The following is a 59167-nucleotide window of genomic DNA, read 5'->3' on the forward strand; positions in this document are numbered from 1 at the left end:
CCCTCACGCCCAATCCTCCCATTAGGCCTCACTCCCAACTCTGTTGCACTAGGGTTAACTGTCAAGTGAGTTTGGAAGGGGACACATCCAAGCCGTAGCAGAGACATCTCCCCTTTTGTGCCCCAGCAGGCGGTTCCTGGGGTTGAAGTTGGGAGCTGCCATACAAGGTCTAAGGGATGGTGAGGACATATAGTGGCAGTCTCCACCTCTCCTCCTCTAGCAACAGCACTCCTTGGGAGGCTCAGAGTTGAATCCCTGCCCCCACGCACAGAGCAGGCACATGACCAAAGCCAGCCCTTCCCAGAGAACGTGAAGTAGAGCCGGCAGTGGCAGCTCTAGTAGAAAGATGTGTCTGAGACTAGGCCGACCTCCACCAAGGCATCTAGGAGGGCAAGGCCAGCCCACAGAGGCCAAGACTGAGGAGAGAGGCCTACAGGCAATAATGCCTGGCCAGCTCCCCAGAACTGACCTTCTCAGGCTCTGGGGACACATTCAGTCTTCGGAATCTTCTGTGTTACAGCTAAGGCAGGTTGAAGATAAACAGGTGGTTATTTGCACATCTGGCATCAGCACTGCCTCTGGGTCAGCGTGCTAGTGAGCACAAGGCAATCACCCTGCCTGACCTCACAACTAGCTCTGCTGCCTTGGGCAGACCATTCAACCTGTTCCTCAGTCACCTTGTTTCTAAAATGGAAATAAGAAAACTATTTCATGGGGTTGTTGTGAGAAATGAAGAAGCTAAGAACTAGTGGACCCTAACCAAGTCTTAGGTTAGGGCATGGTGTACCTCAGAAGATGACTGGAAATGGCGTCATTCATCTGAGGTGGTCAGATTTAGGCTCTTGTGGGCCAGTGAACAGTGCAGCTGGTTCTCCTGTGGTGCCCCAAGTGGGAAAGGGGTGCCCAAGCCACTCCAGTTGCACCTTCACCCACAGCCTTGCTTTTAGCCCTTATCTTCTCTTGCCAGGACTCCACACTCGTTCTTGCAATATCTACCCAGTACATGTGCTCAGGGTGTGCTCTAGGCAATGACAACACTTGTTGAGCACCAAGAAGCCAGAGTGCAGGGCTCCGGCAAAGACACCCAGGACACAGGTACCCTCCCAAGACCCGGGACCTGGATCTGGAGGCCTCTCTGGGAAAGTGGTGCCTAAGCTTAGGAAAACTTGGGAGTTGGCTGGGCAAAGGGAGAAATGTTCCCAAACAGAAGAAAGAATGTGAGTTATTATTGAGAATTCTCTTGGCTCCTCTCCCACCAGTTCACAGATCCAAAAGCCTCTTTTAGAAAGAAAATTTAGGGTCTGGGGATGTAGCTCAGTGGTATAGCACGTGATTTGTGTGGGGGAGGCCCCGAGTTAGAACAAAACAAAACAAGCCTGTCTCACCTTTTAAAATCATTCAATGGAGCTCTTGGAAACAAGTCTCACTCTTTGGCTCTTTCTTCCTGTCTTCGTGGTTAACCTCATCTTTTGATGTCCCACTACTCCAGAAGCTTGCCTGACCCCACCCAGAGCTGCCCACCGTCAATCACACAAGTACACTAAAGGACAAGAGAATTTGCACCCCATAATCTAGAAGTGGGACAACTTGAAAGAGATCTTTAAAGCATGTGCATTAAACGGATCAGAGAAAAACGCTAAAAAAGGCAGGAATGGGCCACCCAGCCTTCCGCCGGCCCACGGGGTGGTCATTTGCACGTCTGACCGCCCATGTCATAGACCCGGCACTGCAGGCTGCTGGGGCTAGCCCGGTCCTTTGCATTGTTCACTGTGCTGGACACACCGGGCGCTCCACTCATGGTAGCGGTCAGTTCCGGCTTGGAGCTTAGTCAGTTCCAAACCCCCAAGCCCCGCACACCGCCTAATGAATGGAAATAGGGAACCCGGCTCCACACACGCGCCGAAGCTCTCAGGCGCCAGAACTACCTCGGAGGCCCCGCCCTTGATTTCAATGACCAATCAGAGACGTCCTAGGATCTATGCCCGCCTCCCGCCGTGCCCCTCGACCAATCAGAGAGGTCAGAGCGTCCGCCTCGCCTAGTCCCGCCCCGGGAGGCACACGCCGCTGTTCGCGAGTCAGGCTGCAAATAAAGTTCTTCGCGGCTTTGAATTTTTTTTTTAAAGCGCCCGCTGCAGCCGAGGGCGAGAGCGGCCGAGTCCCCGCCCCGCTACTTCCGGTCCCGCCGCCGGGAGCCGGTGCGGCTGTGAGGGCCGCATCTCGCCGCCGCCGCCCGGCCGGGCATGGTGTTGGGCGCCGGCCCGCCTCGCCTGTCTCGGGGTGCCCAGGTGAGGGGCGGCCGAGGCTCGGCGGCCCGGGTTTGGGGCCCTCGGGCTCCTCACGCCGGGCCGGACCAGGCTGGGCCGGGCGGCCTGCGAGCGGGGTCCGGCCGGACGCCCGCGCCCAGCACCCGGGGGCCGCGCCGGGCAGCAAGGTCACCGCCGGCGGAGCGGGCCGGGGGCTGCTGGGCCCCGGGCCGAGCCGAAGTGGCCGCCTCGCTCGCCGCGGCGGCAGAGCGCGGCCAGGCCGGCTTCCCGCCGCAGCGGAGCCACCGTGCCGCGCCGGTCGCCGGCCCGCTCCGGCCGGGGCGTGGCCTGGGGCGTGGCCTCCCGCGGGCTCAGTTTCCCCTTCTGTCGCTGAGCGGCTGGGCGCGCCAGGCTCGGGTCCGCCCCTGCCGGAGTGAGCGGTGGTGCGGCCGCCGCGGGGGACCCTTCTTGGGGAAGACTCGGACTCGGTGGGAATCGCGCTCCTTCGGGAAGGGAAGGCTGGGTGGGAAGGGAAGGAGCGGGTTCCGGGCCCGGCCTTCAGGTGGAACAGAAGCTTCCAGAAACGAGCAGGGTGTTGGTGCGGGACGGTGGGGAGGGAGATGAAGGCGGCAGAGTGCTGCGGGGCTGGGGGTCTCTCCAGCGACATACCTGCCATTCAGGTAGTGGGAGAGGGGCGGGTGTACCTGCTGGAAATGAGACCGCCGGGGCTCCAGGGGTGGTTGGCCAGCCAGACTGTGCCAGCCGGGAGCTTCCTGGCATCTGACATTCTGTGGAATGGTGGGGCCTGGACTTATTTGTGTCCTGATCCGGGCTCCTTTGGCTGGGGAAGTTGAACGTCCCCTAGTGACCAGCTTGCATTTCTTATGCTTGGATTGGGGCTTCTCTATGGTGGAACAATTGTAAATGAAGTTACCCTCACATTGAACTGACTGGTCCTTGGTGGCCCTGCACAGGTGACATGGCCCAATTTCATCACAGCACACTGGAATGCTGAGTAAGCAGCATTTGATGATTAGACCAGTAAATAACACAATCTTCTTCTATGGACACACTAAAAACAGGTCCCACCCAGAAGAGGAACTTAACTGGGCCAATTACGACTTGTGGAACCCAGAGACTGAGCATGCCATTCAGAATAGCTGATCTGTTCCCAAAATGCTGTTAGTCAGAGTGTCCTTTTCCAGAAAGGGGAAGTTTAATTTTAAATCAGATTGTGGAGAGTTTAGGCATTGAGGAGGTTCTGAAGCAACTGCAGATTTTCAGCTAACTTCTTGACAGTAATTGTTTTTGTTTGAATCTCTATATAGATTTAATTTTATAGCAGTGGAAATATTTCCTAATTAGGCCTTTGGTTTATCCTTGAAGCGGCATGTGATAACGACACAGATGGTAGAGAAATAGATGGTCACTATAGTCATATTTGGATGTTAGGAAAGTAAATTTTGTATTACTTTATGTAAGGCAAAACACCAGTGTTGTTTTCTTTAAAACTTGCACTCAGGTTCCCAATGTGTTTGTTAGTGTTGTTGTAGATAGACATGATACCCTTATTTATTAATTTTTGATGATGCTGAGAATTGAATCCAGTGCTTCACACAGGCTAAGTAAATACCACTGAGCCACAACCTCAGCCCTCCCAATGTATTTTTTTTTAAGAGTTTCTTTTTTAGGGCTGGGGTTGTGGCTCAGAGGTAGAGCACTTGCCTAGCATGTGTAAGGCACTGGGTTCAATTCTCAGCACCACATAAAAATAAAACAAAGGTACTGTGTCCACTCACAACTAAAAAATAAATGTTTTAAAAAACAGAACGGAAACAATACCTTTATTTTGTCTACTTATTTTTTTAATGTGGTGCTGAGGATCAAACCCATTGCCTCACACAGGCTAAGTGCTCTACCACTGAGCAACAACCCCAGTCCCCTCCCAATGCATTTTATTAGTAAATTTGAAGATAGTAAGCCAGGGTTCTGTCAGTGGAGTTGCATGGGGGCCCTCCAGCCTCTGCCACAGAGAAGGCTTCAGTGTGGGTGAGCAAATGGAAAAGCATTAAGCACAGCCTTAGGCAGCAGCGGTGCAGAAGAGGGTCTTGGTGGACACCCTTCTCCACAAGAATGATGACTCTTACCAGGCCTTTCTAAGCTCTGCTTGGTACAGGTCTTCAGGGAGCTGGGATGGAAGGCTTGCTGTTCTATGGGACTCTTCAGTATAACACCAGAGGACTGACCACTGACCTCTTCACACACTGCTTTTATTTTATTTTTAACTTCTTACCCTATTTTCACTACTGAAGTGAGCCAGAGGTTGAAAAGCTGGTGGTCCCTATGTCGGGCATCTGATGCCTCTGACTGACTACTGTGTGATGGACATGTGTCTTGGCCCATCATCAGGGGACCCTGATGCTATGGCAAGACTGATATGCTCAAGTGTGGGCAGTGAAGAGAATCTGATTTAGGGCATTAATTATAATTTAGTGTTGGTGTTGATGTTGCCACAAGTGTAAATAAAGTACAGCACAAATCAATGCAAAGATCCTTTGAAGGCTGCATTCATACCTTTGTTAAAGGAAGAAGGAAAGGAACACCTTGCTGCTCCCTCTGTTCCTGAAGGGTGAGCCCCTGAGCCACACCTGGGACCCTATTACAGGGAAGAACAGACTTCCCAGTGAATAGTGGACCTGTTTGGATTCCAATGTCAGGCACATGCTGGTAGAGAAGCTGTAGAGGCCCCCCCTAGACTGTATGCTTGATATAACCCCAGGGCCTGACATCTGGGGGGTAAGCACTGAGTATTAAATGTCTTACTCTTCCTTTTAAAATATTTTAATTCACACTTTAAAAGTTAGGATGGTATGGAACTTTCCTAGGTTCATTATGAAGGAATCTAGTCTTGTCTTGTGTCTTGTGCCTTCAGGATCTGATTGCTGTCTAGAGGCATGGTCTTGACTCTGCTCTCCCCTGGTCTTTCAGGGTAAAGGTGGCAGTAATGCTAACGCTGGCAAGCAAGCTGAAGCGGGATGACGGTCTCAAAGGGTCCCGGACGTCAGCCACCACGTCTGACTCCACTCGGAGGGTCTCTGTGAGAGACAAGTTGCTTGTCAAAGGTAAGCAGTATCCTGGAAGCTGATTCTACATGCTGTCGCCAAATGAAGCTTGCTGGAGACATTTCTGAAATAACAAAGCAGGCTGCTGTTGAATGGAAACACTTGTTCAAAAAAGATTTTAGGGAAATACTTATACCTTGCAGATGATAATGGGATTGCTCGTGGCAAGGAGAGGATCTCAGAGACTATGATGCCTTATGCACTGGCAGTGTTTTTGGGGGGCTTGCCAGTGTGCTAGCAGAAGGAATAAGGTGCTAGGAGTCAGCAGGCCTAAGACCCATTGTGTGTGCTGCCATTGTCTTCCCCTCTTCTTTAGGGCATAGACTAAAGCAAATCCTTTGCAAAGTGATTTCTTTTCACAGTTAACACATAGTGTCCTGGAACCGTAGACACTTCTGCTATCCATGTCAGTGAAGGGAGACTTTATTTCTGGATATGTAGTGTTTGAGAGTTTATGTGTGTAAGGGTATGCCCTCATATTTGTGTTTGTAAGTTTTTTACAATATTTAGGTACAAAGGCTCTTATCACAGTTATGGGGCCTACAAAAGATGAAGAAGCAGCAGTTGTTGCCTTTTAGGAACTTATCATTTGCAGCACTTTTTATTTTATAGCAAATTACGTTTGCTGAATAGCAAAGAAGGGTTGAGTAGTGTTGGCTCACTGTTTGAGCTGTTTGCATGTCATAGTGAATGGACAGCAGGGATAACCAACGCTGGTATGTCCTGAAGGCATCTGGCAGCAGGAGAACCAATGTGTGTCAAGTCACTATGCCCACTTCTAAGCTGGGGAAGGAATAGGACAGGAATACAGCAGATTTGTGGAGACTTTAACAAGGACCTCTTCCTTGAAGCTTCCCCTGCGCTTGAATTATGTGTGCATGCAAGCGTATACGTGTACGTGTGTGTACAGGGGTTGAATCCAGGGCCTTGGGCATGCTAAACAGTGCTCTACCACTGAGCTATATCCTGGACTACTGCTGCTGAATTTTGACTTATGCAGGCCGATGGGTGATGGGTTAAAAGTGGAGTAACAGTTACTTTTTACATCTTGTTCTTACCTCCTAAGCCCAGGAGAACCTCAGATTGTATTCAGAGCCTGTTAGCCTCTGGAGGGCAAGGGTCAGGGGCTGGGGCATGGGCTGGAGCACTACATTGGGTGAGCTGGACAAGATTTGGAGTCCTTTTCTCAGATTCTGGCCTCAAGGGTTCTACCTGCTGAGGAAGCCAAGAGCCAAGCAAACCAGAGGTTAGGGGGTGCTGTTGTGATACTTGGGCTGGAGAGTGTTTTAGAGCAGTAAGGAAGGCCTGGGCATCAGCTGAGGAGGAGCAGTAGGAGCTGACAAATAGACCATCCCATCTTTGACTGTCATCACCATGGTTAATAGCAGCTTTGGTATGGAGGGCCAGATCCCGTGTTGGACACCATCTTAGTGCATTTGTGCTGCACTAATAAAATAATACAGACTGAGTAATTTATAAACAATAGAAATGTATTCTTGTTCTTCTGGAGGCTGGGAAGTCCAAGATCAAGGTACTGTCAGGATTAGTGTCTGGTGTCTGGTGAGGACTGCTGTCTGCTTCCAAGTTGGTGCCTGATTGCTGTAGCCGAGGGAAAAGTGTTGTATTTTTACATGGCAAAGGAAAGGAAGGGACAAAAGAGCTGAAGCTAATTTATAAGGCATGATCCATCTCTGTGGGCAGAGCTCATGATGTATTGCTTCCCCAGGGCTTCTCTTTATACCGCCACAGTGGGATTAAGCTTCAGCATGAATTTTGGACACCTTCAGACTCTATTAGGCACTTTAGTTTAAACCACAGCGAACATGTTAGGAGTGATTCTGGTTTGCCTTTTACAAAGCCTTCCCAGGCTGGTCTTCGTTTTGCAGCTGAAGAGCTGAGAAAATGAAGAAACCTGCCCCCATTGCAGCTTTGTTGCAGCCGGATGGACAGACCCACTTCCTGGGGTGTGGCAGGCTCTGGGGGAGCAAACTCAGCAAGCAGAGGCCCAGTGAGCAGAAGTGCAAGTCCACAGGAAAGAGAGTTCTAGGAGGCTCAGAGTTCCTACTTCTATTCTGCAGGACTGACCTGGGAGCTTTCAAATGGTTTGGGGGCCTTCCCAAGCTTAGTGGGAGCCCAATGAGTTTCACAAAGCAGGACAAGGTCTCAGCTCCAGGGCAAATGCCTTTGGATGGTTGACGGGGCCTATCAGATTTTTCAACCTTGTGAGACTCATTCAAGGAGAGGTCTAGGTGGGGTGGGGGAGTCCATGCTGTGGGGCTGGTGAGATAGTTGGAGAGGTGATCATGATGAGAATCCCTTGACTTTTTAAAAAATAGGCTGTTTGAGTTCAGCAAGATTGCTACAGTCAGAACTGTTGTCCTGGGCTTCTGTGAGGATGTAATTCGCAGGAATTGACAGGTTATAGAATTTTGTCATTGTGTATTAAAATCATAGACTGGGTTCCCAGAAGGGGAGGGAGGGAGTGTGTCATGCAGGGTACTTATTAAGCAGTATCCTTGGAACAGTACCCATGAAGGGAAGGAGATGAGAGAAACAGAAGGGGCAGAAGGAGGATTGCTTTGCGAAAAGTCCCCAGAACAGCCTCTTCTCTAGAGTGAGCTTGGCCCCTAGAGCTGTCCCAGGCTGGTGAGATTATCAGGCCTCCTTCCACAGTCATCACATGGAGGCTGGCCTGGGAGGGACTTGGCTTGGGGTGGGGGAGTCAGCTGAAGGCCATCTGCTCAAAGGCCCCTCTGAGGGGGCATCTGGACAATGTATCACAGTGGCTCTTCTGTGATGTGACTGGCTACAGGGCTGAGTGGACACCCATGGTGGGGAGGGATCCAAGTGGTTGCACAACCAAAATCCCATTTATTGGAATAGTGACAGAGGCTGGAGTCAGCCCCCCCTGCTCTGTTCCAGGTTGCCGGAAACCTTTGGCCTTGTCTACACTGGCAAGGGCTCCCTTCTGCCACACTGACTTTCGTTAGTGTCCCTGCTGGTTCTGAGGATGCCCTGCAGGCTGAACCAGTGACACTCTCCTAATAGTGGTTCCTGGAGTTGTTAAATGACTCATGTTTTTGGGTCTGTCTGGCCTGGCTCCTGGTAGCTGGGTCACAGAGAAGGGGCTGTGTTCCCTGTTGGTCTGCCTTTGTCAGGGCCTGACTGGGGTGCCCTTACAGGTGGTGTCAGCATTCCTGAGCCAGGGTTAGGCCCTGATTCATCAGGTTTGGAGATCTGAAGATGCTCCCAACCCCATAAGACACCCCTCAGAGCAGAACCAGCTGCTTCCTTGTCTGAAGTTGGCACTGGTGTTAGATAGCTAACAGCTGAATGCCTTTCTTTCTCCCTGTTCTTTCACTTGCTCACCCACCAAACACATGTTAGTGCCACACACTGTTAGTGACCCTCAAAAGACCCAAGGGTTCTTCAGGCAGGTTGGCAGGAGCCCTTGCCTGTTAATCATGGAGCTTAAACACGGAGACTTGGAATTGAGGTCTTCAGGGTGGATCTAGACTCAGGGGACTAGACAAACAGTCTTTGTCCCTAGCAGCTCCATGGGCTTCCTACGATTCTCTTGTGTTCTCTGGTCAGGGTTGTGGAGTGTGGTGCTCTGAGCCCACCATCTGTGCTCCACTGACAAGAGTAAGGAAGGACTTCTGTGTCACTGTGGACCATCAGTGTATAGGTGGGGCCCTGGCCTACACCAGGTCTGCATGTGCCTGCATTCCAGTGTGGTTCCTGGAAAAGGAAGAAAGAGCATTTATTGTTTCCCAGAGGTACTCTCTTTAGTCAGTCCCTGCCCAGACCTCTGGCAGGTGGGTAGGGTTTGATCTGCCACATTGTCAGGGCCGTCATAGCGTTGGGCAGAGTGTGAAGCTGAGGGTAACATGCCACATTACACATTGTTGAAATAAGAGCAGTGGCCCAGCAAAGCGGTATCCTACCAATATGGAGGTAGGGTGGTTGGTCATGAGGTTAATCTTTGTGTACTCCATTGGGGCATTAAATACTGTTGAGCTACTTGGGGAGATTTGGAAGCCCGTTCAGGTACTCCCAGTAGTCTGGAAGGACAGGAAGGTCCTGTGGGAATTTTGGACAGGGGCCCAGGTAATATGCTCATGAACAAACTAGGTGGCATCTGGTCTTGGGCCCCATTCTCAGTGACACTAGGCTCTTCTCAGGGGGCTGTGTCTGCTTTTCAGGGTTATAGCCTTGCTTCCCTAGAGTGTGGTGCTAGGAGGCCCTTAATGGTAGCAGCTAGGGGTCACTCAGGGGTAGCAATATTCTCTGGAGAGGCTAATGCCCCAGGTATGGGTCATGTGCCTTCCAGATAAGTGTACTGCAGGTGGGTGCAGGGAATACAAAAGAGGCAGGATTTGAGAATTTCATTGCATAAAGACAGGAAGCCAAGGGATCAAGTTCTAGTTCAAGAACTGAAGGAGGCAGTGCTGCCAGTGGAAGTGGTTGGGTGTCCTGGAAAGGAGATGTTGTGGCTACCTCCAGGGAAGGGCTCAGCTGTTCTGCCTGGAGTTGTTTGATGGAGCTTGGTGCTCCCTCTGGTTGTCTGCACTTGCTATTGCCTTTTGTCTTAGAGCAGCTGCTGTAAAAAACTGCCACAGGCATTTATATCTTATAGTTCTGGAGGTTGGACATTCAAGATAAGTTCCTAGCGAGAGCTGGTCGATTGAGTTCCTGGTGGGGATGCTCTCCTGGCTCATGAACAGCCACCTCCTCTTGGAATCCTCACATGGCAGAGAGAACAGGAACTTGGGTCTTCCTTCCTCTTGTGAAAGCACTAATCCCATCCTAGGGCTCCCCCTTCTTGACCTCATCTGAACCTACTCGCCCCAAAATCCCACTTCCAAATACCATCACGTTGAGGATTAGGGATTTAGCATAGAAAAGGGGGGTCACAAATTCAGTCCACAATACCTTTGGAATGCCTGTGAGGAGAAAGGCTCCTGGCATCTCAGGACACTCATGGCAGGGGCCGTGCCTCCCTATAGGCAGGTGTGTTTCCTTGTCCCACATTTCCTTAGCCCTCATGTGCTCAGCCCAGTGCCACATACTGGTTTCCTGGGCTGGGTCAGGCTGTGCAGCCTCTGCTTGTGAAGAGTGGGTAGATCCAGGTGACAGTGGTAAGGAAGCAGCTAAAGCCCTGTGTTGTGAATGGCCCAGGCCACGACAAGCTGAGAGTGTGCAATGTGGGGGCCATTGTGGTAACTGGGTGGATTTTGCAATCATATTTGAGCTCAGTCATGCTTCAGGTGGGCTCTGTGGCTTGATCCTTAGAAAGAAAAAGAGTAATTTTTCAGAAGGAAGTTGTGAGTCATGGAATTGTGCAAGGTGCCTCCCAGAAATGCTGGACCACTGAGTGGTATTAGCATCTTGGAACCAGTGAGTCATTAGCAATTTAAAAATATTTTTGTGTTGTTACCTTACAGGTGGGATAATGTCCTTTGTATCCTGAGGTTTTGCAGGGAAGGGCCTCTGCTCTTCCAAGAGGCCTCCAGGCTGGCAAAGTGATGGGCTTGCTTCTTTGACCAGCCTTCTGTATGTTGACTCTGAGGTGATAACTATAGATGACAGTAAATTATCCGTTGTCATTTGAAGTGTAGACAAATTTGTCATTTATGACAACTCCCTGAGAGGAGCATTGTGCAAGTGTGACTAGCTTATTTTATGTTCTCCACTGGGCCAGACCAAAATGCTCAATGTCTTAATTGAAACCTATGTCCCCAGGATTCTATTCCTTGCCTGTGCTGGCTCTTGAACCAAAAGTCTGCAGGGGCTCTGACTATAGTGGGGTTCATTCATAGGCTGAGTCGGAGGCTCAACCCTTGTTCACTTTCCTTGAGTGAGTTACACTGAACATGCAATTCATTGTGGAATTTAAATTCTTGACTATCACATGAAGTTATCTTAGAGCAAAACTTTTTTATTAAGTTCATTTAATAATTTATTTATTTTAATATTTATTTTTTTAGTTGTAGTTGGACAAACACCTTTATTTCACTTGTTTATTTTTGTATGTGGTGCTGAGGATTGAACCCAGGGTCTCGCACGTGCGAGGCGAGCACTCTACTGGTGAGCCACAACCCCAGCCCTTAAGTTCATTTATGTGTGTAATGCTACCTGTACACATTTTTACATGGCAAAATGGTCAGTAGCATTTCCTGTACCTGGTGCTATAGTCTGAATGTTTGTGACCTCCCCAAGTTCTTATTGAAATCTAATCACCAGTATAATTAGAAGGTGGGGCCCTTGGGAGGCAATTAGTTCATGAAGGTGGGGTTCTCACAGATGGGGTAAGTGACCTGTAAGAGACCCCAGAGAGCTGCCTTGTATCTTCTACCTTATGAGGATACTACATGAAGACATAGTCTGTGGCCAGAAAATGGCCTCTCGTCAGATACCACGTTTGCTGGTACCTTGAGCATAGACTTCACAGAACTGAGAAGATAAATGTCTACTATTCCTAGACCATCCATGTAAAACATTTTGTTATAATAGGCCAAATGGTCTAAGAACCTGGAGAAAATGAAAAGAATTCAGAGGCCAAGGCCTCAGCTGGAACTTTTTATACAACTAGTCTGCATTAGGGCTGGGGTATCAGGATTTTTAGAAGCTCCGTATCTATTGGATTGTGATGATAAATACATAAATCCAAAATTTACTAAAAATTAACTGAATCATTTAAAGTGGCTCTTTTTTTTTTTTTTTAACTATAAAGGAACTTTTGTTTTTGTTTGTTTAAAGTGGCTGTATTTTATAGTGTGTTAATTATTCCTCAGTAAAGCTGTTGAGAAAAATCAAATTGGCAAAACATTCCCCAAGCAAAGGCTGGGAATCCCTGTTTGAGGTATGGTGTCCTTTGTTGGGAGTGACCGCGCTATCATCCCTGGAGGGAAGGGTTCTGGCCACAGTGCTACTCATCTGTTGAGATGTCTGCTCCGCTCCTTCCTGCTTCTCCTGCTGCACGGTGTCACAGTCTATATTTAGCATTGGTCAGTGTCCTCCTTTCCTGTGCACCTCTTCCCCATCCCTGGCACTAGACTATACACTCTTGTACTTTTGTTACATTGTCCCTCACTAAAAATTCATACCTTCTGAGTATGTTTTTAAATTTCAAAAGGCAAAACTAAATGATAGGAGTTATTATAACTGTAGACAGACTGTCCCTCTGCCTAGGTGGCTTGGGCCACAGCCACAGAGTGAAGTGAGAGAAAGCCAGATAGATTCCTGTGGTCAACATCAGTCTCTCAAAGGAAGGTTCCTTGAGAACAGTTTCTTATTAATTCTTTTTTTTTTTTAATTTTTGTTTTAATATTTATTTTTTAGTTCTTGGCGGACACAACATCTTTGTTTGTATGTGGTGCTGAGGATCGAACCCGGGCCGCACGCATGCCAGGCGAGCGCACTATCGCTTGAGCCACATCCCCAGCCCCTCTTATTAATTCTTAACAAAAATAAAAATAATAATGTAGTATTTGCTTTGAAACAAAGTTTAATTGTATGGATAAACAATTAAAAATGATTAGTGTGGATGATCCATTTGCTGTCTTCCTCAGCCCTCTGCCTGCCTTACTTCTCCCCAGGAAGGGCAAGAATAGCTGGTCAGAAAGACAACTGAAGGTCAAGGTCAATTGGGTCACTATAAACATCTCAGCAGTGAGTCTTTCTTAGCTTATCATCATGCTGTTTTAAGTGAATACTTTGAATGTTCCATAACTGCCAAGAGGGCGGGCTTAGACAGAATTGGTTGCCTTCCCAGCCCCAGCCAGGGGGTGGTCAGTTGGTAGGTTTCTTTGCCCCACAACCTGCCTTGCTAAGAGCTTTGCTCTTTTTCTCAGACAAGAAGGTCTCCCTGGCAAAGCATTGGCTGTGACAACCGTGGGGGAGTGTGGGACTCTCCCTCACCCTAGCTCCTCCTCTGCCCCCTCTATTTTTCTGGGTGCCTCACCCAGGTTCCTGGGCCCTGGAGCAGGTGCATGAATGGTCACTTGCCTCCATCCACAGGCTCTGTTATTTGTGCACAGCTGCTGCCACAGGCCCAGGGCCTCCCACACCCAGAGCCTCAGTGTGCCTCTTGCTTTCCACTCGCCTCAGCGACCCTTCCCCACTTGCCTTCTTGGAGGAATAGTCCTGCTGCTGCACTGCACTTTTTTTTTTTATATATTTTTTTTAGTTGTTGATGGACTTTTATTTATTTATAAGTGGTGCTGAAAAACGAACCCAGCGCCTCACATGTGCCAGGCAAGTATGCTACTGCTGAGCCCCAGCCCCAGCCCTTTGCCCTGCATTTTGACCATATACTTATTTCTTCCTGCCTTGCCCTCTGTTTTCCATCTCCCTTGTATTCCAGCTCTTTGCGATGTCTCCAGTGGCCTTTCCTGGGGCCACATGTCCTCTTTCCCTGAAGCATTGCATTCTTGAGTCTTCTGCCTTTTGGCCTATTTCTCACCTATGACTTTTCCTGCTCTCTGTCTGCTTTCTGCTGAAGTTCTCCCCCTACCCCTCTTTGTTGACCTTACGCATTCTCTTTATGACACAGCTTCTTGCCCTGGCTCTGATTATGCTGGAGACTTTTCAAGTTTCTCATCCTGGGCTTCCCTTTTGTGTCAAGTCCTGGTACCATCTCTGACCCGTCACCCCACCTTCTGTTGCCATACCTGTAGTTCAGTGTGCTCTCTGGCCCCTGGCCTCCCATCTTGGCTGGGTATCTGCTGCCCAGCACACAAGACATCTGGCCTCAGCTTTGCTCTTGTATAGTTATCCTCTGGAGGCAAAGCTTAGAAACTCTGGTTGAGAAATCTTCTTGGGCTGCCTTCACGATCTTGGCTCTCTTCTACCTCGTTTCCCGTCACTCTGCTGCTGTATGTGGACTTTTGCTCTGGCTGCAGGTCTATCGGCTTTTGTACGTTGCTGATTTGTATGCTGGGAATATCCATTTTTCCCTACCTCTGTAGGATTAAAGTCTACTTATTCTTCGAATCCCAGCTCAAAAACCTCCATCAGTACCCCCTACACACACACACTAGAAGGAATCTCCCTGGCCAAGGACCATTTTACTTTTTGCTTGAGGCAAAAAGATTGAGATTACTTTTTGACCCATTCATTGCAGGGTATGCAATGAGCTACCAGACTAGTTTTTTGATTTGTAATTAATTCATTTATTAAGTTACAAAGCATGATTCCTTCGTGTGCGTGTGTGTATGTGTGTGATACACACACACATACACACATGCACATGCACACACACACCCATACACACCCATAATTGAAATGATGACTAGTCAAGCAAATTAACATATCCATCTCCTCACATGGTCACATTAGATCTCACATTATTCATTCTAACTGCAACTTTGTACCTATTGATGAATATCTCCCCATTTCCCACTGCCCTTTCCTTGCTCCCAGTCCTGGTCACCACTGTTCTGCTTTGTTTCTCTGTACTCTTCAGCTATTTTAGATTCCACATATTAGTGTTATCTGTAGTATATTTCTATGTCAGATTTATTTCACTTGGCATAATGTCCTTTAAGTTTATCCATATTGTCTTCAATGACAGGTTCTTCTTTATTAAGGCTGAATAATGTTCCTCTGTGTGTGTGTGTGTGTGTGTGTGTGTGTGTGTGTGTGTGTATAAATGTGTGATATATGTGTATGGTATGTATGTATATATCGTAATTTATTCATCAGTTCAGGCAGCTTCTGTATCTTGGCTGTTGTGAACAGTGCTGCAGTGAATGTGGGGGTGCACAGATCTCCATGAGGTATGACCTCATTTCTTTTGGATATACATTAGAGGATTGCTGGGTCATGTGGTAATTCCATTTTTAATTTTGGGGGACTCTCCATGCTATTTTTCACAGTGACTGTACTAATTTAGAGTCCCACTAATGGCCTGCAAGGATTTCCTTTTTGTGGGGACAGGTGCATGGAGTATTGCAACACATGGCCTCCTCCATATACTTGGCCCCACACATTTTCTTCACACCCTCACCAAAACTTGTTATGTCTTGTCTTCTTGGTAGTAGCCATTCTACATAGGGTTGAAATGATTTCTCACTGTGGTTTTGATTTCCATTTCTCCGGTGTTTAGTGATATCGAGCATCTTTTTTATGTATGTGTTTGCTGTTTTTCTGTCTTCTTTGCTAAAATGTCTGTTCAAGTCCTTTGCCCCCATCTATTTTTTTAAGTACAGAGGATTGAACCTTCTTCCACTGAGCTATATCCTCAGCCCTTTCTGTGGTTTTTGTTTTGAGACACAGACTTGCTAAATTGCTGAGGCTAGCCTAAAATTTGTAATCCTCTTGCTTCAGCCTTCTGAGTAGCTGGGATCATAGGGATGCACCACCACAACTGACTCCTTTGCCCATCTTTGATTCAGGTTGTTTTTTTCACTGTTATGTTGTATGGGTTCCTTAGATATTTTCAATACTTATTTCTTAATTTCTTATCAGATACATGATCTGCAGATGTTTTCCCCTAGTCGTAGGTTGCCTTTTTTGCCATTCAGAAGCTTTCTGCTTTAATGTAATCCTGCCTGTTTTTTTTTTTCTTTTTTTCCTTTTCTTTCTTTTTTTTTTTTTTTTTTTTTCTTCTTTTGCTTTTGGTGCTTGAGCTTTTGATGTGATTTACAAAAACTCATTGCTAAGGCCAAGTCAAGGAACTTATGCCCTTATATATTTTCCCTTGGAGTTTCATGTTTTCAGGTCTTCTGTTGAAGGCTTTATTCCATTTTGAGTTGGGTTTTGTGCAATTGTAGGTTATGAAGGTCCCCTTTCATTCTAATGCCTGTGGATATCCGGTCTTCCTAGTACCATTTGTTGGCCTTCATCTCCCTATAGTCTTGATCTCCTTGCAAATTAATTGTGTGCTTGGGTTTATTTTTCACACTCTTTATTTTTTCTATTGGTCTATATGTCTGTTTTTATGCCATATCATACTATTTGATTATTATACTTTTTTAAATTTGAAATTAGAATATAATGCCTTCAACTTATGTTCTGCTTTCTTAGGATAGCTTTGGCTGTTTGGATCTTTTTATGGTTCCAGACAAATTTTGGAATTGTTTTCCATTTCTGTGAGGAATGCCATTGAATTTTTTTTTTTAATACCTTTATTTTATTTATTTATTTTTATGTGGTGCTGAGGATTGAACCCAGTGCCTTACCCATGCTAGGCAAGGTTTCTGTCACTGAGCCACAACCCCAGCCCTGCCAGTGAAATTTTGATAGGGATTGCATCAAATCTATAGATTGCTTTGATTAGTATGGACATTTTAAGTATATTAATTTTTCCAATATATAAGCACAGGATATCATTCCATTTCTTTGTAGCTGCTTCAGTTTCTCTCATTCATATTGTGTAGTTTTCATTATACAGATGTTTCAACTTCTTGGTTAAATTCACTATAAATATGCCATTGAATTTTTTTTAATTCCTTTATTTTACTATTTTTTATCTTAAATGGGATTGTTTTCTTGATTTCTTTTTCAGATGGTTCATTTTAGTGCATGGAAACAACTGGTTTTTGTGTATTGGTTTTGTATCTTGCAATACCAAATCCATTTATTATTTCTAACAGATTTTTTTGTGAAGTCTTTAGGACCTTAAGTGCTATAAAGAATCATGTGTGCCAGGCGTGGTGGCACATGCCTGTAATCCCACTGGCTTGGGAGGCTGAGGAAGGAGGATCTCAAGTTCAAAGCCAACCTCAGCAAAAGCATGGCGCTAAGCAACTCAGTGAGACCCTGTCTCTAAATAAAATATACAAAATAGGGCTGGGGATTTGGCTCTGTGGTTGAGTGCCCCTAAGTTCAATCCCCGATACCTAAAAAAAAAGAAAAAAAAGAATCATGTCATGTGTGAACTTGGATAATTTTACTTCTTTTTCTGAGTTGGATGTTTCTTCTTTCTTTTTCTTGTGTAATTGCCCTTGCTAGTGATTCCACAGTACTGTGTTGAGCATGGGCACATTGCCTTGTACAGGTTTGTCCTCTAAGCTCTTTCATAGCAGGCTGGTAGGAGGTACGCAGTTTTGTTCTGCAGAAGGGTACTGAGCTTACACACCTGGTGATGTACTGATAGAAGAGGAACTATGGTGTTGAAGGCCTCAGGAGAGGATTGAGACCAAGAAGCTACAAGGAGGCAGGTCTGAAAAGAAGATGTAAACACACTGTATGTGTCAGTCAGATTTTAAGAGGAGTGCTTCTGTGACTCGGTGGAACAGTTTTCAAAAACACTGCAGTCACCATGTAATTTCTCTTTATTTAAGATGATTTGCATTCATGTTAAAGTGAATTTTCAAGGCTCGTTGTCCAAATTTGTTGGCATTCTGAAAGTCACCTTGTATATCTGAAAACTAAATAGCTTGAGATAAAACTTTAGACCCAGTTTCAGTGTTTTCAGTATTTTTTTTCTTTTGTATTCTGGAAGAAATTGCTTATTTAGAACTGGTGCGTTTTGAAGACAAACATTAACCATAATCTCTTTGTTTCTACAGAGGTTGCAGACCTTGAAGCTAATTTACCTTGTAAGTATAGCATCACCAGTCAAAATTAAGTATTCTAAAATAATTGCATGAAGAAAGCTTGTTTTATGTTTAATGACCCTGCATAACAAAAAAAGCTGTTTTTCATGTATGTCAGAAATGAATTTTAATTTTGTCCAAGAATTTCTAGAGGACCTACTAAGAGTACAGAGGTGTGCAGTCTTTGTTAACATCTCACATGCAGACTGCTTTCTTGGTGTACTAGAGCTGTACCAGAGTTAGGTTTTGGATCTCTTCCACATGTATTTTGTCCCATGTCCAGTCTACTTTGTGAAAATTTAATCAATAACTGACAGTCCTATCTTTGTTAGTGACAGTACCACTACTTGGGTCCAGAAGGTACTTGTCTGTGACCTGCCTTGGTGTTTGAGGTAGGGCTTCTGTACTGCCTCTAGTCCACGAGTGTCTTCACCTTGATCAGTCTTTCCTGCCCCAGACACACAGGCCTGCCTTGGAGTGCCCACTCACCATGCCCTGCATGTGTGTAATGTGTGTTAGGTTTTCCTTTTTTCTTCTGTCAATTCCTTCCCAAGCCTTTATTTATTTATAAATAAATATTTATTTATTTATTTATTTATTTATTTATTTATTTATTTATTGTACCAGATATTGAACCCAGTGCTTAACGATTGAGCTACATCCCCAAGCCTTTTTATCTTTTATTTTGAGATAGGGTTTCTTGAAGTCCTTAGGGCCTCACTAAGTTGCTGAGGTTCTACAGGAACTTGCAATCCTCCTGCCTTAGCCTTTTGAGCTGCTGGGATTATAGGCATGCCCCACCGCACCTGGCCTCCCAAACCTTTTATATTTCCATAATAATATCAAAGTTTGAAAACTTGGACCATTTTACTATTTTTTGAATTACAGCTTTTTGTCACACTTGTTTTAAAAACAGTTTAAGTAAGTAAGGATGTCTATTGAAATATTTTGTAAGTTGGTCTCCTGTTTTGGCTGAGTGCTGCAGAGATCTTGGGGTATTGATGTGAAAGCCCACTGACATGGCTAGGAAAGGGCTCATTTTCCCTGCCACCTGAAGTTGGAGGGCTGCAGTCCTTGAGTGGTTAGCTTATGAGGGTAAGTACATAAACTAAGTGTTTAAAAGTAATTTTTAACGTATAGATAGATAAGAAGAGTGGTTATGACATAGAATGATTTTTACTTTGGGTCTCAGTCACTGGATTGCTTGCCCTCCAAGTGTTTGACTCAGAACTGAAGGCTTTGTCTTGGGATACTACTAAAAGGTTAACTTTCTACCTACTGAAGTATTTATAGATGAAATGATGTGTTTTAAAATGCTCCAGGAGAACAAGTAAATAACTGTGTGGGTGTAGGACAGATGAAGCACAACTGGAAAAAAAATTTTGAAGCTTAGTGATGGATCCATTTTACTCTCCTTTGCCTTCACGTGTGTAGGTCACTTTCCTAATAAACAGAGAGGCTACAGTCCTTCCACTTCCACTCCCAACATTCTTGCCGCTGGCCCTGACTTGAACATATACACATCATCTTTTCATTCAAGACTGCAAAAAAGTTCCCCTTACAAATGATTTATTTTATTCTTTTTTTTTTTTTTTTTTTTTTTTAACTGGGGATTGAACCTTGCTAAAATTGCTTAGGACCTTGCTGAGTTGCTGAGGCTGGCCTTTGACTTGACATCCTCTTGCCTAACCCTCCCAAGCTGCTGAGAGTATAGGCATGTGCCACTGTGCCGAGCATTTGTTTTATTCTTGAACATGAATCTTACATAGATTACTGGTTTGTACCAGAGTGTTGTTTCAAAACAACAAAACTTCACATCCTCTTTTTAAATTAGGATTTTAACTAAATAACTGAAAAAAGCATTCTGATGTCTGAGATAGCTGGTAAAAGACAGCCTGCTACATGCCTCTTCTTTTTGCTCTTCCTCCCTACCCTCATCCTGTCAGAGGCAGGATGTTTAAATTAGTTTATAAGGTAAGCCGTGTTGTCCAAAGGCTGCAGCTTGTTACTCTTTCTCTCTGACTTTTTGCATGGTACTGGAGATTGGACATGCTAGATAAGCAGTCTCTCACGGAGCCACATCTCCAGCCCTTTTTATTTTTTATTTTGAGACAGGATCTTGGTGTGTTGCTGAGGCTGCTCTCAAACTTGGGGACCTCCTGCTTTAGTCTCTCAGGTAGCCGGATTACAGGCCTGTTCCATCACAGCCTGCTGCAGCTCATTTGTTTTGAAGGGAACCAAGAAGACTCTAAGTACTAAGTCTTCGTTATGTTTGATAATCTTTCCAAAATGTTTACAAAAGCAAACAGAATAATTTGCCCTGTGACAGTGTTGTTTCATAATTATTCAGAACTAGTTTGGACCTCTGCACATGCAAGTTCATAGAGATTTCTCTGTTTGCAAAAAGTAGACAGTGTCTCTTTCATATAGAATGAAATATTGGAATTTTGAGTAGCCCATGTTTGCATATAGAGGAAAAGTTTAATGAAGTTTCTGCATTGAGTTCAAAGAAAACCAGACTTTTAACTTTTTGATTTTTAGAATTTATCCTTTCTTGAGCTTTAAAATTTCTGTCCCCCATCATTTCATTATCTTTTAATCCACTTCAAATTTCTTTATTCCTGGTGGCCTTTCTTCTTCAGAGGACTCATTTCTACATCTGTACCTCTGTTAGTGTGAAAGGAGGGAAATTCCAGCTAATTCTAAAGGATGCCAGGCTTGGCTCATCATGGAACTGTTTCCTACACCTTCCTCATTTGTTTTTCTTGCATATATCTCACAAAGAAAGATGGTATTTATACTCTCAAGATTAAGGGAAATAAAGCCCTTTTTCAATATTCTGTACACAGATCTGAATGTGTTATTTGGGGGAGAGTTGTAAACTTTTTGACCTCGAGTTTCTTTCTTTCTAAGGTAAGGAATATGGCACTGTTTCCACTAGGACTGCTCTAAGCTCGTCAAAGCTGAGCTGTCTTTCACTCTAGAAGAAAGCTCATCAGCAATCCTGAATAGTTTCTGTGTGTCATCTCTCAGTGTCCTGACTTTCACTAAATACCAAAAGGAAGTGAGGCCTATAATAGGGAAAGAGAGTCATGAAGTACTTATTAATTTGGGAGCTAATCTTGCTTCTGTTAATAACCTGTGATGTTGGGCTAGTCATGGAAACTCTCTGTCCTAATTAAGGATGTTGGACTAGAATGGTCTCTAAGGCCATTTCTGACTTTATATTTGAATTATCCTATTTTTGTTGAAAATTGATATCATTGCAAAACTAAGTATTATCAGTGACTTGCAAGAAATAGTAGGTGAACTAAAGAATTTAACATTCTCAGATTTTATAGATAAGTGTAGAAAATTTCTTTTTTCCTGGTTCCTTGGGTGTTTATCCATGAGTGGTCACCACTTCAGTAGTGTTGGTGTGAGTGACAGAGGCAGGTGTGGACTATAGCCAACTCCCCTTACCTGCACCGGCAGGCAGTGGCTCTGTTCCCAGGGGAAGTTCTTTGTCCTGATCCAGGACACTTCTGGCTTGGGACCACTGAGCACAGAAAGTTCCCTCCAGGTTGGCAGAGCATCATTTCACCAACAAAACAAGCTGAGCCACCAGTTAGTTTGTGAAGATGTTCTTTTTAAAATGTCATGGTAAACTCCAGTTGGAGCCAGTTCTCAGGAAGCACACTTATTTTCAACTTCTTCACCACAGTGGCCTGTATGTCTGTGTGCTAGGGGAGCAGATTAGAAATTTGACCTGATAGTTTTCCTAGATTTTTCGTGTTTACCAGCCTTTACTCACTACATACATCACTCTCCCCAGGGGTGTTTTCTTCTTCCTCTTACTCCCCTCCTCCTTTTCCTTTTTTCCCCCTCCTTGTGTTGGGGTTTAACCCAGGGCCTTGAGCATGCCAGCAAGACTCTACCCCCAAGCTACACCCCAGCCCTTGTTTCTTCAAAGTAAAATAGTGTAATTCTTGAAAGTAACAGTCAGATTGCTATGTTTAGTGATCATTTAAAAGTTGAAGGAAAATATCAATTTGTAATTAACTCATAAAAAACTATAAGGAGAAAAAGAATGGTAAAAGCCCCTGGTTTGCAGCTGGAGCCTGTTGGCATAAGTATGGAACACACAGCAGGGTGGGTCTTGCATCTTGGGTTATCAGCAGCACTGTGGAGTTGCTGCGTGCTCAGGTTGCCTTTGGCGTGCAGACTGCTGCTTACGCCAGACTTTCCTGATGTGCTGTTTCTTTTGCAGGTACTTGTAAAGTGCATTTTCCTGATCCAAACAAGCTTCATTGCTTTCAGCTAACTGTAATCCCAGGTAATAAATATTCTTACATACTTCAGTAATAAAATGATTTTCAAACATCGAGTTTTTAAAAGTTTAAAGGTTATAATCTTTAACTTTCTCCTTTAGCTTTTTTAAAGTTAAGACATTAGCTGCTATTCCATTTGAAGGCAAGACATGTGCTTTGTAGTCAAAGCATAGTAAGTGAACTTGAGGCATTTTACACTCCATTAACCATGTATAAACTTTAACAACTAAAATGAACGTTGACTGAGTCTTTTGTATGGTGGAGTGTGGGCTGTGAAATGATGTGTGGGTTTCAGTTATGAGCTTCTGTTTGGAGCAGCATAGCCTTTGTTATGTTGTAGCCTCATCTGCAGAGCAGGCATCAAATGGGCTGCATCCCATAGGACAGCAGTAGGGTTGAGGAGACCATGTGTACAGCACGTGGCCCAGGTCCTGGTGCACAGAGACACTGCTTGCCAGCTGTCCTCATTAGAACCGTGGTAAGTGTGTGCTCTTCAGGTTGCCCCTGCATGGCACCACCTCTCTCCGTGTCAAACCAGGCAGGAGAGGAGGATGGGGGGGGGGCGGCTCTTCCAGCTGCGGTGTAGCCCCAGGAGACTCAGAGCCCGCTGTGCTGGGGTTGGAGCAGGCGGCAGTCAGCTCGTGCTGCTGTGGGGTGGCAGGAGGAAGGAGAAGGGGAATTCACCACAGAGAGTCCTAGAATTCTGAAGTCTAAGTTCTTAGGATTTCTCTAAGAAAAGTAACATGTAGATGTTTGTAAAAATCCTACCAAAGTAGGAATTTCACCAGCTGGGTCCCCTTTCACTTTTGCTGCCTAAGGATTAAGCTGAAGCTGAAGTATTAAGAAGTATCCAAAGGAAGCCAGGTGTTCCTCAAGTGAATATTGTCAGTAAATATTCACTGCAAAGTCAGAAGCGTTGGACAGAATTACCCCAAGGATTGTGGTAAAGAGGGGAAGGGATATTTGTCCTCTTGAAGTGTTGCTGATAGAACATGGCAGTTAGTGGGGGCTGAAGTGGTCTGACCTTTTGGAGTGGGGGTGGTTGAGGTTAGATGCCCAGGGCTATTTTGGGGGCAGGCAGTCCACAGATTTTTCTGGCATCATTTGGCAAATATAAAGTTCAGATTGTTATTTAGAGCTGAGGTGGGTAGAGAATGCAAAAAAAAAAAAACAAACAAAAAGGGAGTTTTGTCTTGGAAACATAGGGTGTTATTTTATTTGGGGGATGGAAAGGGAGTGAGGAACTAGGAATAATGAGTCACAGCTACAAATGCGGAAGAGAATACAGAATTTAACTGGATGATAATGAGCCTGACCCTGACTCTGTGTAGGTGTGTTATTTGCTGTGGAAGATGTTTTATAATAACAAGAGAAATCCCAATTTCAGAATGTGCTTAATAGTGTTTAAATTGCATTTTCTCTATGTAGAGGCTGTGCAGAGGGTTCTGGGACGTGCATGTGAACTTGGTCTGGTACCCCATCATGCATGTAGGAGGAGAGTCCCAGGCCCATTCTTAGAAGCGGCCTCTTAGTGAGGCAAGCCTCTGGGTGAGGAGCTGGTGAAGACTGCCCATCCCTTGCTGCCTTCCTCCGACATCACGGGCTCTGCCACGTTCTACTCGGTGCTGAGCACACAGGTGGTTTCTCGGTGACTCAGGGTCACCCTTAAGAGCCCCTGGCACTGTGTCTTAAGTAGTGCGTGGTGTTTCTCAGAAGTTCTTAGAGTGGTCAAGATTGTTTCCTTTCACCAAGAACCTAGACCTGGGTGTTCATGGTGAAAGCTCCTCCCTGGCCTTTCCAGGGCATCCCGAGCAGCTGTCGGGGGTTCTTTTGCTTTGTGGTCCTTTATGGTTGATTTTTCCAGGCTTCTGTCACATAGTAGGGTTTCTGTGAAGTTTAACCTTCAGATAAATGTTCCTCTCCAGCTTTTTAACTTAAAGTTTTTACTGAATCACATGAATGTTGTGACTATTGAAATTGTGTATATGGTAGCATCTTTGTTGTTCATATAATTACTCTTGAAAATGGAAAATAATTGTTATATTTTGGTATTCAGTATCTTATCAGATTAAAAAAATAACTTATTTTGGTGCCTATAAATACTACTTCAGCATTTATATTTGTAGTAAGTACACACTGGGGACGTTGTCATTACATTGAACTGTCCGAAACTGTGTGGGAACTGATTTTATAGGACCATTGAATCAGAGAGCTGTGGGGGCTCTTGCCTTTGGTTATTAGAGGTATGTCAACTTTTAAAACTTCTCTAGTATCATGTTTTTCTTAAAAAAAAAAAAAACTTTGGAACTATGAACTTCCTAAAACAAACAAACAACAACAACAAAAATACTTACGGATATGTCTAAGCAGTGAAGCTTTAACTTCATGCCTAAGTAAAATTTCATGCCAGTTGTAAAACTGGCTCATTTGCAGCCATGAACCTACAGCTGGATCTGAAAATTCAAGAATGCATGTGAGATGGGCGTTCAGTGGTCTCTGCAGATTTGCATCTGCGTTTCCAGCTCAAAACTCTTTGTCTGGCTCCTGGCCACTTGGTACCATTTTCATGAATTTGTTTTGGGAATGATTCTTCAAGCTTAGGAATAAATACACTCTTCAGAGAAAAAAATGGAAACAGAATTTGGTGATGGAGAAAAGAAAGGGACTGTTGGGGGAGTCTCCATCAGCTTACCAAACAAAAGAAAGTACTGGTCAAACAGGACCATGGGGATGGGCCCAGGCCTCCCATGGAGCCTTCTGGGATGTTAGTGGGACAACTTGAAAAACTGGGTCAGCTCAGTGTCCCAGCTGGAGGAGACACAGACTTAAAAATAACAGTGATTCTTAAAAAATTTTTTTACTTTTGAAATCAGTTTTACTATAGTATAAAATTACAAACAGTAAAATGTGCTAATTTGAACTGTCCAGCTTAAGGAAGTTTGAAAGTGTATATACCAGTGCCACCATGACCCCAGTAAAGGTGAAAAACATTCCCAAGACTCCCAGTTTCCTTGTGCCTCTCTGTAACCAGTTGCTGCCCCTCGTACCACCCTACATTTCTTTCTGGTTTTTCTTACCATAGTTTTGTTTGTTTGAATGCGTGGGCATTCTCATGCAAGCCTTTTTGGTTGTATTTTTCCTTTTTCTTCAGTTCCGCCTAAGAGTGAAATTTCTGAGTCATAGAAAGATGTATATTCAACTTTTGAAGAAACTTTCCACTGTGGTTGTACTGTACACTGACCAGCCACGTGTGAGAAGTTTCATTTGTTCTGCACACCTCTCAGCATGTGTGTGTGACATGGATTACCTTAGTTTCACACGTGTTTCCTAGTGCCAGATCATGTTGAGTGTCCTTTCATCTATTGACTGGGCCGTTTGTCTGTCTTATGAAGTACCCAAGTCTTTTGCCATTTTTGATCTTATTTTGTGGCAGTTCTCTCTGTGACACGAGCATGTGTCCTCTGTCAGATGTGAGCTGGGAAAGTTCTCTCCTATTCTGTAACTTATGCCCATTTTTCAGTGCTCTTTTGTTGAGAAAATTTTAACTTTAATGATGGGCAGTTTTTCAGAAAAATTTAATGGTTTGTGTTCTTCGTGTGCTGTCCAAGAAATATTTGCTTGTCCCAAGGTTGGAAATACATTCTCCTATGTTTTTCTCTGGGAAGCTTTGTGGAAAAGAAGCTGATTTCTCTTCAGAATCATCCCCTGCAAAATGGTTATCTTTATACTCTTACTAAGTGAGTTAGTGATTCTACTGCTAGATATTTACCTAGGAGAAATAAAACACACAGAGATGTGTGCACAAAAGTCTGTAGCAGCTTTATGCATAATGATCCCAAAGTGGAAGCAACACAACAGTTTTTTCCTTGTGAATAGGTGAGTAAATTAATATATATTCCTACAGTAGAATACAACTCATCATTAAAAAGATGCAAAAATGCTAGCTGGGCATGGCACACACCCATGATCCCAGCAACTTGGGAAGCAGGACTTTGATCCTCCTAAGGCAGGAGGATCAAAAGGTCGAGGCCAGTCTCTGAAGCTCAGTGAGACCCTCAGCTACTTGGCAAGACCCTGCTCTCAAAATGAAAAGAACAGGGATGTAGCTCAGTGGTAAAGTGCCCCTGGGTTCAAATCCCCAGTACCCAAAACATAAAAATAAAAAATAAAATAAGAAACCATGTAGAATGCTGATGACTACAGCAACATAGGTAAAGCTCAAAAGCTTATGTTCTGTAAAAGAAGATCACGTCTCCGACAACACTGCTTTCTAAACACCTCAAGTGATGGTCTAGGAGAAAAACAGTAATGAAATCCAAAGTGGAAGGAAGGAAATAGTAAACAGTAGAAATGAATGAAATGGGCAAACAAGAACAGCAAGTACTAGTTCTCTGCAGAAATCAACTGGATGAACCATAGTTCACATCATCATGAGAAAAACTTCAAATTACAGAATCAGGAATGAAAACGGGACACTGCTATTTTATAGTTTTCTGTGTCTTGCAAATTTTTGTTGAATCTAAGTATTTTGTGTTTTTGAGGCTATTATAAATAGGGTTTTTTTAATTTAAAATTTTAATCTTTACTACTCTATATAATTGATTTTTAAATATATTGATCATGTATCATTTGATCTTCCTGTTTGTTAGTTTTAGTAGCTTTTTGATATATTCTTTGAATTTCCATGATTATTGTATCTGTAAATAAAAAGGTTTTTACTTCTTTATCAGTATGTATGCCTTTTGATTCTTTTTCTTGGTATCCTTGTCATTATTTCCAGTACAGTGTTGAATAGAAGTAGTGAGGACATGCATCTGTCATCCTTGTGATCCTAGGGGCACAGGTTTGTGAGTCATTAAATATGGTGTTGGCTTAGGTTTTTTATATATGTTGGTCTCTCAGGCATATTGTTTTTTTGAGAGGTTTTTAAAATCATAAATATGTGTTTAATTTTTTCAACATCAATTGAGATGATCCTGTGGTTTTCTCCTCTGTTTTACACTTATTTGGTGAGTTATACATAGTGATTTTTGAATGGTAAGCTGGTCTCAGTTCCTGCAGGGTCTTGATAAGTTACTGAGGGCCTTGCTGAGTTGCTGAGGTTGGCCTTGAACTCATGAGTTTCTGGCCTCAGTCTCCCGAGTTGCTGAGATCATAGGCTTGCATCACCATGTCAGGCATTCATCCTTGGCTCTTTTTAGAAAAATTCTTAAAATTTTAGTTTGGAGATAACCATTGTGAAGGGGATAAATTTGCAGAATAACAGACAGCCTTGCCTTGGAGTTTTTTCCCCTTCAAATAATTCTTTTTTTTTTTTTGAGAATTTTTAATATTTATTTTTTTTAGTTCTCAGCGGACACAACATCTTTGTTGGTATGTGGTGCTGAGGATCGAACCCGGGCCGCACGCATGCCAGGCGAGCGCGCTACCGCTTGAGCCACATCCCCAGCCCCAAATAATTCTTAAAAAAAAAAAAAAAAAAAAAAAAAAAAAAAACCTCAAAAGATGGCATTCTCCTTTTCTTATGAATTCTAGGAATACAATTTGAGCTTTAGAATAGCAGCTGTCAGTCACAGTGTCATCTGACTTTTCTTAGGCAGGTACTCACTCCTGTCTTCCTTGCTCCTTGTCAGAACTCCATAATCCAGGGGTGGGATGCTGCTTTTCTTATGGTGGTGCTGAGGGGAGACTCCTGTTTCCCCATGCAGACACATCACACCTGTTCTCAGCTGAGTTCTGCCCTGCCTGGTCCCCAGCTCCCAGGCAGCTTACAGCAGCACTCAGCCTTCCTAAAGTGAATATAAAGCATGTTTTAAAAGGCATTCATTGGGCTGGGGCTGGGGCTCAGCCATAGTGCACTTGCCTGGCATGTATAAGGCACTGAGTTCGATTCTCTGCACCACATGTAAATAAATAAAATAACTAAAAAAAAAAAAAAAATTAGATTTTTTTTTAAAGAAGCACTCATTGCCACGGTTAAGATACATTCTGGTATTTACCAATAAATGTATTCGTTATCTATAAAAAACCCAAAATGACATGGCCATTTAAGTGCTAAGTTTTTTTTAGCATTTAAATTTCTCAAATGTCCTGTTTAGCAGTTATAATTTATAGATAGTAAGTTCTCTGTTCTTAGGTATGATCTGCATTTTGACCAACAGGTATAGAACTACTCCTCAATCAAGATAATGTGTCTATCACTTTTTGCAATAAGCTCCACCCCTAGCCCTGGCATTTGCTGATCTAATACTTTCCTACAGTCTTGCCTTTTCCAGGAAGTTTTCACACAGTGATTCTGAGGTTGCCGTGCTGCGGTGTGGAAGGTTTGATGGTGTGGTGAGCTGCAGTTGTATCCATCATATGATAGGCACTTGAGCATTCCCTGCTTTTGGCAGTTAGGAATAAAGCTGCTGTAAACATTTGTTCTTGGGTCTTCCTATGGACCTGTTTTCATTTTTCTTAGCAAAATGTATAGGAATGGGAGCAATGACTCAGGAAAATGTCTGTTTAACTTAGAAGAAACTATTTTATTTTTTTGTGGAGTAGCTATACCTGTTTGCACCAATAATGCTTAAGAATTCCAATAGCTCCATATTTTCAGCAACATTTGGTTTAAAAATTTTAGTCATTATGATGGATACATGGTTGTGTTTGATTATGTTAATTTGCCTTTTTTAAGAAGTCACTGTTACGACTCTTTTTCCCTCTTGGGTTTTTTTTTTTTTTTTTTTTTTTTTTGCGGGAGGGGAGCGGGTACTGGGAATTGAACCCAGGGACTCTACCACTGAGCTACATCCCCAACACTTCCTGTTTTTTAAATTTTTAAAAAATATTTTTAGTTATACGCAATACCTTTATTTTATTTATTTATTTTTAAGAGGGGCTGAGAATAGAACCCAGTGCCTCACATGTGCTAGGCAAGCGCTCTACTACTAAGCCACAAACCCAGCCCTTATTTTTTTGAGGCAGGGTCTCACTAAGTTGCCCAGGCTGGCTTCAAAGTTGTGATTCTTCTGCCTCAGCCTCCTGAGTTGCTGGGATGGTGGGCATGTGCCACCATGGCCAACTAGCACATTTTTTTTTTAGTTTAATTTTTTCTTTTTACACAATTTCAAGAATTCTTTAATCTAAATATATCTTCTCAGATGTGTGTTTTACAAATATTTTCCTAGTCAGTGACTTGTCTTCTTTTTGATGCTTTTTTTTTTTGGTACCAGGGACTGAACTCAGGGGCACTCAATCACCTGAGCCACTTCTCCAGCCCTGTTTTGTATTTCATTTAGAAATAGGGTCTTACAGAGTTGCTTAGCACCTCACTGTTGCTGAGGATAGCTTTGAACTTGCGATCCTCTTGTTTCAGCCTCCTGATCCTATTTAAATCAAAATAGAAGTTTTGTAGCTATGAATTTTAGTTAGATCTGTAGTCCATTTGGAGCGTTTTTGCACATTGTACCAAATAAGGGTCTGGCTTCTGTCCCTCTTGGCAAAAGATCGCCCAGCTCCTCTAGCACCATCTGTGGAAGAGGCTCTCTTTTTCCCATTGGCACCTTTTTTGGCATCATTTGACCTTGATTTCTGGACTCTCTTCTGTCCCATTGTTCCATGTCTGTGGTTACACAAATACGCTGTCTTGACAGCTGTGGCTTTATAGTAAGTCTTGAAATCCCATCGTCTGACTTCTGACTTCTGCCCCTTTGTTCTCTTTTTAAACATCATTTTTGCTTATTTTTGGTCCCTCTCTGTATATATATTAAAGTTGGCTTATCAAATTCTGCCACACACACACACACACAAAAAACAATGCTGCTTAGATTTTGACTGCGACTGTGTTGCATTTGTTTTAGATCAATTTGGGAAGAATTGCCATTTGAATTATTGCATCTTCTGATCTATGAACACGGATATGTCTCCATTTTCAGTCTTTATCTGAAGTAAATCAACTTATAAAGAAAGACAATTTACTTTTGTGTAGTAACCCTATATCCCCAACCTTGGTCAGCCTGCTTTTAGTTCTAGTAGGTATTCTGGAGATTCCACAGTCCAGTGTAAACTCTCATGCACGTGTGAGCAAAGACTCAGTCCTCCCTGTCAGGCTTTTGTTTTGGCAGTGTTGCACCCCAGCCCTGCCTCCGTGTGCTAGGCAAGTGCTCTGCCAGGAGTTTAGCCCCACCCCCGCTTTCAGCATCCATCCTTTTATTTCCTTTCTTGCCTTACTTTATTTTCTGAGGTTTGTAGCACACCGTGGATAGAATTGGAGAGAAGAAGGATGTCCTTGCCTTATTGTTGTTGTTTTTTTTTTTTTTAAATATTGTTTAGTTGTCAGTGGATCTTTATTTATATGTGGTGCTGAGAATCGAACCTAGTGCCTCACACTTGCTCAACAACACACTGCACCACAACCCTAGCCCTCCTTGCCTTGTTTCTAATTTTGGGGGTCCTGCCAGTTTTTCATCATGGAGTAGATGGTTAGACATAGGGTTTTTTAGAAACTTTAATAGAAGTTGAAGAATTCTTTTCCTAGTTTGTTGAGACTCTTTATGATGAATGGCTGTTGATTTGCCAAATGCTTTTTCTTCATTGATTGAAATGGCTGTATGTTTTTTTTTTAATGAATCTGTTATAGCAAATTACATAGCCAGAATTTTTTTTAAAATGTTGAACCACTCCTGCATTTGTGAAATGATGAACCATATATTATGAGTTATGTGTTGGTGGTATTAATCCATTATGATGGATCGCTCAATTTGATATGCTTAATATTTTACTTAGAAATTTCTCGTCTGGGGGTAGGGGATGTGGCTCAATTGGTAGCGCACTCGCCTAGAGTGTGTGAGGCACTGGGTTCGGTTCTCAGCACCACATAAATGTGAAATAAAGATACTGTGTCCACCTAAAAACTAAAGAAATAAATATTTAAAATTAAAAAAAAAAAGAAATTTCTCGTCTGTTTGTGAGGGATATTTGTAGTGTTCTTGTGTTGGTTTGTCTGGTTTTGGTGTCATGGTAATGCTGGCCTTAAGATATAAATAGGCACATTTTCCCTTCCCCTCTGTTTCTGCATAAACCTGTGTAGTTTTAGTGTAAATTCTTTAAGTGGTAGAATTCACCAGTGAAGGCACACCGAGGTCTGGAGTTCTGTTTTGTTTGTAGTAAGATTTTAAGTATAAAAACAGTTTCTTCTTCTTTCTTTCTTTCTTTTTTTTTGGGGGGGGGGCAATGGGGATTGAACTCAGGACTACCTAACCACTGAACCTCATCCCTAGCCCCCCCTCCCTTTTTAAATTTTGAGACAGGGTCTCGCTAAGTTGCTGAGGCTGGCTTTGAACTCGGGATCCTCCTATCTCAGCCTCACGAGCCACTGGGATTACAGGCGTGCACCACCACTCCTGGCTTCATACGGTTTCATTAGTATATATGAGGTGGTGTAGATTCTTTATTTGTGTGAGCTTCAGTGATTTGTGCCTTAAGATATTGTTCATGTCATCCACAGTTTCCAGTGTAGTGGTATGAGGGTGTTAATTCTTCTTATCCTTTGAAGTTCTGTAGTCTGCACTAATATCCTTTAATTCCTGGTATTAGAATTTGTGTCATTTTTTTTCTTGATCAGATTAGTGAAAGAATGATCCATTTTGTTGATCTCTTAAAAAAACAGCTTTTGATTTCATATATTTTCCTGTATTAATCTGTTTTCAGCTCATATCGTTGTTATTTCCTCTAATTCCTTTTTTGGATGGGGATGTACCAAGGATTGAACTCAGGGCACTCAATCACCTGAGCCACATCCTCAAACTATTTTGTATTTTATTTAGAGACAGGGTCTCACTGAGTTGCTTAGTGCCTCACTGTTGCTGAGGCTGGCTTTGAATGTGCAGTCCTCCTGCCTCAGCCTCCTAAGCCACTGGGGTTGCAGGCGTGTCCCACCACACCCAGCATCTTTTTCTAATTCTTAAGGCATAAGTTAGTGCTATATTTCCTTTCCCAGTCCCAACCTTTTTTTATACCTAGCATGTGTTATCTTTGCTTAAGCAGCCTATTTTCTTTACATTCGCACATAATTTTGTATACATGTTTCTACAGATGTATGTTACACATACATTCTTCAGTGCTTAGACCCTCATTCCTTTTTATAGGTCTGGGTTTTCATCGGTTGTTTTCCTTCAGCCTGAAGAGCATCCTTGAGGGTTCTTGTAGTGCAGGTGTATTAATTGTGTTCGGCAGCTTTCCAGTCACTGTAAACAAATATCTGAAGTAAATCAACTTATAAAGAGAAATGTTTATTTGGGCTCACAGTTTTAGAGGTTTTAGTGCATGAGGGGTTAGTCCCATTGCTTTTGGCCTCTGGCAAGGTGGCATATCATGGCAGGAGCATGTGGCAAGGCAAAACTGCTCACCTCATGCCAGAAAGCAAAGAGGTTGGGAGCAGAGACTAGGGTCCCACTGTCCCCTCCAGGGCACCTTCCCAAAGACCTCTCTGTAGGCCCACGTCGTAAGGTTTCCACCACCTCCCAGTAGCGTCAAGCAAAGGACCAAGCCCAGCACGTGCATCTTACTTGGGTGTTCCTGATCCAGACAGCATCCCTCATGGCGAGTCCTGACCGTGGTGTGGACTGCTGAGCCTCCCACTGACAGTTTTAGCATTTGAAGAGTCGTTTTTCTGCCTTCTGGATTTTTTTTTTTTTTAATGATAAGTCAATAGTAATTCTTTGTTCTAGTTTATGCTGTGAGTGTTTTATTCTCTGGCTGATTTTAAGATTTTTTCTCCTAATCACTTGTTTTCAGCAATTTGATTATACTGTGATTTTTTTTAACATATATAATGTTTCACAAATTTGCATGTTGTCCTTGCGCAGGGCCGTGCTCCTCCTCTCTGTGTTGGTCTAACTTTAGTTATGTGTGCTCCCAAAGCTAGCACTTTGAAGTGATTTTCTTTTCATCCCACTTTAAGTTTATTGTGCTTTTTATATCTGAGCTTTAATGTTCATAAAATTTCAGATAATCTGGTCAACATGTCTTTATATATTCTGTCTCTTCCATATTTATTACCTCCAAGTGTAAGTGAGACCTCCCTCAGGTTGTCGCTTCCACACTTTTCTCTCTGGGCTTGGTTGGGTTTGGGGTGGCCTCTGTTCCTGCAGTGTCTGCTCGCTGTGAAGCTCGTCCAGTGAATTTTAAATCTCAGATTATCATGTTTCCAGCTACTGATGTTCCATTTGTCTTGTTTTTTTCCAATTGTCCATTTCTTTCCTCATTATGTTCATGTATTCCTCTAAATCCTCGTACCTCTTCATAATAGATAGCTGACTGTGTCTTTGGCCCAGTATCAACTTTCCTGTTCCTGCTTGCCTCCCAGCCCTGGCTCAGGGTTTCTTGTTGCCCTGGCCACTCCTCATGCCCTCAGTGTTGCATAAGATAGAATTTCTAGTGTGCAGAAATTTTGCCATTTAAAAATCAAAGTATGGCATCACTCTTGGAAGTGTTTCCAGAGTCGGATCCAGCACTATGCATGCAGCTACCCCAGGTGTGCAGAGTGAGTGGCCGCACTGCCAGGTGGAATCCGGAAAATCCACTTTTCCTCCTGGCACCCTTACATTCGTTTCATTTGTTCTACAGAATTTCAGTCTAAGGTGAAAATGTCTGTGCTTACAAGTATTTGTCATTCTAGAATAGATAGACTGAGCTGTGAACAGAATGACAAATACTTGTAAGCACAGACATTTTCACCTTAGACACACAGGCTTCTGGCTCTCCTCCTGTTGTTGGCTGCCCCTCCTCCGTCTGGTCTCCCAAGCTCATCTTCCTTTCCTACCTCATCTTTTGAAGTTAAGTGCTCTTACACTGAAAGGCTCTCAAACTCCTCTCTGCGGCCCAACCACGCCACCACCCCCCACCCCCTGCACACAGGACCTGTCAGCTGCCCACTCCATTGGATGTCACTTAATATCCATTGTTTAACTAGGGTCAGAGACGTTAGCATCTTCTTTGACTACTTTCTCTCTCCTGCCCCACTCCTAATCTATCCGCAGATCCTGGTACTGCTCCCATCTCAGTGTCCCTTCACTGCCCGCTCTGGCTAACCCTCTAATCGCTCACCTGGATGACTGCAACCTACCCTGCCCTCCTGGGCTCAGATCCCTCTCATGGTTCCTGTCTCCCCCTAAATCAGCCAGCCTCCTGGCAGGTAGTCTGCTTGTCACCATGGACTGCTGACCTCTTTGCCTCTGCTGCCGCCTCCCTCTCTGGCCCGCTGGCCTCTGTGCTGTTCTGAGAATGCCAGGCCTCTTGCTGCTTCATCTGCCACCCCTGCCCAGAGTGCTGTTGGCCCTACCCCTGCCAGTGTCCCATGTGAGATGCAGCCTCTCCAGCCTCCTCCTCCCTTGCCTTTTCTCCTTCTGTTGGCTGTACTCGTTGACTTTCTCTTCTGCCACTAGAATGTAAGTTTCCCATGGGCAGGCATTGTCCCCTGTTGACGTGCCCCCAGTGCTTAGAACAATGTCTGTCACATAGTTGTCACTCATCAAGGACGCGTGGAATGGAATGATGAATTTAAGCAGTAGGTTGTAAATTTTGAAGTTTTTAAACATGAATTAGCATTTCATGTTCTGTGAACGCAGGACATTCCAGGATATGTTCTGTGAACACACAACAGAAATAAGTGTTCAAATATCAGTTTCTTCATTTATTTGTCTTTATAGATATAAATACTGAGAATTGCCAGTTCACATAAATAAGGAGACAGTCATGAAGGGGATTTGTTGTAGCTCTAACTTGGCAACTTTGCAGTTAAGTTCAAAGTTAAAACCAATAATCCGAGCAGGTATTTTCAGAATTGTTCAGCTGACTCCTAAACTAGGTGCCCTGTTCAGCGGTGTTGAAAACAGAATTAGAAACGCCTAACTTGGAGGAGGCTTTGCCACCCAGGATTCCAGGCCCAGCAGCTGACCATGAGTCCCACCTGCCACTTTTCTTTCAGTGCATCTCACTTTACCTGAACAACTCAGAGTTGAGAAAATTACAATAGTTTTAACTTCAACATATCTTTACCAATAGAATATTGGAAAAAAAAATAGTACCACACTCTTTGTATTTTTATCTAAAAGTTGGAGCTGTAGATTTGGCTCAATTTATGAGAAATATCTGCCAAATTCATTAATTGTCAAACTAGTCACTTGCTCTCAAGTCCTGGTTGACTTTCCATCAGTAGGCATACCTCGACAGCCATCTGATTCCCTTCAGGGAGGGGAGGCATGAGCCGGGTGCTGGTAGCAGAACGCACCGGGGTGGCCTCATTGGCATTTGCTGCTTGCCTCTCGTGGGTGGGGTGCCTTCTTTACAGTGATCTAGATTGGAGTTTTAATGGCCCCTGCCACCAGACTCCCTGTATCTGAACGCAGGGCATTCCAGAGTGAACTGTTTTATTTATGGTGCCGCACTTTACCCTTATAGAAATGGATGTGAGAAGGGAGAAACAGTTCTCCACAGCTCCTCCACCAGCTGGCCCACCCCATCACTGGTCCTCTGGCCCTGGTGGAGTGTGTTTACGCCTTGAAGCAGAGCTTCTGCTGAGAGGGTGGAGGAGCATAGGTCTTCTTTTAAAGGTGGGAGAAAGACTGAAATAGGTCCCCTTGTCACAGGGTCCAGGTTTCTCCAGGTGGAGCCTGAAGATGCTGTGCCCCTTGGGAAGCTTTGTTCTCCAGGGTTATCCCATAATCTCCTTTGAAATGCCCGTGTGTGGTCCCTTGAAGGCAGGAGGGAGTAGGCTCCAGAGCCCCGGGAGCGAGAATTTGTTAGTGGGCAGCCTGGAGCTTTCTCCTGCTGTGTCTCCTTACTGCACTTTAAAGCCCCCTTTGCTGAGAAGCAGAACGTTTTCAGTGTCTGCAGCCATGGGGAGTAACATAGAGTCGGCCTGTCTGTACTTGGAAACAGTGCCCAGGGCCATGTTCACACTGTGGTTTTTCAGGCGCTGATTGAGCCCTCTGATTGCCAGCTTGGGGTGCTGGGTGAGGGGGTGCAGGCTGTAGAGGCTGGTGCAGAGGGAGTGGAGAGCTCTGCATCTGGGGTCACCACAGAGAACGCCTAGGGTGCAAGCTGCTTTCGGGTCTCCTCACTGCCTGTGAGCTGGGCGTTGGGACTTCTGGGCGGATCTGGTCATTACTAAGCAACCTTGGTTGGGGCCAGCAGCTGTGCAGCTTCAGGGAGAAAGGAAGCACTGATTCAGAAGCAGGTGATTTTCCTCAGATTTGTTTTTTGAAAAAGAAAGAAATTATAACATTCTGTTCTTGGTTTGCAGTGAGTTAAGATACAGTTTGGACAATTATTAACTGAGAAGTGGTTGGGACAGAAGGAACATGATGAAATTGGAACCACATTTCAAAGTCCAAACTTTGAAACTGGTGGGCAACAGAGTTGAAATGTATTGAATCAGTGAAACAGGAAGCCAACCAGAGAGAAAATTCAGTGTGGTGGGATGGCGTGGCTGGGCAGTCTCATGGATAGGCCATGGTGTGTGACGTGGGCCACAGTTGGTTCTGCAGGGTCAGCACAGAGTGGGCTGTGCACCTGCAGAGTTGATGAGCCTAGTGGTAGGCTTCCCTGCCTTGGTGGTCAAGGTCAGCGGGGAGACCCACATCCACAGAGTCCTTGGTGAAGGAGAGTGCACTCCACCTGTTTTACACATAAGGTGCTACTTTTAAAAATTCTCATATCTGGAGTTTAACATTTGTCCAAATAAATATCTTTTCCAAAGAGTTTATACTATCAGTCACAAATCCAGACATATTTTTAAGAATCAGAAATATATAAAATAAAGTGCTGGAAGAATGAAATAGTAAATGCTGTAGGGATGGTGTGGTTAGGCAACCAATTAGAAGATAATAACACCTTATTCTGTGTAATGAGTGAGTGGTCTCATTAAATATAACATGTGAAATCACCAAATTACCAGAATAAAATGTAGGAGAGCATTTGTATAATCTTGGTTGGAAAAGATGATTTTCAAGCATGATATTAAAGACATAAAACATGAACAAAGACTGATTTCTTAAAGATGGAATACTAGTGTTGAGAAATAACAAGATCAAAAGGCAAACAGCAGACTAACAAAAAGTGCTAACAAAAATTAGGCAAAGGCTAATTCTCTTAAGAATCTTTTTATATTGATAATCAAAAGATGAAAACCTTAGTAACATGTTAATGAATATTGATCATTCAGTTCTTAGAAAAAGTATAAATGACCAGCAATCTAAAATAAATTGCAGCCTCACTGGTGTTCAGCAGATGAATTTAAAATAAAAGAGAAATAGCATTTCTCTTCTTCATCTTGTATCCAATTGCTTCCTATCAAAACCTAGGGCTCAATGTAGCTCTGTGGTAACACAGTTGTTTCCTATGCAGGAAGCCCTGGGTTCCACCTCCCATGTGTGTGCAATCACATACACCCATATTGCAGATTTTTTCATGGTGGTAGATGTTTGGGGGAAAGTTGAGCCTTGGTTTTATAATGTTGCTAATTGTGGCACATTTCAAAGTTTGAAAACAATCTGAGGTTTGGGAGTCTTTTTCCTGGTCATTCATGCTGGAGCGCCCTCTACAGGCAACAGCACCTGTAGCCATTTCCTGACACCCAGACAGCGCAGTTGGGAGAGAAGGGACTGCCTATGGTGTCTGTGAACCCGGGGCCCAGACATTATCCTGCAGCCCACCAGCCCCCATTTTCTGAGGGCCTGCTCTGAAGCTGCACCAAGCACTCACTGAAGCAGCAGTTTAGTTCCCGGCTGTGTCCCCCAAGCCTGGCAGAGAGAGGGTACTCAGCAAATGTGAGCCCAGTGGCTAGAGGTCATGCAAGTGCTGGAGAGGCCAGGAGGAAGCAGAGGAGCTCACCCAAGCAGGAGGCAAGGTTAGGAGGGTACACACCTATAACAGCGTGGAGCAGAAAGGATGTGGGGTGGCGAGCAGCCAAGCCCCCAGAGAATGCTGCTCTTCACTGTGCGATCCAGGTGGATCCCCTGTTGCCCAGGTCAGGGGGAGGCCCTGCCCATGTGCCTGCCTTTGGCTAAGGAACACTGCAGCCCTCATTGTAACCTCTTATTCTGTGTTTGCCATATCCTAATGTAGTATTTGCTTTTTGTTTCCTCTTTTTTTTAATTTAAAGGATTTTTTTGTTTTGTTTTGTGTTTTTTGATAGATGAGGGTTACTACCAGGGTGGAAAATTTCAGTTTGAAACTGAAGTTCCTGATGCATACAACATGGTGGTGAGTAGCCTGTACCTGCACTTTGTCTTCCTGTACCCAGGGGGTGTCTGCCAGGGGGCCTGTGGCCACGCAGGGCCTTTGCCCCTCCTCACGCCCTGGGACCCAGCACAAGATTGCTAGTGTTTCTGTGGTGAATTCACTCATCAGCCGTACTTAATTCAGTAGAGAAATACATTTGTTCAACAAGTGGTTGTGAATGTTATGTGCCAGGCAGTCAGCCTGTGTATTTCATGTAAAGTCTTACTTATTAAGTAAGGGGAAAAAAAGTATGTTTTTAATTTAAAACTAGTTTTGTTTATGGTATAACACCAAAGTTCCAGAAGTCCATAACATAGGTACTTTAGACTTTGAGAGAATAATAGCTTGTTGTAAGCTATGAGTAGTTTTTACCCATAGGTACATGTTAATCCCTCAAAGACCCTCCTAGGTAATAACGATACCAAATACTATCACATCTCTCTTGGCTTTTGAGGAACTAACAGAACCATTAGGGAGGTGAAATAAAGGGTAAAAAGCCAATGAAGCACTGAAAGTGGTAAGTAGCAGACAGGCTGATGGTGACAGGAGCCAATGTGTGGCGTTCAGAGAAGGGAAGGAGGTCCCTTTGGGAAGTGGTGAAGACCAGTGTGACTTCTAAAGAACCAGATTTGGGTTGTCCTGATTTGGCCCATAGCAGGGGGAGGGTGCTCCAGGTGAGCTGGGAACGTGTGGATCTGTGGTCACAGGTGTGGAAGAGCTTCCCCCGTGGAAGGCAGAGGGCCACTTGGCAGAGAAAAAATTGGAGTCAAGAAATAATGGAGAAAACAACAAGAAGTCTCTGGTTTGTTGGCCTTTTCAATTTGGCACCGAGAAGCTGTGGAGGATTCTGGGCCCGGGGCACAGGGGAAGAAGCTGCGCCTGGTGACACACCTCAGGCTGTGCCCACGGCAGTGCCTGTGGTATCAAGGTGTATGCTTAATACAGGATCAGAGTGCAGGGGTGTAAGAGAAATCTGTGGGGGAACACGGACAAGATGAAGTCTCTGATGGCCTAAGGTTGTGGGCCTGGGGACACCATGTGCCCCATTATTCTGCCTGTGGCTGCTGGTTTCCTTCTATCTCCCACCCCACGCCAGGTTACAGCTCAGAGCTGCAACTCTTGTTTGAAGCCAAACTTTAATCTCTAGAAATTGATTTTTGCTGCACTACTATGTTAAGAGTTCTTTATAAAGATGAGGGATAGTTGGCAATTTAAGGGGAAAAAAGAAATTTAATTTTTAAACACAGCATGTGTATTTCAGGTGTTTGTCTAGCCCATCAGTTACCCACTGAGACTTTCCACCTTTTCCAGATTACACACCAAAAACCTTATTGAGGCAGCGTGGGAGGTTGTTTGGCTTAAGTACAGGTATTCAGAATTGGAGACAGTTTGACTTCTGGAAACCTAGGAGTATAGAATGTAAAATTCTAGGCTGGACATAGACCATCTCTGTAGACTGTACCTCAGAAGAATTAGGACTGTGAATTAAAGTGGGTGAGTTCATGTCACTGTCCTTTGGCTAGCTGAGGGAGAGGTTTAGCACGAGCCCCTGTGCTTCTCCAGCAGGCCTTGAGGAGCCATTTAGTTGTGAAGAAGTTGTTCTTGTTATAGAAAGAAAGCAAAGCGTGAGAAACACGAAGGTGGGAGCAGTCGTGACAGAACGTCTATGTCCAGGTGTTTCTGTTCAGGTCACCTCTGTCCATCCTCCACCATTGTTCAGGGGCTGGTCGTAGTATTCTAGTCTCTTTATATGGTAGTGAGTTAGAGCTCAGCAGGTTAACTTTTAAAACTTAATTAAAGCTGGGCAAGGAGTTATGCGCCTGTTGTCCCAGCTCCTCAGGATGATGAGGTGGGAGGGCACTTGAGTCCAGGAGTTTGAGGCCAGTCTGGGCAGCATAGTAATACCCTGTCTCAAAGAACCCCAAACAAAACAAAACAAAACTTACTAAGTAGTTTTGCCAGTGCAGACAGCTGAATTGCTGAGGCCAGTGCATGTGCAGGGCTGCCCAGCTTGTAAATGTGTGCCCTTCCCTTTGTCTACACCTGGTAATGTCCGTCATTCTGTTCCACCCACATGTGACTTTGAGAAGCAGAGAGAATTGCAGGAAAATTGAGTATACTGTGGCTAAAACCCCTGAACCTTTGCGTCTTGTATCCCTCAAGAATTGAAGGCTGTCCCAGAGGTTGGCTCTGCTGTCCTGCCCACGACAGTCCCCGAACAGAACAGAGGTGCATCGTCCTGCAGCCGTGCTACAGATCCCATGCAGTGTCTGGCCGTTGGCTTGTCACCATGATTCTGTGTTTCCTTGGTCTCACTGCTGCCGCTCTGAGATGGGCTGGCCAGGTGTAATGCTCTCTACCCAAAGTCACTGAGAAGAGCTGGGGTGGGCTTTGTTCCTGCCTGTTTCTGCTCTCTTTAGGCAAATGTGGGGTCCACAGCAAGGGGTCTCCAGGAGACCAGGAGGTGCAGTGCTGAGTTGAATACAAAAAAGTTTATAATTCATCTTTCCTTACAGAGTTCTGTAGCCTCTTCCCTCTAGCCTGTGAGCTCCCGGCAGTAGCCTGCAGCTATCTTTCAGACGCGTGTCCAATGTGTAGCCTGTGCCTGTCTTCTTAGGCACCTGTTGCTCATATTTCTGGAGGTCAACTCTCTGCTTAATAGTGTAGAAAACAAAATTAAGCCAACACATGCAAGGGCCAGGCTGCAGGCCCTTGGATAGAGGTCATGAGTGTGAGCCTGGACAGACGGCTCCACTGTCGGCAGTGTCAGCCCCGAGGCTGGGGACTTGTTGGATTCTCCACTCCTGTGCCACGGCTTTGCTCACTTGACTTATGTACTTCATGAAGATTTAAAACACCCAAGAATTATGGTTTTTGCAGTGAAGGTTGGTTTATAAGGATTATAAATTGAAAAAAAAAACTTTTAATTAATAAAGTAAATCATAATTTTAGAAAAACTTGCAAAGAAAAGTGTCCATTCAGTATCCATCCACACACATGCTCCCACATCCCAGCAACTAGAATTCAGATTTCCTGGTGAGTTGTTTTCTTCCTGTCCCTTTGTCTCTGAACTTTTCCTCACAGCCTGAAGCCTGCCTTGTCATCTCTCAATCTTAGAAACTGGCTGATTTGGTTTAGTGACACTTATTGAGCTTCTGCAGTATCAGGCACTGTAGGCCCTTAGGAATTCCGGTCACCCTGGACACAGAAGCAGGACTCCTGGAAGCTGATTCCTTGGGTAGAGTGGACCCCAGAAGAGTACTGACAGCCTGGGTGTTGGTCACCAGGCAGATTTGAGAAGCAGGAGAAAAAGAACGGCTCTGTACTCGTTTCTCTGGTTTCCTCCTGGAAGTGACTCGTGTCATGCCGCTTTGTTTGTTGTTGGCCATTTCCGCCCTGTGCACTGAGGGAGGGAAGCCAGAGACACTCAGATGACCACGATGACTGCAGGTACCTCCTGGAATCCCACTTGCCTCTCTCCATTTCATTCATTGTATTTGTACTTTGAAATGAGATGGCATGGCTGTGTAGAACAGAATGTTAATCACCGGTGACCCCCTTTGGAAACAGAGTCGCAGGAAAGCTCAGGGTCTCTGCATGGAGCTGTCCACACAGAGCCTGGCAGCTTGGGCTCCTCAACTGACAATGTGACAGACACTTACTGTATGGTCCCAGCCTCATTAGCAAGGGTGCCTCAAATGCACCTCCTTGGAAAAAATGGCATAGGACTCCTTGGTAAGCATTATCTTATTCCTGCTCAAAGAATCTAGTTAACCATTGTTAATCTAAGGCTTTCTTTTGTGAGGACACTATAAAATGAGCTCTGAACCGTGTGCTTGGAATACATAGTGACTTCAATAAACGTTCATTGTACAGTGTGTGCTGGGTTAAGCCAGCCCTGTATTGTTGGCCACTGGATGGCTGGTTTTTGGATAGCTTATAAAGCAGACCTTCTGTAAAGGGCAAAGTGGCAAACATTTTAGATATTCTAGGCTATGAATGGTCTTTGGCATTTTTTCCCCCTGGCATGGTACTAGGGATTGAACCTAGGAATACTCTACCACTGAGCCACATCCCTACCCTTTATTTATTTATTTAATTATTTATTTAAATTTTGAGACAAGAATTAAACTGATGAGACTGGCCTCAAACTTATGATCTTCCTACCTTGGTCTCCCAAGTTGCTGGGACTTTAGATGTGTGCCACTGTGCCCACCTTACATTTAGTTTTATTGTGTCTGGAATAAAGCTGTAAGGGGGATCTGTATTTCCAAATCGTTAGCCAGGGGTCCATTGAATAATCCCATTTTCCTTGTTGATGTGTAATGCAGAGTTAAGCTCTTAGCTGTATGAATGGGTGCAAGCACCTAAGGGGGATCCAAGAGTGAGGGAGGGAAGGACTCGTGAGACAAGGTGCTGTTGGGCACTTTGGGTCTCAGAGTCCAGGTCCACATTTCTAATGCAGAGCTCCGCCCTGTCACAGCCTCACAGTTAAAGGGCGCCAGGGATAGAGGAGGCGTCTGTGTCAGCCTCTGCCTGGGGGAGCTGTGGGGCGAGGAGAAGGAAGGACAAACAAGACACTTTGGGAGCACTAGTAGCCTCAGCTCCAGGAATGCTCCAGAAAGGCGCTTGGTCTGGGAGAGCGTCAAGCTGGCCACTCCTTTCTGTTCTTCAGATGCTGAGCATGGGTGACTCAGTCCCCCCGGACTTGGCTATCTTCAGCTGTGTGGAGGGGTGCAGCTCTGACCCTCCTCCTCAGCCTAAACACCTTATTGGAAATAAACATCAAGTCAACTTTATTCCAGACATGTTTCAAATGCATTCCCACTTATTTGCAGAAAACAAAGGAGAACATGTGAAATGTATTTAAACTCAACCTAAATTCTTTCACCCTCAGACATATAAGTTTGCACAGTGGATTTAATCACATGATTTTGTGGTTTTGATATCAGGTAGAAAACAGTGTTTGTTATACAAATAAAAATGAAACTGTGAGTATTAGAAAAAGTAAAAGGAGAGTATTTGGATGGTGAAAGGCATTTTAAGTATGATATCAGAAGAGAAATTTTGATCCCAAAGATTAAAAGAAAAACCTTCCACACCTCAGAAAGTAGCATAAATAAAATTGAATACTAAATGACGAGCAGGGAGCATGCCACCCTATTTGACAAATGGTTGATCCTTTATGAGATGAGATTCTGATGAGACTGTGCCCGGATGCTTACTACATACCAGCCACAGGGGACTGCAGGAGGGCCCCTCTGCCTCCCTGCATGGGAGGCAACTTGGCCTCCTGAAGGACACAAAGCACTGCATGAGAGCCAAGATTCCCGAGCAGTGTCACTCTCAGGGTTTCATCCTGAGGAGTTATTTCCTACAAGGATGTGAGCAAAGATATACGCACTGGTGTGGAATGGCTTGGAGTGTGGGTGGGAAGCAGCCTACCACCCAGCAGTGTTGTTAGACGTCAAGAATGCAGGAAGGTTGCCTGAGGTGGTCGCTGGGATAAGAAGAGATGGCAGCACGTGTTCCACTCCTGTGAAGAAAAATGCTTTTTTTTGCACACACACCTATGTGTGTCTGAGGCCTAGAAGAGTGCATCAGCTGTGAGTGGAGATTATTTCTGGGTGGAATTATTTTGTGAGTGTGTACAATTACAAAAACAAGTGAAAGGAAACATAACTATTCATTTATGTAATTATGCATATAATATTATGTAAATAAATGTTTTTCCTTTCATTTTTGTTCTCCCTTTAATTACGAGTGTGATTTACTTTTAAAATAGAGAAGAACTTTATTCAAACATGCTGAGTTGTGAATGATGTTGGTACCTTTCATGCCCATGGGCCTCTTCGTTCTTCCCCTCTTTAAGTGGACTGGGACTATTCTGTAGGAAAATGTACGTAGCGTTAGCACCTTCAGAAGCACACAGCCAGGGTAACCGGCTGGTCTTGTGAGGAACAGTGACGTTCAGCTGTGACTCAGTCGCTTGGTACTCAAGAGTCTGTTGAGCTGCGGCCAGGAGGGCATGGGAGCTTTCCCTGGAATGAACTACAGACTCTGGCTCCACAGCCCTGTGTCCAGGGCCCTCAGGACATGGCCCTTGTAGAGAGGTGTGGTTAGACTCATGAGAGGAGCACTTGTCCTGCCTAGGCAACTGGGACAGCATTCAGGGTTGAGTTAAGCCTGGAAAGTTAGCCTACATATTGGGCAAGCCTCAAAATTATGACCAGATGGGGACGTGGAAAGGCTTGGGCCACAGGTGTGACCTAGAGAGGTTGTTGTGGTAACATCTCTCTCTCTTTATGTTGCAGCCTCCCAAAGTGAAATGCTTGACCAGGATCTGGCACCCCAACATCACAGAGACAGGGGAAATATGTCTAAGGTGAGCCTTCTCCCTCTCATGCTCTCCTGGACACTGGGTGAGTGCTGGTCTCTTTGCATCACATCTTCTCTCAGAGGAGACCTTGAAGCTTGGCCAAGAGTAGGAAAGGTCTGGGGTTCACTGAAACAGCTGCTTCCAAGCCTTGTCTTCCAGCTGTGCCTGCAGATGGCATCCTTCCACTGCATTTTGTGGCCAAAGCCCTGCTGGCCTTCAGTACAGGATGTACCTGTTGGAGGCCATTGCCCTTCTGCCACCTCCCTTAGTGAGAGGTCACATTCCCCGGATGTTGCTAATTTTAGCTAAGAAGGGAAGATATGATTAATGAAGCCCAGGAGAAAAAGTGTAGGTGACAGGCTAAGCTGTCCTCAGTGCTTGCCTTGGATGTACTCTGTACCAGAATGGGCTTGATAAGTGGGGTGCAGTGGTGATTGATTGCCTGTATTCCTACACTCCAGAGACTGAAGCAGGAGGACCACTAGTTAGCAAGACCCTGACTCAGAAGAAGAAAAAGACTTGGGGTATAACTCAGTGGTAGAGCACTCTTGGGTTCAATCCCCAGAATGGATGTGATCATGTAGGAGCCCTTCTGAAGTGACAGCTTCCCTATAAGCATGTGGCCCTGTGTGTCTCATTCTTCCAGTGGCACAAAGTGAGGGCCTTCAAAGGGTGCTGGTCTCTAAGGGAGAGAACTGGAGAAGATCGGTGGATTAGGTTTTTTTACTTTTTGTTTTTGAAGTAAATTTATCATTTGGACTTTCTTTTTCTGCATATCATCTCCTTTTCTTAGTAAGGCAGTGATGTTAATTGTTCAGACCCAGTGGATTTAACTGGAGACCCATCTCTGGCAACTGTGGGACTTGGGCAGGCTAAGTATTCTGTGCTCATATTCTACTGTGCTAGGAAAGGAGGCAGTGTGCGTTTTCCGAGCACATATCTTGGGTAGTATGAAATGCTTTGGTTGGAGGCTGTTCTCGGTCACGGCCTCCCTGTCCTTTTCTCCCACTCCTCTTTCCTCTCAGTAAACACTTACCACTTTGGAAGGAAACAGAAGGTATGTGGCTCTGAGCTACTGGGAAACCTTTTAGACCTTTTCTGGCTCAAAAGTGCAGTCTGTGCCCACTGGCCCAATCCATTTTTATGTGTGCTGTTTCCTTTCTTGCCAGTCTTATTTTGATAGATAGTTAAACTTACATTTTATGTCCAGGCATGACTTTTAAAGTATGTTTCCTTTAAGCATCGAAACCTTAGAACCTGAAGACCCTAGTTGCAGGTGTGAGCCCCTCTCAGCTTCCCCTGCTCACGGCCCTCTGACTCCAGGGGACTCGCTTCACTCTGCTTCCGTGGGTGTCTCCTGCTTCTGTTAGAATTGGGTCCAGGATAGGAAATCCTACCCTTGTAGTGTCTTTTGGGACACCAGATTATTAGCAAAGTATGGCAGCAGCTAGCAGGTGGCAGCCTGAGACAAAAGCCAGGAACCTTAACAGAACATTGCCAAGTTGAACCATGTTAAAACTAAAAATACATAAGCACGGTATTGAAAGATGAAAGATTTCTGTGTGTAAATCATACTTACCACTCATGCAAAAGATGGGCACTGCCCCTGGAAAAATGAGCAGCGTCACACATGGTGATTCACAGGAGAAGCAGATGCTCAGCCTTACTGGTGACCAGGAAAAGGCGCAGAAACACCACGAGGTGCAGCGGGTTGCTGTCATATGGCCAACACTGAAGCAGTGCTGGGGGCAGGTGGGCCCGAGCGGGCTCTTAGCTGGAGGGTGCGTGTTTGTACAGCTCTTCCAGGTCCTGCAACAACATGGTCTTCTTGTAACTTGTTTTTACCCTTGGACTTGTCTGCTGCTCTTCTAGGAAGTTAACCTAAGAAAACAATGTCATCGTGTGTACAAGGGCCAATTCATTGTTAGTGAAAAGTAGACAGTATCTTCGCAGTAGTAGGGCCTGACCGTGCATCTCCTGGATAAAGGAGAGAGCCAGGCATGCCTCTAGTGTGCAGAGTTCACTGGCAGCCTCCACCTTTGTTCTTCCCAGCAGGCTCGAGTAGCACCTGGATCTAGAGGGACACATGCCAATTAGTGTGCAGGACCACTTCCCTCTTTAAAGGGTTGCTCTGACTGGCCCTATCATACTTATGTGCCCTACTCAAGGGGCTGCCTGGTCCTGCAGGGACCTCACTCTGCTCCTGGCAAAGGGTCAGAAGCCCCTTGTTGGGGGATTGGAAGGCCCAAGGTCAGGAGCTAAGTGATTGTGCTTCAGCCTTTTTCTTCCAGAGTCCAGGCTTTCAGTGTAGTCCCTAGGTGTTCTCTGATTCTTTTCTTAGTAACCTGATGACCGTAAGTCTTGAATCTGAGCTCCTGTTGGACCATCCTCTGTTGAGGCCAGGCTAGAACTTCCTCAGTGACTAGAGCACCACACCCTGAGAGCCTCACTGCTGCCCACAGGCTGATAAGACCCATGGCCAGCAGACCCTGGGCCTAGCTTCCCCAGTGGCACTTGCTTCCTAGGTACCAGCTTCCATGTGTGCAGTTTTCCTGCTCTGGCAAAACCACGAGGACACTGACAGGCGTCTCATTAACCTGAGCTCCCTCTGTTTCGCTTGTCTCCCCTCCCTGCTGCTGATCATGCCTAAGCAGGTGGAGAGCAATTTGCATTCCCTGCTCTTCTGAGGCTTGCTGTTTGGTAGGTAAGTCCAGGAAACCAACAAGCACCGAACCAAAGGTGACATTAAAAGAGGATGAGCTAGATCAGAACCGCTCCCCCCCAACTCAGTATAGTCTTGTACTGGACCGTAAAAGCCACTAGGATTTGACAGATGGTTCCCAAAAAGGTATTCAAAAGTTATAGAAGTTTCTAATTCATCTAACATCAAATTCACTGAAATCTCTGTGAAGCAGAAAGATGCCCATCCAGTTTTTAGGTTTCATGATTTGAGTTTTCTTTTTAAAGTTCAAAGTAAATTTTAATGTCTTATATAAGTTTGGTTATATTTTTCTCACTGATATTCATAGATAATTAAGATTTTAGCTTTAATTCAAATTCTAAGTATATATTTTCTCCTGATCTGAATCGACTTATGTGGATTTCGTGGATTTCAACGTATTTTAATAAAAAAAGTTGCCTTGCTGGACATGGTGGCACACATCTGTAATTCTGCTAAGTCAGGAGGACTGTAAGTTGGAGCCAACCTCAGCAAGTTAGTGAGGTCCTCAGCAACTTAATGAGACCCTGTCTTAAGATGAAAAATAAAAAGGGCTGGGATGTTGCTCAGTGGTAAGGTGCCTCTGGGTTTAATCCCCAATACTGCCCCCCCCCAGATTGTCTCAGCTTATAATTATGGCCTTTTTATAAAAGCCTAATATCGACAGCTAGCCTGGGAACTTCTATGTACAGGTCAAAGTAATAGCATAATATAATAATTTAACAAATGCAAAAATAACTTTATCTCCAACAGAAGCTTGACAGTAACTCAGTTTTATCAAAGTATGGAATAACATATGTGAGAGAACACAGTGTGCATTTGCAGCTGATATAAAATGATCCTCAGGCATCAGTTTAAGAAACAGGACCCCACCACACCTCTGAAACCTGGTGTGCCACCTTGCGGCTCAGTCCTTCCAACCAAGGAGTGAATCCTCTCCAGAATTTTGCATTAATCTGCTGAAGTTTTCCCTTCTTAGTTTTAAAAAAATATCTACTAACTTGTCTTGTGAGAGGTGGTACTGCGGTGCACACCTATAATTCCAGGGACGCAGGAGGCTGAGGCAGGAGGATTGCAAGTTCAAAGCCAGCCTGGGAAACTTAGCAAGACCTTGCTTCAAAATAAAAAAAAAAAAAAAGGGCTAGGAGTGTAGTTCAGTGGTAGAGTATTCCTGGATACAATCCCTAATACTACAAAACTAAAAAATAAATAAAATGTTTTAAAAATGTCATGTGTGATTTGAGTGTGATGGTGCACACCTATAATTTTATCAGCTTGGGAGGCTGAGGCAGGAAGATCCCAATTATGAGGCCAGCCTGGTCAACTTAGCAAGATGTAGCTCAGTAGTGGTGTATCAAGAGTTCCATTCACATTACCCCCTGCCACACCCACATAAATAATAACAAAATGTCTGTGTGATGAACTCAACATCGTATTGAGCCCCATCAGTGGTGGCTCAGAACACAGGTTCTTGGTTTGAACGACACACCACTTGCCAAGCGTGCTCCTTGGGCATGTTTTCTCTGTAAGACAAGGAAATGTTGGCACTTTATTCAGGGGTTGTCAGAGGCATGAAGTAAGTTTAACGACACAACACTTTCCATTATGCTTGATACAAAAATGGTCAGCTTTGGGCTTTAGTTATTGCTGTTTTTTTGTTTTGTTTTCTTTTTCTTTTAAATTTTTCTTTTTTTTCTTTTTTTTTTTTTTTTTTTTTTTTTTTGGTACTAGGGATTGATCCCAGGGGCACTCAACCGCTGAGCCACATCCCCAGTCCTTTTTATATTTTATTTAGAGACAGGGTCTCACTGAGTTGCTTACGGCCTCACTAAGTTGCTGAGGCTAGCTTTGAACTCATGATCCTCCTGCCTCAGCCTCCCAAGCCACATGGGATTACAGATGTGCACCACTATGCCCAGCTGCTGTTTTCATGTTTGTTGCTATCATTTTTGAATGTTAAGTTGACCAATATTTCTTGTATGTTGTTTTAAGTATGCTTTAAACATCTGTGGCTAGGATTAAAGGTACAGTAAATAAAAATAACACAGGTTATTATAATTGAATATAGATTCAACCTTGGAGGTAGAGAAGGCAGCCCTCAGCAGGACAGGAAACAGCAAGCTGCAGAGCAAAGACAGGTTTCCCAAAAAGTAGATCTCCTTTTGTCCTAAGATAAAACAGTGGGCTGAGGACTCTAGTCGCATTCCAGCTGTGCCTTTGGCTCAGGTGACTTAGTGCTTCCTTTCTAGCTGCTGTGCATTTCTGTGTCTGTTTCAGTTTACTGAGAGAACATTCGATAGATGGCACTGGCTGGGCTCCCACGAGAACCTTAAAGGTAAGAGTCGGCACCTTTGGGGCACAAGTCCTCCTCTATGGTCCTCACCTGGCACCCCACACAGGTGGCCAGGCACACCTGCTTCCTCCTCTCCCCACTGCCCACTGCCTAGGCTGCTTGGTGAAGCATTGGCTCCAGTCTGTTCTGGTTGGGTCAGTCTCGTTGGCCAGTGCCAGGTGCCATTCAGGAGCCTGGGACAGGAGCACACAGTGGAATTTCAGAGCCACACCAACAGACAGCATAGGAAGCCATTGCTCATTCAATAGGAGAGTGCCCAGGAGAGAGCTCCTGTGTAGGTCACTCCTGGTGGCCAGAAGGTCTGTCTGGTGGGTTTCTATCACAAATTGACACTTTTGAAGAACAGTGCAGGGAAGGGGTTTTGACCCCAGTCCAGTGTCAAGGAATATTGCAGACTTCATGCAGTTGTGACCCAGTTCCTCCCAAGCTTTGGCCTTCTCTCCAGCCTTTCTTCATGCCCTTGATGTGTTCTGTCCTCTCGGGACTTAGTGTCTGCCAGATTACCTGGTAGGTACCCCCTCCTCCAGACTTCCACCTGGCAGATTCCTGCTCCTCCTGCAGGCCCCCACTCAAATGACTGCCACTTCCACTGTGGGGCCTGTCCCCCAGGATTGGTGCTCTGGTGTTGACCTGCTGGCCAGCCCTCTGTCTGATACCCCACCAATAGAAGTGGAGCTTATTCCCACACCCAGCTCCAGCCCAAGGCCTAGCTCACACCAGGAGGATGGGGATTGGGCCAGTGGGTGGGTGGATGAAAGAAAGCAGAGAAGACAAATAAAAATTACCAAGTAGCAGAGAATATGAGATGATCATGAGATCCAGCTTAAAAAAGATGAAAGACTCTAGCTGATGAAGAGACAGAGGGAGAAAGACTTTGTAGTTGAGTTGAAGATCTTGAGTCAGTACAGATGGAACAATGCGGCTTTCAGTTTCATTTTAATAAAAATCTGGAAGTTAAGTAGAGCAAAAGTATTAGAAATCAGTAGGACATAGGTAATTAGCTTATCCATGAGCTCCGAGTGCAATTGATGTTAAAAACAACAGATATTATTTTAAGGTACTTTTCAGAAGTCAGAAGCCTATTTGTCATGGCTGGTGGGAGTGGTTGGTTGGTGGCAGAAGCACGCATGTGGCCTGTGGGCTCCTGCCCTGGGTCTGAGGAAGGGTAGTTGATGTTCCCTTTGACCTTATATTTATTCCTGTGGCTGCTTGGTCTCTAAATTTCCTGGCTTATTATACTTGAAAAAAAAAAGATTATTTTCTCTTTGTCTTGAGGGGAAAAAAAAGTGCTTAGGATAGGTTTTGGTATGGCACAAAGCATATTTTTGGTCATGGGTTTAAAGACTTTCATTGAGCAGGAGCCTAAAATTTTGTTTTCTGTTTTCTTTTTTATTTCAGGATGTTGTTTGGGGATTAAATTCTTTATTTACTGTAAGTATATTGATCAAACTCCCAAGTTGTTTTGCTTTCCCTGGTTTGAAACATCACCTTAATGCTAGCCCAGGGGATTAAAAGCAAGCCATGCACGTAGTTACCCATCTTTCCTATCGCTGTTTATGGTCAGAGATAGAACTGTGGCATGGGAACCTCAGGGGCTTTGGAGTGACATGGGGAGGCCATCAGGGGAAGCCCTGCTGGGCAAGCTGCCTCCACCTTCTGGGTGACAAGCCTGGTTCCACTTGCTTTTGGCTTCTTCAGCAGGTAGCTATTCCTGTGTGTTTTCTGTGCCCTGTCCCTGCCTGTGCCTGCCATCTCACCAGGCAGCCCATTTGGTGGCCCTCTTCTCTCCTAGGGGTCCTGGTTATGTGGATGAAGTGGTCATCCAGGAATCCAGGACCTTACAGCCTGTTGTCTCTGAGCCTCTGGAGTTTGCTGTTCTTGGACGACAGAGCCTCTAGGCTGACTGGAATCGCAGGCAGGCAGGCAGCACTGGAAGGACACTCCTGAAAGCTCTACCTTGGCTTTTAAATATATTTGTTTCTTGGGCTGGGGTTGTGACTCAGTGGCAGAGCACTTGCCTCACACATGTGAGGCACTGGGTTCGATCCTCAGCACCACATAAAAATAAATAACCAAAATAAATGTATTGCGACCATGTATAACTAAAAAATTTTTAAAAATATACTTGTTTCTTTGAATCTTTACTTTCTGATTTAGAGAAGAGCTTTCAAAGCATCCAGGGGTATGTCTCTGAATAAAAAATAATTTCTACTTTTGGAAAAGTCCCAGGACCCTCCATGAACACACACCTGCCCTGGACAGTCTGCCAGGGTGTCCTCCTGGCCCTTGTTGTGTGTATGCACTATTCAGACATGCCGCGGCCAGGTCTGCTGCTCTTCTTGACAAAAGCTTCATACTGAGCAGGCAAAGAGACCAGCACTTACAGTGATTTCCGGAGCTCCTTGCTCCCTGGAAAGGCAACACCTGTGGCTGTGGCCTTCACTCGGCCCCCAGGACAGTCTGGCTGTGCCCGTGGCGTCTTCAGTTTGCCTGAGAGCCACTGAGAGCAGGAGCTAAGGCAGACCTCTTGGGGGCCCTCTCACTGTCATTTGCTCCACCACCAAAAGCATCTCTCTGGAACCATCTGTCTGTCCCAGGTTCCTCAACCATAAGCAGGTTTTGGCTGGTGACTTGGTACTGGGGAGTTGGTGGAAGGAAATGCACATTGGTTCCTTAGACTTTTTATTTAGAGAAATCTGGTGGTGGCTCCCCATCTCCAAGTGCCCAAAGCTTCCAGATCCTGAAGAGCCAGTCAGAGTGCGACTTAAGTCTGTATTGGTTATTCCATCTAATATTTTCATTCTAGGTGAGGCGTATGGTAAAGGGAAGTCTTTATATATACTAGGTATTGCATATAGTATGTACTTATATATTTTGCCTATGTCTAGGACTTGGAGTCTAATTTTCCAATTCTTAGTTTGTTTGGGTTTTTTTTTTTGCTATATTTGTACCGTGTTATCCATCATTCCCATATTTATTTCCAAATCAGGAATGCAATCCCCAAATTTAACATAATTCCTGAAGAGGAATATGATTGTCTTTTCAATGACCCATCATAGGGTACACCTTACAAGTCTTGCTGGCCTGAGTTTCAAGGAGAACAGGGAGTTCAGATGTGGCCTCTGCTTCAAAGTCCAGGTGCTTCTGGGAGGAGAGGAGAGTGGGTAGGCCATTGCTTTTTTAAGGTATCAAGAATCTGCTCCCACCGGGCACAGTGGCACACGCATGTAATCCCAGTGGCCCAGGAGGCTGAGGCAGGAGGATCACAAGTTCAAAGGCAGCCTCAGCAGCTGCAAGACACTACTAAGCAATAGAGTGAGACCCTGTCTCTAAATAAAATACAAAATAGGGCTGGGGGTGCTGAGGTTGTGGCTCAGCGGTAGAGTGCTCGCCTAGCACATGCGAGGCACTGGGTTCAATCCTCAGCACCACATAAAAATAAAGGTATTGTGTCCAGCTACAACTAAAAAAATATTTAAAAAAAAATAGGGCTGGGGATTTGGCTCAGCGGTTGAGTGCCCCTGAGTTCAATCCCCGGTACTAAAAAAAAAAAAAAAAAGAAGAGTCTGCTCCCCTGAGGCGGGGACGCCAGCCTGTGAGTGGGTGTCCATGAAGGACACAGGGATCTCTGTCAAAGACAGGGAGATCCAGAAAGTTTGGAAGATAAATAACAGTTGCCTGGAGGCAAAGGTATCATTAAATAAAGGGAAAATTAATGTTTATAAAACAGAATGGGGTTTTTATTTAGAAATGCTCACAGTGGGAGTGGTTATCATTCTCCATTTATCAAAATATCAGAAATTAATGAAGTTAATGTGGTTGCTATTTTCTCCATTCCCACTGACGTTTAGACAGTTGTATATAAACATACCCCTGAGCTCTTGCAGTCAGCTGTCAGCTATCGTTTTGCACAGAGAACCAGCCAGCCCAGGACTCTGACACCACAGGAGCTTGAGGACTCAGAGGTGCTCCCAACTCAGCTGAGCCTGCAGGTGGCTGATTAGGTTTTGTTGCTGCTTTGTAGGGTGAAGACTGACACCAGACAAGCAGATTCTCCAGTGTTCACCTTGAGTTTCTCTCTTTTTAAGGACCTTTTGAATTTTGATGATCCACTGAATATTGAAGCTGCAGAACATCATTTGCGGGACAAGGTGAGCCATGAACAGGTTTTTTTTAGGTTGGTGTAATAGTAAAAAGACAAATTACCTTTTTTTTTTTTTTTTTTGGTCTTTTCTTTTTTGAAACTAGGGATCAAACCCAGGGCTTCGCACATGCAAGGCAAGTGCTGTACCTGTGAGCTACATCCCAGCCCTAATTACTACCATCTCTTGATTGCACAAATGAGAAATTGAGAGTGATGGAATGCAAGACTGGAAGTTAAAGCAATTTATATATATATATAATGTGTTACAGACAAACTTGTGTGATCTTGGGAAAGCGTTTGCCTACATAGAGAAGTGGTTTTTATTAGATGGGGTTTCCTAGTAAAATTGAGTGTTAGTAACAGGCAGTGACTCCTTGTTTAACAGCACAGGCACATCGGCAACGGGTAGCCTAAAGTTCACCCCACTGCTGGGCTCTTGCAGGCTGCCTCCACCTCACACAGCCTTTGCTGAGCTTTTTCATGCATACACATGGGGCTTGACCTTTTCCCAGAATTGTGGATCTTGTTTCTTACTCTTAATCTTCCATTCCTTTTTGTCCTTAATTAACTTTTTCCCTCCCAATTAATGCATCAACCAGCACTCATTCATTTCAGAAGCTGTCTTATGTTCTATGAAGTGACTCTACCATATTTTTTAAAAACCATTCGCTGGTGTTCCCCATGAAGTTTTTTTTCCAACTAGGAACAGTAATTCAATAAATATCCTTTGTAAATACAACCTGAAATACAGGTGGTTTTATTTCAACAGAAGGGAGTCCTAGAATTGGGTCACTGGGTCAAGGATGATATGCATCCTTAATTTGAGTTGCTTTCACCTGGTTGTTTTCTGTGGCTGTGACTATGCCTGGCCTGCTGGCAGTGTAGATGGGTGCCTCCCTTGAAGAAGACTATTTATTTTGAAACAAAGCATCTACACCCATGGGGAAGGGAAAAGCATAATGGGACCCAGCTGGTAAAGTTGTTATCACTGAATGTGGCCCACACTTGAGCAGCTGGCAGTGGGGCTGGGGTCTGTTCTCACTGTGGATGAGGAAGCATTAAACCCCGGGGTGGGGGGCGGCGTGCCCTCTGGCCAGGGTGCTTGAGATGACCAGGCACGTGGGCCTCCTGTGGATTGTAAGGGCAGCCAAGTGGGTCTAGAGACATCTGAAGCTTTCCTGTCATTCTGGCCATGCAAGTCCCACTACTATCACCTGAAATGCCTAGGCATCCAGGTGGACTCTGCTTCTTGTGTGTGAAGTTGGCATTTCATAGCATACCCACCTTTCCTCTGGGCAGTGCAGTCACCCTGAGGCTGGGGCTAGGCTACTTGTGGGCCATGAAAGATAAGCATATTTTAAGTGGGCAACAGGTCCAAGAAAGCCACTCTGGAAGGCAGATCTGGTAACAAGGGCCCCAAGAGCAGCAGCTGATGCTTGTGTTTGTCGGAAAGGGAGTCTTGGTTTGTGGGCCAGGTGTGATCAGGGTTTGCAGATGTCTCTGCCCACCCCAGCACAGCAGGCAGTGTCGTGAGCCAGGCGTCTCACAGGGGCTTTCCCTCTGGGGCATCTGACTCTGAAGCGTTGCTTCCCTCAGTCATTGTATTCTCTCTCTTCTCCACAGGAGGACTTCCGGAATAAGGTGGACGACTACATCAAGCGTTATGCCAGATGATAAGAGGAGATGATTGCAGGCCCATGGACTGTGTGTCACAGTTTGTCTCTAATGTGAAGCAGTACGAGGTAGCCCTCCTCCCTGTCCTCACGCTCCCTCAATCCCACGGGATTGTCCCAGTCCTGTGACCTTGTCCTGAAGAAGACCATCCTCCTGACCGCCCACCGTAGGCGGGGAATGCAGCATAAATACAGCAGGAAACGTGTTTGGGCCTCTAAAGAGTTGTCTGCCTCCCTTAACATGTTCACTTTTCTGAAACTGTGCTGTCTAGGCTGTCAGTGAGACTCCTGGGAAGTAGTAATGGGCTCAGCATTGAGGTTAGCTTGCTTCCCCTTCCCCAGCAGATGAGTATCCAGTGTCACTTGCAGATTGACAGTAAGAAACCATGGCACACTGTGGTTGGATGCACATTCTCTTAGCTTCTCCCACAAATGCTGGCCCTGCCCAGATGTGAGGCTTCCCAGAGCACAGTCATTCACTGTAGATCTTACTGAAATGCGTATTTTATTTAATGTAAGTATATTTTGGAACAGATTTGTAATTTGTACAATTTAATGCTTTAATTATTTTTTCCTATTCTCACTTAGTTTGTATTTTCATTGTATAGAGCAGACAGATATTGGGTCAAGCAACTATTGAAGAGAAATACAAAGTAATGACGAAAGACATCACTCATTCTGTCCAAATGAGCTGGAACCTGGCTTCTAAATACCAGCTCTTGCTTTCCAATCCAGATGTGGCAAGGACATTTCAGAGCCCTTTGAAGCCACATCTGGATGATAAAAAATAAAAATAAAAAGGCAGGGAGCCCTTTCTCACACATTGCCCACAGGAAGCAGGCTGGGAGGGGCATGGTGGTCCTGAGTGGTCACTTGAGTGTCAGCCAGGCCCTGCTTGTCAGAGCCAGGCTTTTACTGTCCCAAGACAGGACAGATGCTCGGGAGGGAATCAGCCCAGACAGTGTCTGGACTCTTGGGACTGTACTGTGGCCGTCTCTGAGTTGCTGTGGTTCTGGGGCCTATCTGGGGTGAGCCTCCGAGGCCTTGGAGGGTCATGGATCAGCAGCAGCATGTGCCACACGTGGACAGCTTAATGCGCTCCAGAGGAGTAGCCCTGAAGAGAGGCAGGTGGTTTCATTCCAGCGTTCAGACATCTGAACCAGTAGAATCAAATGCAAAATAAATATTTGCTGTCTAACACTCAGGTTTAACTGCTAGCTTTCTCCTTTGGAGTTGCCCCTGTCTGCCATCTATGGGGTTTACTTGACTTTTCTTAATTACAGAATGTGTGATTGTTTGGTTAACCTCAGGTGGAGATCCAGCAGGTCAGCGTCAGGATCTTACCCTTAGACTTGAGAGTGGACCCTGGCTAACATGCCACACATCTGGGTGCAGAGGAGGAAGGGTAGGCATTGTGGGTAGGGATGCTCTCATGAGAGTGCTTCTGTGGGAGAACTGGTGCCGTGCTCATTGTTTCTTGGAGACATGCCCAGGGTAGGAAGGGACCACAATGAAAGCCATGCCAGTTGTTAGTTCTGACTTCACGGTATTTGCACAATAGGAAAACACTTTGCTTATTGTCAGACTTTTTCTTTAAAATTGACATTTCAGATAGTTGAGTCATTTCATCCTGTCCAGTAGAAATCCTTCAGAGATATTTTGCCCTCCCCCACCTCTAAAGAAATACCCAGTCTCAGCTCATGGCAGTGAGTCGTTCGTGCTGTGCTGGGTGCTTGGCCAATGAGTTCCCTGGAACCTGCTGGTGACTGTGACACTGGCTTTCAGATTTGTTGGCATCTTGAGGTTCCTCCCCACTCTCAGGCCAAAGCCACATTTCTGGCCCTGGTCCACATGCCCCCAACCAACTAGTAATAGTGAATTTCTGGTCTGCCATGGATGGGGAATCCTAGAGGCTCACCCTAGACGTGGATTAGAGTAGCCAGGCCCTTGGGGACATGGAGCTTTTGGACATCCAGATCTTTGTTTCCTAACTCCTGTTCCTGGCTGTGTTCTGCAGGGTCTCTGTGACTCTACTTCTTATAGTTTGATGTGCAAGCTGCATGTTTTTCAAGCACTCTTAGAAGGAATGAATTGTGGGTGGGCCTGTCCTGGGAGGCGCATGTCACTCCTTAGGTCTCCCCTACACACTGCACCAGCAGGAGCACTCCTCAGAGCAGAATCTCCCTTCCTTCCCAAGAGGTTTAAAAATAAATCACAAGTTCCTATGCACATGGGACATTTAACAAATAATAAAATCAAGCAATTATTTTTCATGTAAAAATTCCAAGAAGTGTTAGGCCGCCAATTACAGTCTCTAAGCAGAGACTTTCTCAGCTGCGTACCATCTATCCATTCCAAAGGTGTTCTCATCTTTATCCATTTAAAAATGTTCCATCTTGGAAACTTAGGTTTGTTTATAATTTCACTACTCTTCATAAAATGTGCTAAGAAAAATGCTAAAATATAGTCTTAGTAAAATGTTTACCATTCTTTTGTCAAAGAACTTGAAAAATGAGAAAACCTGTGAATCCTCCCTTCCTGTTGCCCTGCCCTGAGGAAAAAATACCTTGATGGCTTAGGGAGGCCAGCTCGGAGGAGTCATACTGCCCATCGCTGTTGCCTTCTTGTGCTGGGTCATGGGTTACAGAATTGATTTATTGAGTGGGAAAAACATTTATTTAAAAAAAAAAAAAAAAAGCTCTTCAAAAAGCCTTTGCTGGGAGTGTTGGATTTGTTGAGAATGTGCATTTATTCGCATTGAGTTATAAAAACAACTGAATCCTCTCCTGAGAAAGCTCAGAGGTGGGCTCATTAATTTTCATTGTCAAATTCATAGAGCCAGAGTTCTTCCAGTAAATGCACTGTTTTTTAGCTTTCAATAGGGCTGCTTGGAAATGACAGTGCCTGTTCCAAAACTTCCCCTTGCCAGAGGAGACCCCCCCTGGGAACCAGGCCTCAGACACAGGCAGGTACCAGTCTCCAACTGAGGTGGCAGCTGTAGCAGCTGAGGGCTTCATCTAGGTTCTTTCGAGCCTTGGTCCACAGCTCACATGGGGCGTTTTATTCTCTGCTCTGTTGACAGTGGAGTTCCTGGCAGGCCTCCTGCAACCACCTTGCTCTACTCTGTGTTGGGTTTTCACCCCTCAGTGTCCAGCCTCGCTGGAGTTCCCATCCTGACTGCTGTGCTGTGCATGGTGCTGGAAGGCCGTCTGGTCTCGTTCCCGTCACGGGTATTCTCAAAAGTCTCTCTTTTTTTTTTTTTTTTTTTTTTTTGAGGTGGCCCATCAGTGGAAGGCTTTTTTATTTATTTTTAATTTTTTAAAAATTTTGTTCTATATGACAACAGAATGCATTATAATTCATATTAGACATACAGAGCACAATTCTTCATATCTGGTTGTACACAAAGTAGA

At 44.7% G+C, this 59167-nt stretch overlaps 1 protein-coding gene across 3 annotated transcripts; it reads left to right on the forward strand.

Moving 5' to 3' along the window:
- Positions 1-2155: 2155 nt before the first annotated feature.
- UBE2F (ubiquitin conjugating enzyme E2 F (putative)) lies at positions 2156-56958 on the forward strand. Of its 3 annotated transcripts, XM_081260845.1 has the most exons (10): positions 2156-2285; positions 5232-5365; positions 17884-17913; positions 22160-22225; positions 38401-38468; positions 44801-44871; positions 49862-49919; positions 51336-51368; positions 54026-54088; positions 55705-55960. In XM_081260845.1, exons 2-10 carry the CDS (start codon positions 5248-5250, stop codon positions 55753-55755), a joined length of 558 nt encoding a protein of 185 aa, XP_081116971.1. In that variant the 5' UTR covers positions 2156-2285; positions 5232-5247; the 3' UTR covers positions 55756-55960. The 3 variants fall into 3 exon arrangements, with proteins under 3 accessions (XP_081116971.1, XP_081116972.1, XP_081116973.1); XM_081260846.1 differs by lacking the exon at positions 22160-22225 and having other exon boundaries at positions 55705-56958; XM_081260847.1 differs by lacking the exons at positions 17884-17913; positions 22160-22225 and having other exon boundaries at positions 55705-56958.
- Positions 56959-59167: the final 2209 nt, after the last annotated feature.

The sequence above is a fragment of the Spermophilus citellus genome, assembly GCF_964194105.1.
Source record: "Spermophilus citellus genome assembly, chromosome: 11".
NCBI lineage: Eukaryota > Metazoa > Chordata > Mammalia > Rodentia > Sciuridae > Spermophilus > Spermophilus citellus.

What these genes read in the sequence shown, in the direction of transcription:
- UBE2F (XM_081260845.1), top strand. Translation starts at nt 5,248, where the DNA reads ATGCTAACGCTGGCAAGCAAGCTGAAGCGGGATGACGGTCTCAAAGGG. An exon ending in CCTTGAAGCTAATTTACCTT is followed by an intron (nt 17,914 to 22,159) that starts GTAAGTATAGCA and finishes TTTCTTTTGCAG; the next exon opens with GTACTTGTAAAGTGCATTTT. An exon ending in GATTAAATTCTTTATTTACT is followed by an intron (nt 51,369 to 54,025) that starts GTAAGTATATTG and finishes TCTCTTTTTAAG; the next exon opens with GACCTTTTGAATTTTGATGA.